Genomic DNA, 69,634 nt, shown 5'->3' with positions numbered 1-69,634 from the left:
GGGAGAGGCAGGGCGTAGGCAGGAGTGAGCGTGCGTGCGCGCGAGGAGCAGAGCTCCTGGTCATGGCGGCAGAATGCGGTGGGAAGCTATATGGCGACAGATCGAGGCTGGGAAATGGTGGATCCGGGAGAGGATCTCACTGTGAGCGTGATGGCGAGGTCGGGGACACCGGGGCGGTCACGTGGTGCGGATCGACGGTGAGGTAGCAGCAGCGTCCGACGAGGGGAATCGACGCGGGCGATGGCGAGGCAGCGTCTCGGTTCAAGCTAACAGGTGCAGGCGATGTGGACGACGATGGAGGTCCTCCTGGAGATGCCCGGGCGTCTCGAAGTGGATGATGGTCGGGGCAATGACGACGGCGCGGCGATGGCAGCATGCAGTTGAGCTCGAAAGAGAGAGTGTGGGGCGCACAGGGGAATGGAGTGGCCTTGGGTTTCCGGGGGTCGATGGGCACTTGTAGGTCGCCGGGGCGTCGCTGGGTGGTTGGTACGTGGCCATCCGTGGCTATGCACGCGTCGCAGTCGTCCACCTCGTCTCTGATGAACAGAGGTAGGGAATGACCCGGCTGGTGGGCTGGGCCTCACTGTGCACTTGAGGCCCAAGTGTACAGTGAGGGCTATTATTTTTCTTTTATCTTTTACACCTCTTTTCTCTCTGCAACATCGAATACGGTAGACCTCTCATGTATTCCAATGTGAAAAAATGGACAGCAACACACACACACACACACACAATTGAAAACTCGATTTTGTGTCCCCAATTAGTCAGCAAACGAAATGTGTGGGCTGAAATTCCTACAACGGGTCAGACCCGTGCTCTCTCGTGAGCAAAACCTACGAGCCTAGTTGCGAGTCGAGAGGTGGCTTGCTACTTGGACAAAAACAACTACCTGCCTAGTTTGCGAGTCGAGTGGGGAAATGCAACTGTGACAACAACAACATAAAAGGGCCTAGTTGTGAGTCGAGGATGGACATGCAACTGTGATAACAACAACAAAAAACAGGCCAGTTGCGAGTCGAGGGCATGCTTCCAACTGGGGCAAAAACAACTACGAAGCCCAGTTGCGATTCGACGATAATTTGGGTCGGTTAAGGGTGGGATTGATATTTTGAAGAAAACAACTATAGAGGCCAAGTTGAAATAGACTGTCATGGGCTTGCAACTCGCACAAAAAATTACAACAAATAACCAGGTGCCTAGTTGCCGGTTGATGGTGGACTTGCAACGAAAACAACTATGGGACAAATTACGATTCGAGGGTGAGCTTGCATCTAATGAAACACAACTACATGCCCAGTTGCGAGTCAAGGGTAGACTTGCAACTCAGGCAAAAACAGCTATGTGGCCCAGCTACAGGTCGGGGCTAGTCTTGCAACTATGACGAAAACAACTATGGGCCACTTGTGAGTCGAGGATGGGCTTACACATGGGACACAACACGTACATGGCCGATTGTGGAGTCTGGGGTGTGGACTTGCAACCGGGACAAAAAACACAACTACAGGAGCAATTATATGACTATGATGTGCTTGCAACTAGGACAAAAAACAACTAAACTGAGATGTTAGTGGAATGCAAGAAAACGAGACCGAAATTGAGAGAATGCGCGTGAGAAGGAAAACTTTAAGTTGCCAGCCCGGGGAGTCGAAATTTTCAAGCCAGCCCATTTAACTACGATTCCACACCAGCCTAACCCTAGTACCCTTCTCCCATCTCCTCCGGTGCCAACCATCAGCCGCCGCCACTCCACCTATCCATCTCCTGACGCTCCATGTCGGCGCACAGATTTAAACATCCTTTGAATTCGTATGTGCGCACAGATTTCAGCCGTTGATTTCATATTTCACCCGGTCTTTATGCATGTCTTCTGATTTAGATTTAACTTCATGATGATTTCCCTCCCATGGCATAAAACCAGGTTTCCTTGGCCTGGAGAAGTTTGTGATACCTAGGCGTTTCATCCATTTTGCCGAAAGAACTGCATCATTTTGGCTTTTTAGTGCCTTATAATAGTTGATACCCATCTTACTAGCCATAAACTAGTTCATTTGATGTTTGGGTGCTTAGTTATCTTCATCCTAATCCTTGCTGTGTTTTGTTTGAAACAGAAACGCCGTCTGAAGAACACCGTGAAGGATAGCAAGAGAAGCTTGGATGATGTCGACGTGAGTGACATGGACGCCGCGAAGGGAGACCAGTGAGCCGCATTTTCTTTCGCAGCTGATAGCCGAAACTTGTTTAGTCGGGAGTTCATGAGCAACATTTTCTTATTTGTTGAGTGGTAGTGATCCGAGGTCAGAGCAGGATGTGCTATGCGACTGGATTAGGATATGCTAATATACTATGTAAGTGGAGCAGAAGACTTGTTCGGTTTAGTTGCTTCTTCTTCTGTTAACAAGAAAGGTGACTGCATCGGGAGTAGGGACGTCGACCAACCTGCAAATTACGTCAGGAAAGTCCGAATCCGGCATGATCAAGAATTAGAAGATGATCACCATTTTCATTTATATTGTATCTCAACTCAACTGCTAAGTTCACACCTCTCTGGAACCCTGTTTGCCTTCAGACTTTTTTCAGGGAAGTGTTTACACCATTAAATGATACAAAAGGCAGGTATACTTCCAAGAGCAGTTAGATTTTCCGAGACTTGGTAGCCCTCTCAAAGACATCAAACATGACATCATCAGGACATGATCTTTTGAGGTGTGCGTACTCTCTGCTTGCCACCACAGCATTCAGTCTGTTTGAAGAGAGGATATATTCAACACAAGCATCTTTTAGCTTGCTGCAGTGATGCTGATCAGCTAGAGCCAACTTGGTTGCCACGGTCTCGACATCAAGGCTCTTGCATAGAATATCTTCACACATCATCTTCATCCTGTCCATGGCATACCTATCGGCAGCCACGAGCAAGTGCTTAACCATGTCTTCACTCTCACCATCATCAGCGTCATCCATAGCAGGCAGAGAATCCGTGTAGATGAAGTGAAGCAACGCCTTGAAAACAGGGGGCTCCATGTCTTTGACGATTATGTTCTTACAGTTTGAACATCAAGGCTCTTGCAGAGAATACCTTGGCATAACATCTTCATCCTGTCCATGGCATACCTATCGGCGGCCACCAGCAGGTGCTTAACCATCTCTTGGTTCTCACCATCATCAAGGTCATCCATAGCAGCAGGCAGCGAATCTGTGTAGATGAAGTGAAGAAACGCCTTGAAAACAGGAGGCTCCATGTCTTCGACGATTATGTTGTCACTCGCAGGATCGCTCAGGGGTCCATAGAGTTGAGCATCAAAGACCGGCGATCGTGTCGCAAGCATAATCTTGTGAGCAGGGAAAACCTCGCCTTTAACCTCAAAAGTCACATCTGCCCCTCTCCTCCCATCCAGCAATTTCTTGAGATGATTCGGCAGGTCCGACGGCGGCACCTCAATATGTGCGGCGACGGAGACGGTCTCCTCCTCCTTCACCTGCGGCTGCTTGATAACCTTGACTTCACACTCAATCACCAGGCGGTCGTCCCGCAGGTACGATGCTAGCTCACTCTGTTTCATGAACTTGTTAGCTCCATAGCCATCGGGATCTTCATCTGGGTCGACGGGGGTGTACTTGCTGGTAAACCTGCGGACCACCGACGGCAGAGCGCTGGTCGAGTCGATGAGCCTGAACACGTAGTCCGCCCTGACCTCGGCGTCCCTGGTGAGGAGCTCGAGGTAGACCGAGACATAGCCCCTGCAGTCCCGGGATATGTCCCCATCGGGGTAGTAGCGGACGCACCAGTCGTAGCCGCCGACGGCGAAGGTGGCGGACCGTATGGACTCGCCGGCGCCCATACCCTTGTGCAGATGGTAGCCGGCGATGTTGAACACGTGCTTGCCCCTCGCCGTCTCGGAGGTGCACGTAGACACGGTCGTTGGCAGCGGTGGTTCCATTGCTGCTAGCCAGTTTGTGCGGCGGCGGCGATGGCGGCGGCGCAGGTGGGGATATTTTCAGAGGGAATGGGGAATGCGAGGGCACAGAAGAGCTACAAGAAGCAAGCACAAGCGGAGGCCCATCAACCGGAGAGCTTGGCCCACTTGCTACAACATCTCCATCAGTGCACATAACCAGCAGTAATTTTTTTCTCAAAAAAACAAAACCAGCAGTACATTTTGCTAAAAGAACCACCTCTACATTTCCCTAAAGAAAACCAGCTTGTCAACGCCTGGAAATTATGGAGTATCTTTTTTTATTTACTATGTATATTAAAAGCTAAATCTTATAGGGGGGAGCCGATCAGTTTAATTCTTTGATCTAATTATATTTTCGGTTTTCACAAAATAAGGTCTTCTAAAATGTGGTCTTTGTGGATGAGAAGTCGGAAGAAGAGTGAGGGTATGTCACTGCGCTGGCGCTAGCGTCGGTACCAGCCACCAGGATCAAGAAGGGTCGTTGGAGCATCGAGTGGCTGGTTGGCATATGCTTGATCTCACGACGCCTCATGCAGGAGAGAAGGTGAGCCGTGAAGGGCTAAGAGCATCTACAACCGGGTGCTCTCCGTCTGTCTCAATTGGGGTAGTCCGCCCTGACCTTGGCGTCCCTGGTGAGGAGCTCGAGGTAGACCGAGACATAGCCGTTGCACTCCGGGAATATGGCTCCATTGGGGTAGTAGCGAACGCGCCAGTCGTAGCCGCCGATGGCGAAGGTGGCGGACTGTATGTACTCGCCGACGCCAGAAGCGTGGAACATCTTCAGGTTTCTCGATGGGGGCGACTACGGGGGCGACTAAGGGGCCGACGGCCGGAACACAGCCCTCCCGCTCCGGCCGAGTTGGGGGGCGGTTTTGGGCCCTCGCCGACGCCGATGAGGGAGATGCAGACGGAGATCCGGACTCGACTCCAGCATCCGCACCGTCGCCGACGGCTTCCGATTTCATTTGCGAACTATTTCAGTCTGGGTATGAAGAAGATGAGGTTGTCACATCCATTGACAAGATCTTGCCTATTGATGATCCAGCCACGGTAGGACTACACGAGGGAGAGAAGAAGGAGATGGTCCGGCGGGTTGTTCATCGGCGTACGGCGGCGACTGCGATCAGGCCATGGAAGGGCCCTCTTCCCAAGGTAAGTCTACCGAGCTTAACTGTCTTCGATTTGATACGGCCGGATTCATGGGAGGTAGTAACTAGGAGAAAGGGGACTCGCCGGATGGCACCTGCGCCGGCGCCGGCGCCGGCCGCGGCGCTTTCACCGGATATGCCGGCGATCGGGATCGCGGCCGATCGTCAGGCTCGTTTGAATTGCCTTCTCGAGCGGTATGGGCCGAGTCAGGCTGTGTCTGGGCCGCTATTGGATGGGCCGAGGTCATCTGGGTATGAGGCCCAGGTTGAACCGGTGCTATCACATATTGGTGCCGACGCTCGCACGATCGAGGTTGATCGATGCAATTCTCCTGAGCAGTCGCCGCGCGCTAGGTTTCGTCATCGCAGGGTAACGCCAGGGTTTCCCTCCTGTGGAACTGGTCGTGCTGCCCGGATCCTCCCGCTTCTCGCCATGGCCGGCCGAGCCGGTGCGCCTCCAGTGAAGAAGCCGGCTTTGGCTGCGGTTGGTCGCGGCACTGCAGCTCCACCGGCTGCTAGTGGTGGACGAGGGGTGGCCCCGATGGCTGCTACAGCCGGTCGCGGTGGCGCAGCGCTGCCAGACCCTGCCTCGCAGATGGTGGCCGCGGGTCGCGGAGGTGCCGTGGGCCGCGGCGGAGTTCAGCTGAGCCAGAAGACACCGGCGTTGGCCCCCGCTGCCATGGCTGCTGCGGGCCGGGGCGGGGCTGGTCCGACTAAGGCCGCGGGACGAGGTGGGGTTGCGCCTGGGTCACGGCCACCACAGCCCAGACCGTCCATCCAGGCTCAGATGCCCGTCCATCAGCCGCGGGCCGCGCCACCGCCTCACCATGTCACAAGGCCGACGCAGAAGCAATTTGGAACGGTGCAGGCGCAGTCACAGTCGCCACAGTCAGGTGCTGGAGGGACGGGTGTACCTCGTGGCCCGGTCAACAATGCTGCTAGCGAACCGCCCCGGGGTCATTGGGGTGATGATGGGTATGATGCTTATGGTGAAGGCCAGCACCGAGGGTCCTCGTCGACTGGTGGCGGTAGGGGTTACGCGTGGCAAAGCGATGGTACAGCCGACCGACCTTTCTACGGCCCTCTGGGTGGCTTTGTCGAGGGGGCTTCGGGTCCCGATCACAGGCAGTGAGGCGGGTACCGGAGTCACCGTGGCCGTGGGGGCCGAGGTGGCAGGTACCGGCAACGTCATCCTCCCACGCCTGTTGACACTGAGCAGATGGATTCAGCGGCGGCGGTAGATGCCGGTCACACTCCGGATCAGGCCGGTCAGACCATGGATGTGGTCACCACGCTCGATACCACTGGGACTTCTGCGACAGGTTCGGTCGAGGCAGAGATGGCAGACACAGATAGGGCGTCTAAGTGGGCCCGTAAGAAGGAGAAGATGCTGTGTTATCGCTGCGGAGAGAAGGGTCATTTCATTGCGGAATGCATCACTGAGCTCTGTGATACCTGCAGCAAGTCGGCGCATGATAAGAGGGAGTGCCCAATTTTGCTTGATCAGATGCCGACCATTACGATCTATGGTTTATATTGTGCGGAGATGATGTTCTTTGAGTCTCCTAGCGCGCGTGAGAGCCCAGAGGAGACCCAGAGCATGACAACGGGTATTGTCAAAGTTACCAAATGTGATGTCACTGAGATTCAGATAGTGCAGCGGCTTATGGAGTTGGTTCCAGGGGACTACCATTGGGAGCTTGTCAGTCTTCAGGGTAATAGGTATAAAGTGGATTTCCCTTCTGTTGAGGACTTGCAGAGACTTCTGAGTTTTGGGTTGTGCCGAGTGCCTGGCACAGAATGCATACTCGAGTTTCATGAGTGGAAGAGGGTCGAGCCAGAGGGCAAGCCTCTTACTAAGGTGTGGTTACGTTTCTCTGGGGCTCCCTCGAAGTCGATGCAGGATGCTCGTGTTGTTGCTAGCCTTGGTATTTTGGTTGGGAAAATAGAACGAGTGGACATGGCCTACACCCGAGCTCATGGGGTGGCTCGTTTGTTGGTGAGTGTTAGAGATATTGAGTTTGTGCCAGATGTGGTCTCGTGGACATATCGAGGTGCAATCTACGCACTCGATATTGAGTTTGAGGATACTGAGCTTTTTGCTGGGGCCGCCAATGGGTCAGATACAGATATGCACGAGGGAGATGATAGTTCGGCGGCCAAGGAGGCGCCGGGGGCTGCATCTGGACGTGAGATGGCCAACGGGTCGGGGCCCGTTGCTCATATATCCGAGGATGGGACAGTACCGTCCCCCTCAGTGCCGATGAATGCACTGAGATTTAGGTCGTTCGAGCCATCTTCTGCTCCTCCCAGGCTCTGGAGTGACCGGGTTGAGACCGATGATGTGCTGGAGCGGTCGCTCCCTCCGCTGGATTTCGATGTTGCTGAGGACCCAGTGCCAGAGGAACCGGAGGTGTCGGTTTCTCTGACAACCTCGGCTGTTGGAAGGGGGGAGGAGCCTCGGCAAGTGGCCCCTCGCTCTCCCCTTCTGACCGCGGTCTCTCCCGGGGCGTCCGAGCCCCAAGGTGGTGCGTTGACGGGACCTTTGAGTCCGTCTACGGCCGGGTGTGGGGGTGGCGGTCCGGGGTAGGCGGCCTCGGGCCCCTCATCTCCGGCGCCGGCAGGAGGAGCGCTCGGGCAGGCGGCCCTCGCGACCTCGGTGGCGCCGGTGACGCCGGCCCCGAGGGGGTCGGCCGGTGCTGGGAGCGGGAGCCCGAGGCAGGCGGTCTCGGCTCCTGCTACTCAGATGGTGGCGGTTACTACCGCGGCAGCAGCTGCGTTGGGGGGGAGGGGGCTGGGGCAGGAGGCCCTGGCTCCTCCTTCGCCCACGATGATCAGGAGGACCGTTTCTCCCTCGCCGATGGCTCATCCGACTGAGCCGGAGGCTGGGGTGGGAGGAGAGCGCGGGCAGGCGGCCCCCGTCACTTCCTCTTCGCTCCTACCCATGACCGGGGTCCCTAGTGTGGGACTCCCGTCTGAGGGGATCGGGAGCCCGCAGACGCCTTCTCTGGTAACCTCGGTAGACCCTTTGAGGGACTCTGAGCCAGGTTTTACTAGGGAGGAGGTTGTCGCGTTTGGCGGGATCCCGGACCCTATCGCAGAGGGGAGACGGATCAGTGCTCGCATCCTCGACATCCCAGAGGTGGATGATATGCAGCAGCGGTGCGCTATGAGGGCGGCCAAGCTTCAGGAGGCTGCTTTGTCTTCTGGTATGTCCGTCAACCTATCTAATTCCTTATTGCATTTTTCTAATGAGGAGATTATAAATAATGCAAACCAATTAGGAGTTTCACTAGGTGCTACAGATAGTGAGATTACCAATTCGGTGAATGATTTATTAGATTTGGAGGCGGAACGTGCCTTAGAGACTATTCGTAATCTTGCAACAGTTAAACCAATGAATGATGATGAGATTGATGCGTTAGGGGTTAGAGTGCTCGATAATCTGTGTGCGGATCTAGCGTCCCCCAATCATGACTCTGAGGAAGATGATATACCCCTAGAGAATGATGATAGTAATATATGTGAACCCGGTCATGAGGACCGGGCGACGGAGCTTAGTAAACCTAAGCGTAAGTGGAAACGGAAGATCTATCCCGATTCCGCAGTTCGTAGGAGTGCTAGGATTCGTACCACTAAAAAATTCCATGATGAATTATGAGAGGAATTTTTTGGAATAGCAGAGGTCTGAAGGACTTGGCTAAAAGAAGATTCCTTGCTGAGGCAGCTTTAGAGCAGAGGTTAGATTTTGTTGCTCTATCGGAGACGGGTAGAGATAACTTTGCGCCCCAGTTTCTCTCTTATCTGGTGGGTGGTATTGATTTTGATTGGCATTGCCTCCCTCCGCGAGGAAGATCGGGTGGTATCTTACTAGGTGTGAGATGCGATTCGCTTGAAGTCCGAAGTGTAGTGATGGGCGACTTCGCGGTGAAGTTTCGAGTCAGGTCTAGGATAGATGGTTTTAACTGGGCTTTGGTGGCGGTGTATGGTGCTGCACAGCCCAAGCTTAAAGCGGAGTTTCTGGCGGACCTTGTTCGTATCTGTGGGTCAGAACAGCTTCCAATTTTAGTTGGAGGTGATTTCAATATCATCAGGAGGAGAGAGGAGAAGAACAATGATAACTTTGACGGCAGATGGTCGTTTATGTTCAATACCATTATTGAAAACTTGGATCTGAGAGAGATAGAGATTTCTGGTAGAAAGTTCACATGGGCTAATGCTCTGCCACACCCAACCTATGAAAAACTTGATCGAGTTCTTGCGAGCGTGGAGTGGGAACAAAAGTTCCCTCTAGTGACGGTGCAAACTCTTTCAAGGGGAATATCTGATCATACCCCATTGTTCGTGGACTCAGGTGAGCCGAACCATGTGGGTAACAAGAACACCTTCTCCTTCGAGATGTCATGGTTTGAACGTGAGGGGTTTTTGGACTTGATTGCCAGGGAATGGGATAGAGGTGTTGGAGGCAAGACTGCGTTAGAGCGTTGGCAGAATAAGATTAGGCATTTGAGGAGTTTCTTACGGGGCTGGGCTAAGCACCTCAGTGGTGTGTATAAGATGGAAAAGGATAGACTCCTTGCTCTTATACAGGCCCTGGACATACAGGCCGAATCCACTATCTTAACGTCAACTGAGTTTCAGGCTAAAAATGAGGCGGAGAAGAGGTTGAAAGAACTGCTCCGCGAAGAAGAATTGAAGTGGGCTTTGCGTGCTAAAGTCCGCAAAGTGGTCCAAGGGGACGCGAATACTCAGTTCTTCCATTTGATAGCCAATGGCAAGCACAGAAAGAAGCGTATCTTTCGGCTTGAGCAAGAAGAGGGTACTATTTTAGGCCAGGATAACCTAAAAACATATATTACCGACTTCTATAAGCAGTTGTTTGGACCTCCGGAGGATAATCATGTGTCCCTCGATGAGTCCAGGACTGAGGATGTGCCTCAGCTATCGGCTGCCGATAATGATATTCTGGTTGCCCCGTTCTCGGAGAAGGAGGTGTTTGATGCTATTGCATAGATGAAAAACAATAAGGCTCCCGGACCGGATGGATTCCCGGCAGAGTTCTATAAAAAGTGCTGGCACATTATTAAGGGGGATTTACTACCTATGTTCCATGATCTGTTCTCTAGCCAGCTTCAATTATTTCACTTGAATTTTGGGACTATCACACTGCTTCCCAAGAAGACGGATGCGGTGAGAATTGAGCAATTCAGGCCGATCTGTCTCCTCAATGTTAGTTTCAAAATTTTCACCAAGCTCGGGACAAACAGACTCACACAGATTGCGCATTCTGTGGTGCAACAGTCTCAAACTTCTTTCATGCGGACAGAAATATCCTTGAAGGGATGGTCGTCCTGCATGAAACACTCCATGAAATCCATTCCAAAAAATTAGATGGAGTAATTTTTAAGGTGGATTTCGAGAAAGCGTACGATAAGGTCAAATGGCCATTCCTCCAACAGTCATTGCGTATGAAAGGTTTTGATGAAGCCTGGCGCCGACAGGTTGAATCATTTACGCAAAAAGGTAGTGTGGGAATTAAAATTAATGATGACATAGGTCATTACTTCCAAACACATAAAGGCCTAAGACAAGGAGATCCGATGTCCCCTATCTTGTTTAACATTGTGGTGGATATGTTAGCAATTTTGATAGGAAGGGCTAAGGAAAATGGTAAAGTAGGTGGATTGGTACCTCATCTAATTGATGGAGGTGTATCCATCCTTCAGTACGCTGATGATACAATCATCTTTATGGAGCATGACTTGGCCAAGGCGAGAAATATGAAGCTGGTGTTATGCCTATTTGAACAATTGACCGGGTTAAAGATTAACTTTCATAAGAGCGAGCTGTTCTGTTTTGGTAGGGCCAAAGATGAACAGGAGGCTTATAGGCAATTGTTTGGGTGTGAGTTGGGAGAGTTACCCTTCTCTTACCTGGGGATTCCAATCCACCATCGTAGGCTGACTAACAGAGAGTGGAAGTGCATTGAGGATCGGTTCGAGAAAAAAAATGAGTTGTTGGAAGGGTAAACTCATGTCATACGGAGGCCGATTAATCCTGATTAACTCGGTGCTCACGAGTATGCCAATGTTTCTCCTATCGTTCTTTGAGGTCCCAGTTGCTGTTAGGAAGAGACTGGACTTCTATCGATCGCGTTTCTTTTGGCAGGGTGATGAGCTTAAAAGAAAATATCGGCTTGCTAAATGGGACATCATCTGTAGACCGAAAGACCAAGGGGGTCTAGGTATTGAGAATCTAGAAGTTAAGAATAAATGCCTTCTTAGCAAGTGGCTGTGGAAGCTCTCATTGGAGAATGATGCTATGTGGGCTCAAATCCTACGCAGCAAGTACCTCCAGACAAAAACTTTGTCCCAGGTTACTGTCAGGCCGACCGATTCGCCTTTCTGGAAAGGCTTGATGAAAGTCAAACAGTCGTTGTTTAATAGGACGAAGTTTGTCATTGGAAACGGCACGAGTACACGTTTCTGGGAGGATACTTGGCTTGGCGAGACACCCTTGGCCATCCAATATCCGTCTTTATACCGTATTGCTCAACGACGTGAGGTGTTCGTTGCATTGGTCTTTCAATCTAGCCCCCTTAATATTCAGTTCCGACGAACGCTAGCGGGCAATCGTTGGGAAGAATGGCTCCATCTAGTTAGGAGACTGATGGAAGTCCGGCTTTCACAACAACCCGATGAATTACGCTGGAAACTGACTAAGTCTGGAGTATTTACGGTTAAATCAATGTATATTGATGTTATTAATTCAAACTCCATTCCTACGTCCAAGCATGTTTGGGATGTCAAAGTTCCTTTGAAAATAAAAGTGTTTATGTGGTTTGTCCATAAACAAGTTATTTTAACTAATGACAACCTCATAAAGCGTAACTGGACAGGACCTACTAGGTGTAGTTTCTGTCATCGGGATGAGACTATCAAACATCTCTTTTTTGATTGCCCGTTAGCCAAGGTACTTTGGCAGACGGTCCACATTACTTTTAGTATCAATCCACCGAATTCTGTTTATGCGTTATTTGGGACATGGCTTAATGGGATTGAACCTAACTTAGCGAGACATATTCGGGTTGGAGTTTGTGCTTTGCTGTGGACTATCTGGACTTGCAGAAATGATTTGGTTTTTAACAGAATATCATGTATACATTTTTTGCAGGTCATATTCCGTACTACGGCACTGATCCGTTCGTGGTCGCTACTCACCCAGATGGAGGCCAGGGAGCATTTGGTTACTGGGTCTTTCCGCTGGGAGATGGTAGCTCGGGATATATTCAACCGGTTTGGATGACGGTCATGTAATAGGATAGGCATTTAGATTTCCTATCTATTTTTTTAGCCAGCCGGTTGTGGCGTCTTTCCTCGGCTAATTGGTGTTTCTAGCCTCTATTAGCTCTGTGTGAGCTGTCTGTGCTTTTTTATTATTTGTGGAGACCTTTGGAACCATGTTGATACTAATTTATTTGGTTAATAAGATGGCCGTATGCATCTTTCTGATGCAGAAGCCGGGGAATCACCCCTTTTCTTAAAAAAAAATGTACTCGCCGACACCCAAACCCTTGCGTATATGGTAGTCGGCGATCCTGAACACGTGCTTGCCCGTCGCCGTCTCGGAGGTGCACGTCGACACGGCCATTGGCACCGATGATTCCATCGGTGCAGTCTGTGCGGTGGCGGCGGTGGAGAAAATCCAACTTATTCAAATTGTGTTTGGATCAGGAACAAGGTCTAGTGCTTTGCAGGCCAATACGTGAGCCTCTGCCCTAGTATTTAATTATCTGGTGGTTTCCTAGTTGAGAGTCCGATTAGGATTCAGTGTGATCAATGTTGTTGGGTCATTAGTCTAGGAAAGTATCGTGCGTGGCTTGTATGCCATAGTTGTGTACGACTGAGATAGTTAGGACATCTCCGGCGGATCCCCTAAATAACAGATGAGTAAATCTTAGTGGAGTATATGTATTAGCTGTATTAATTTATACTCTAAATAAAAATTGTTTCTAGCCAAACTTCCAAATTTACCGAAGTAAAACAAAATCGATGCAAACCCGGTGCATATTAAACCACATTCGTTGCAAATTCGGCAACATAGATTTAAATTCGGTGTAGATTTAATATATTGCATAGAACTAAAACTAGGTTCGACATATTTAGATAAAAATCTAACCTAATCCGATTCATCGGATTCTTCCTCAAGTTGCTTTCATTCCCTTCTAGACATGCCGCCGATCATCGGGTCCGGCCCGTCGCTGCCGCCATCATTGGAGCCGTTGTCGTGTCCGTCATCATGGTCTTTGTGTTAGAGTTGTGTCGAATATAGTGTACAAGGTAGGTTATATTGAACTTGTAGTTGTATTATGTTTAGATAGTATATGGAGTCGTGTCTTATTAGGACACTTGTATCCTAGGCCTCATATATAGCGAGGGTAGACACACGATGTAACTTATGCTAACATAATAGCACAGGAATGCAGGGGAAGCCGGCGGCTTGTGCCGGCGTTCAGGACGACCGGATACAGTATTGTAGCGGTATCATGAGAAGGAGCGCCCATAGTCAGGCCCCGAGGATGTAGCCATATCTGTGAACATCATTAACAAATCTCGGTATCATGCTCGTGTGATTGCTTGATACTCAGATGATCGACGGTGGCCTCGGATTTATTCTAATAAGTGGTATCATGAGCTAGGTTGTTTCAAAGGTCTTGAATTGTTGATCTAAAGGAAGCGGACTTGGTTCGCTTGTTTAGTTCGTCGCTAGAGACGATCGTGTCTCAACGGACGGAAGATGCAGTCGAAGCAACCGGGAGACATCAGCTCGCACTGCAACAGCGGAAGCAGATTTGTGGCAGGCCAGCAACAGTTTTCGGCGTGATAGGTCTTGGTGTGGAGGCTAGCGGGTACGCCAATGGCGGCGGCGTGTTCTGCGCGAGGTCTCGTCAGGAGACGTGATGATCGAGGGAATACAGGCAGCGTGCAGCAGTGGCGCCTCCCGACGGCCCAAGGCCCAGGAGTGCAGCGGATCAGCGGGAGGGCGTGCAAGGTGTGGCAGCCTGGTGCAGCCCAGGAACAGCTGGCTGGTGCAGCGCTGCTGGATGGAGCTGGAGGCAGGCGCAAAGTGGCTGCGACAGCTGGTTGTGGGCGTACATGCTTGAGATTTGTTTAGGAAAAAAAATTGGCACAAAGACTAGTCGAGACCGGGATGCTATCAAGAAGAAAAAAAGAAGATAAGTCCAGGAGCTATATACGTGTGCTCTTTACACGGGAAGGCTGTAAGGAATTTTACCTTGGTTTTCTTTGGTGGTACACTTTTGTGTATGGATGGCGTATCCATTGACGGCTTGAGGAGTCTGGAGCGTGCCAGGCAGCCAGATAAGTTTGGCTGGGTCGGACTAGATAGTCTGATGGATCGACACAAGTTGATTGGTGCAGAAGATGGTGATGGGACCGACGATGATGACATGGAAGCGTGATGCTGATGGTGACCGACTTCTAGGCGTGGTAACACACAGCACGTGCCCGAGGCTTGTGTGGCTTCGACAAGACTATGACGCAGGGTTGATTCAAGGTGATGTGCACACGGAGCTTGAAGTCGACAGGGTGCGAGGGATAGACTGATCATCTACCATGGAGTCATGTTGAAGGTGGAGCTAGATTGAGAGGCTAAGGTGTAAGGATCCAGGGAATCGAAGCCTATTCAGCAAGGGGGAAAAGAGAGTGACATGCAGTTCGGACTGGAGCTCAGTGGTCTCATGGAAGCGTGAAATTCGTCATCGGTCGGTGATGATCGTTGGTACTCTGTAGTGGGTGCTCAGTGGTGTGGGTTCGCGACCCTTGAGACTCGACCAGGACAGGGAGGCTCGACGCGGTAATAGCGACGAGGCATGCGGTATGCACGGGACATGGAGATGGTCCAGAGCTCTAGTCGTCATACATGTGGTGAGACAATTGCGAATTTGACTCGGGATGACTATAAGCAACGGTGAAATTTCTTTAAGTTTCAAACAGGTGGTCAAGGAAGAGCAGTGATGTTGAGTTCAGGTAACTCTTATGTGTGACTCCCAATATGTGAGTTGTTCACTTTCATGCAGATCAGTGATCAGTGTATGATAACGTTGGACTGGTACTCTGGAAGTTGGGAGTACAAACTAGAGTAACAAGGAATTTAATTTTGCTCGAGCATTGACTGTGGTCAAGAAAAGAAGAGACTACAAGTTGCAGGTGGAGTCATATGGAGTCTTTGGAGTAGCAACAATTCTCATGGGAAAAGGTCAAGTCTGTAGAGAGATATTTTGCAATACAATAATCATTGTATTGATGGGGTGCTGGTGCACGTATATATAAGTACAGGGTAGGCCTCAACCTCTACTATACACAACTAGGAGGTGGGCCACAACACGTAATACATCAGTACAAAATACAACTCAACACCCCCCCCCTCGCGCGGTCGAAGCGTCGCCAGAGACACAGAGACTGGACCGAAACTCCTTGAAGACGGAAGGAGGCAATCCCTTAGTCATCACATCAGCAAACTATTGCAACGTCGGCACGTGAAGAACCTGAACAAGGCCAATGGCAACCTGCTCGCGCACGAAGTGAATATCGATCTCAATATGCTTCGTACATTGATGGTGCACCGGGTTGGCGGGAAGGTAGATCGCGCTGACGTTATCACAGTAGACAAGAGTGGCCTTAGGAACATCACAAAGCAACTCCAGGAGCAGCTGACAGAGCCAAGAGCACATGGCCATGGCATTAGCCACGGCGCGATACTCTGCCTCGGCGCTGGAGCGGGAGACCGTGGGTTGCCGCTTCGATGACCAAAAGATCAACGAGGGCCCAAGGTAGACATAGTAGCCTGACATGGAGCGTCAAGTGTCGGGGCAGCCAGCCTAGTCGGCATCCGAGTAGGCCACGAGGTCGGTAGAGGCAGAGGCTTTCAAGGTGAGTCCCAAAGACATGGTGCCGCGTATATATCGGAGAATACGCTTCACCAAGGTCCACTAGAAGTCACGCAGCATGTTCATGTGGAGGCACACCTACTGAATAGCGTACTGCAGGTCAGGTCGAGTCAGCGTCAGGTGCTGTAAAGACCAACAATGGGGCGATAAAATGCTCCATCGGACGCGAGAGACCCCTCCAGAGCAGAGACCTTCGCCTTCGTGTCGACGGGGGTGGGTGCCGACTTGCAGTTAAGCATACCGACACGCTCCAGGAGCTCATGGGCGTACTTCTACTGATGCAGAAAGAAGCCGTCAGTCCGGCGGACCACCTCGATGCCGAGGAAGTAGTGCAGGGGCCCCAAGTCCTTGAGGGCGAACTCATCACGAAGACGAGCAGCAGCCGCTGAAGGAGATCGGGGGTGGACGCCGTGAGGATGATGTCGTCAACATAGAGCAGCAAATATGCAGTGTCAGCTCCCTGATGATACACGAAGAGTGAGGCATCAGAGCGAGTGGACCGAAATCCTAGAGACTGCAGAAAGGCTGCCATACGCTGGTACCAAGCCCGAGGCGCCTGCTTCAACCTGTAAAGAGAACGGGAGAGCAAGCACACAAAGTCTGGGTGCTCAGCGTCGACGAAGCCAGTGGGCTGCTCATAGTACATCTAGTCGGCAAGATGGTCGTGCAAGAAGGCGTTGGAGACATCCAACTGGTGCACAGGCTAGGCGCGCGAAACCGCCAACTGGAGCACGGCGCAGATTGTGTCTGGTTTAACAACCGGGGTGAAGGTGTCGGTAAAGACCATGCCCGCGCGCTGCCGAAATCCACGAACCACCCACCGAGCCTTGTAGCGCTCGAGAGAACCGTCCGGGCGGGTCTTGTGGCAAAACACCCACTTGCCAGTGATGATATTGGCACGAGGGGGTCGCGGAACAAGCTGCCACATGCGGTTGCACTGTAGGGCGTCGAACTCCTCCTGCATCGCAGCTAACCAATGGGGATCCCGAAGGGCATCACGAGCGGAGGTGGGAACGGGTGATGGTGTCAACGTTGAGGCGACGCACACATACTCGTCAGAGGAGTAGCCCGTCCTCTGCCGAAGCACTCCTGCTCGGGCCCGAGTAGTCATGCCTAGTGGCGGGGCAGCATGGCCGGCGATAGCGGCAGGGGCCGCGGCCACGACAGGGGCGTCAGCGGCTGCGGGGGCACCCGCGGCGGCGACAAGGGCCGCGGTGCCGGTGACGGGGGCCGCGGCGGCGGCAACGGTGCCAGCCAAGCCGGCGGCCGAGGGGGCGAGGGCGAGGAGGATGTCGAGCCCATCGCCGGGGTGGCGGCGCAAGCAGGGTTGGCGGGCGGAGTACCCACCGGCTCAACCTCGTAGGAGGGAGACGGGGATCCAGGCGCCTGGTCAGACTCGACCTCTGGGGAGGGAGTCGAAAAACAGGGTGGTGGCGACAGAAGGCGCCGTGCCGGAGGGGCCTCCGGGGGCCGCCCCCGCGCATCGCTCTAGGAAGGGCATGCGGGGGACGTCGCCAAAGGGGCTGAAGAAGGAGGAACCTGAAAAAAAGGAACATCGTCTCGACAAAATACACGTGCCTCGAGGTGTACACACGATGAGTGACAGGATCACAACACAAAATATATGCAACACAAAATACAACTCAACAGAGTCCAGTGTATATGACAGTTTGACGCATTGACGAATTTAAGGTGGTGGAGAATATTGCCAAGGTGGGGTTTGTTAGAGTTGTGTCGAATATGGTGTACAAGGTAGGTTACAGTTGAACTTGTAGTTGTATTGTGTTTAGATAGAATATGCAGTCATGTCCTAGTAGGACACTTGTATCCTATGTGTAACGCCCACGATGCGGCTATATCTCCCACGTGTCGAGGCACGACTTAGAGGCATAACCGCATGGTGGTTTAGTCGCAAGTGGGGTAATCTTCACATAATCTCATGTACTGAATTAAGAAAGGGATAAAGAGTTGGCTTACAATCGCCACTTCACACAAATAACAAGCTAAACATACATTATCCAGAGTACAATCAAGGTCCGACTCTGAAACCATTATAAAAGAAGACCCCAAATGCTAGATCCCCGATCGTCCCAACTGGGCACCACTACTGATCAACCGGAAAAGATGCATAACAACGATCAAGATCTTCATCAAGCTCCCACTTGAGCACGGTTGCGTCACCTGCTCTGGTATCATCGACACCTGCAACTGTTTGGAAGTATCCATGAGTCACGAGGACTCAGCAATCTCACACCCGCGAGATCAAGACTATTTAAGCTTATGGATAGGATAGGGTAATGAGGTGGAGCTGCAGCAAGAACTAAGAAAATATGGTGGCTAACATACGCAAATAAGAGCGAGAAGAGAAGCAACGCAATGGTCGTGAAACTAGAAGTGATCAAGAAGTGATCCTGAAACTACTTACGCACAACCATAACACAAGAACCGTGTTCACTTTCCTGACTCCGCCGGAAAGAGACCATCACGGCTACACACGCGGTTGATGCATTATAATTAAGTTAAGTGTCAAGTTCTCTACAACCGAACATTAACAAATTCTCATCTGCCACATAACCGTGGGCACGGCTTTCGAAAGTTTAAACCGTGCAGGGGTGTCCCAACTTAGCCCATCACAAGCTCTCACGGTCAACGAAGGATATTCCTTCTCCCGGGAAGACCCGTCCAGTCTCGGAATCCCGGTTACAAGACATTTCGTCAATGGTAAAACAAGACCAGCAAAGCCGCCCGAATGTGCCAACAAATCCCGATAGGAGCTGCACATATCTCATTCTCAGGGCACACCGGATGAGCAGTCCATACAACCAAAACCACCCCTCAAGTTTCCCAGAGGTGGCACTGCAAGGGGCTCTAGTTCGGACCAACACTTAGAGAAGCAAATGACCCTCGGGCTCCGAAAACCCAAGGGAAAAGGTTTAGGTTGTTAGGCAAATGTAAAACCAAGGTTGGGCCTTGCTGGAGGAGTTTTATTCAAAGCGAACTGTCAAGGGGTTCCCATAACACCCAACCGCGTAAGAAACACAAAATCAAGGAACATAACACCGGTATGACGGAAACTAGGGTGGCAAGAGTGGAACAAAACACCAGGCATAAGGCTGAGCCTTCCACCCTTTACCAAGTATATAGATGCATTAATTAAATAAGAGATATTGTGATATCCCAACATATCCATGTTCCAACATGGAACAATCTTCAACTTCACCTGCAACTAACAACGCTATAAGAGGGGCTGAGCAAAAGCGGTAATATAGCCAGACAACGGTTTGCTAGGATGGTTGAAAAAGGTTAGAGGTATCATGGCTTGGGAGGCTTGATAAAAAAGTGGTAGGTAGCGCGACATAGTGATAGAGCGAACAACTAGCAAGCAAAGATAGAAGTGATATCGAGGGTATGATCATCTTGCCTGAGATCCCGCAAGGAATAAGAACGAGTCCATGAAGAAGACAAACAGACGTAGTCGAACGAATCCTCACAACTCCAGAACGAAACCGAAACTAACGAGAGAAGCAACCCGGAAAGAAGCAAGCAACATGGTAAACAACCATCACATAAACATGGCATGATGCACAATCAAGTATGACGCATGTACGGTTTAAAGAGGCATGTCATGGCAAAGTGCAACAAACAATACTACGAATTAAGTGGAGCTCAATATGCAACGAGTTGCATATTGACGAAACACCACATGACTTAGTTAGTTCTCTCCCATTTATGCTACTCAACAAAATTAAATGTTATTGAACATTGCAAGGGGTGAGGCAAAAGTAAACTACACATTTTAGGCAATTTAAATGAGGTCAGAAACATAGAACAACAATTCCGGTAAATCCTTGTGTGCATTAGTAATTTAATGCAACAACAATTTTAAACATTTTAAATGTTGTTATCATGATGCGAATGACATGTGCAAGTTCTATGCAATTTTTGTTAGAAGTTGACACGAACATGATATGAAGCATTTGTTATCGTGGCGGAAACGAAAGGGGGTGCCACGGTAACGATAACGAGACGGTGCCACGGCAACGTTCCGGTTCCGAAAACTCATTGAGATGTCGGTGCAAAAGAAAGTGTGGCGGGAGTGTGTCAAGCACGGATGGTGGGGTGATCCTGGTTACCGGGTTCCCTCGAGACGACGGCATGGCTACAGGGAACATGCAAGAAACATGTCGGGCACGGTGCAAACGCGAGCATTTCATACAACATATGCATTCGTCCACGGGCGATCGTTCTCGGCGGTTATACCTTCGAAGCATGCGTTTTTAGGCGGACCAAGTTCAAAGCGGTGTAGGTGAAGTAGACGTTCTCGCGACAGTCGTGGAAGTAGTGGTACACATTCGTTTCGGATGGGAACTTGACGAATCCACGGTCGACGGTAGTTGTACACTTGGTCTTGTCGGATCCACAGTTCTTTGGGCAACGGTAGTCGTACACTTCCGTAGATGTTCGGGGCCGTCGGTAGGGGTACTCGTGGTATTGCGATGATAGTGGTACAAGGTCGTCGGGGTACTTGTCGGTCCGGTCTTGAAGGTCTTGTTTTTGCGACAGTAAACGTACTAGTCGGCGGTAGTGGAACTTGACGGATCTGAGCTCTTCAGGCGTCGTGGTACTTTGCGTCCAAGTGGGCTCAGGGAGACTTGTGTATTTGCGTAGTCGTACATGGGACATTTGACTGCGGTCTTGGCGGCTTGAGCAGGGGCCACCCGAACTCGGCAGGAGGCAGAAAACGAAGCAGAGTGCTCATGCTCGGGGACGTTGCAACAACAGCAGCAGCCGGAAGTGCACGCGGAAGGAAGGGTCGGTCCTAGGCCGGATGCAGGGAGCAGCAAGGGAGGTCACAGAGGCGAGCTCACGGCCAGCAGCATCAACAAGGCGCGGAACGGGACGGAGCCGGCGTGTTTGAGGCAGAGGTCGCCGGATCCAGCGAGGAACTCAATCAGCGGCGATGGCGGGTCTTGGCGCGATCGAAGGGCATGGGGGGTTGCGCTGGTCCTCTCCTCCAGCGAAGCAAGAACGACGGGTGAGCGGGCGACCTTCAGGCGACGCAGGGGAGTCCTGCTGGCTTGGTGGCGCGACGAACGGGCGAGGACGGTGGGAACGAGGTCGGGCTCGGGAGGAGGGAGGCCATGGCAGAGGAGGGCGGCGCGGAGCAAAGGCACGGTGTGGAAGGAGGAAAGGCCGGCGTGGTCCTGGTGGAGCTCGACGGCGGCGTCGCAGGCTTGCCGGCGCCGGGAACAAGGTGCAGGAGAGGAGAGGCCGGTGAGGAAGACCGGGAGCAGGGGGCGGGCGACGCGCGAGCTCCTCTCTGGTGCGTGATATGGGAGACAAGGGAGAAAACGAGCGGAGGGAGATGGGGCGCTGGGTCTGGCGGCGCGAGGGGAGAGGGTGAGGGAGAGATCGAGTGGAGGGGAGTCGTCCTAGGGTTGAGAAGGCAGGGGCCGACTGGGCCTAAAGGGGCAAATGGGCCGGCGCTGGTGGTTGGGAGGCCCAGGTGGCCAGAGGCCTGGCTGGGCTCTCTCTCCCTTATTTTTCATAGCAGAAAAATAAATGCAAAGAAAGAAAAAGAAGTGAAGAAAAGGTTAAAGAGTTTGGGCATGGGATTATTTTCCCGGACTCACAAGAATATGCTTGTTCCGAGAAAATAGAAAAGGTCATGATTGAAAGATGTAAATTCAAACTCATTTGAATTTAATTCAAATGGGTTTCAACTAGGACTTGGTAGAAGGAAGGTCCAAAAATGTTCGGATTTTTGGTGAAGCTCCGGAATATGATGAAAGAATATGTGACAAGGTTGGAGACCAAGAATTAAGATAACAAAGGCATTGGGATATTTTGCAAGTGTGTTATGGTGAATTCCAAATTAATGAAATATTTAATATAGCTCCTTAATATTGGGAGGATATGTTATAAAGAGCAATCACCATGTGAGTCCCCTCGGTTTAAATGGACCGAAGATCCATGCAATTTATTTAGTTGAGTTGCAGAGATTAAAGACATGATGGCATGATGACATGATGCAATGCAAAATATGCAATAATGAATGCAACAAGCAAAACAAAACACACGACAAAACTCGAAAAACATGGAAGGCATCTAGAGCGCTGGTCTTGCGGCGTCACACTATGCCTCTCATATATAGCGAGAGTAGACACATGGTGTAACATATGCCAACATAATAGCACAGGAATGCAGGGGAAGCCGGCAGCTTGTGCTGGCGTCCAAGGCGACCGGGTGTGGTGTTGTAGCGGTATCATGGGGAGGAGCACTCATAGTCAGGCCCCGAGAATGTAGTCATATCGATGAACCTCGTTAACAAATCTCGGTGTCATACTCGTGTGATTGTTTGGTTCTCGGATGATCGATGTTGGCCTCGGATTTATTCTAACATGTTGCATTCTTTATCTTTGCATAGGTCCATCACATTGGTCCTTCCCATCGCGTACTGCGCGTACAATCATCGTTCGGCCTAGCTCCAAGAAACGGCGGCGGAGCTCGGCCATGTATGACTTGCTGCCGGCCTCCACTATGAGCACTCGCGGGCCACCTGGTCCTCCCGCCTCTCCCTTGCGCTGGCCACCCAGTTGTCCACCGTCGGCTCCGTAGGCGGCAAATATCCATCGGGGAAATTACGTCGGCCGAGGCACCGACTTAATGTGGTATGGTCGGGCCGCTCCCTGCGCTGAGTAGAAGGAGCCTAACTAGTGGGTCTTCCCAGTGTCGCGGTTGTATATTTCTGCGACCCAAGTGCCCCACTGGAGTTGCCGCACGCTGTGGTATCTCGGCACCTACGGCAGGGGCGGTGCGATCTCAGGGGATGCCGCTGGAGGAGGAGCTGCCACTGATGCAAGAGGAGGAGGCGGAGCTGCAGCGTTGATTTGCCGGCAACGCGTTGTGGACCGTAGGTGGGGACCGGCGGCGGCCTCCGGATCCACCCATGTCGCCCGCGGGGTGAGTGGATGGGCGGCGGGTTGCGGCCGAGGCGTGGATTCGGTGGCGGCGGCGGAGAATTGAGTGGCGCCTAGAAGGGAGAGAGAAGGGAAAAGTTTTATTCCTCGGCCGAGCGAGCGAGTATATTTACTCCTCGTTTGTCGCTCGGAGTAGAATTTATAGTCCTCTATGGGTTTTAGGAGATCGGCTAAGTCCGGTTTAAAAGAGTAAACTAGATTTTTTATTTCTCTAATCGGATCTAGGTGATCGGCTAGAGATGCCCTTAGCTTACGGAGGGGTTTGTCAGGAGCAAAGTTTCCACTTTCGAAACCAAGAAAAAAATTGAGCAAATTAATGATTTTTTTAGTTTGGATAAGTCCGATTTTGAAGAATCGAATAAGCTAGTATATTTGCTGGCCACACACCAACCACGGAAGCCCATAGACTATGACCGAGATCCATACAGCGAGAGTAGCCATCCATGAGACCATGACCGAGATCCAGCCATAATGGTAACAAACTCTAACCTCTATCCTTGCGTCTCGGCTGAAATCCCAACTGCCTACCTTCCTTCTAAACTCATCAATGGAGGCCAGGCACGCATGATCTTGTGCACTCAACAAAATCGTTAGCCGCCATGGGTTGTGTCATGTCCAGCTCCTCCACCCCAACTCCCTCCGCCACCGCCGCTGCCGCCGTCAAGCCTCAGACCGTCTCACCCAGGTCAGGCTCGCATGTTCTACTTCTATACATCAACGTGTACCCGACATACCAAGGGCTCGGCAACGGCAAGTGCGTCAAATCGGAGACCTTCCTCGCCGGAGGCCGCCGCTGGTACGTCGAGTTCTACCCCGACGGCCAGGGCCCGCAGGACGCCGGCTGGATATCCGTCTTCCTCTTCCTCGTCCCGGCCGGCGCCTTCGAGGTCGTCACGACGCAGGTCAAGATCAGCCTACTCGACGCGCACGGGAAGCCGGTGCCGTCCTACGGCTGCAGAGGTGGGTGGAGGTGCTGCACCTTCTCCAGCAATGAAGGGCCGTGGGGTTACTCTCGGTTCATCACCAGGGCTGATCTGGAGAGATTAGGTCACGTGTCACGGGAGAACGGTGGTTTCAGTGTCCAATTCGACATCATTGTGTCCAAGGAGATTTCCACCGAGTACGTTCCTGGACGGAACCATGATCGCATGCTAGTGCCGCCGTCGGATATCCTCCATGATCTCGGTCAGCTCCTCTCCTCCGGTGAAGGGGCGGATGTCATGTTCGAGGTCGGCGGTGAGATGTTCGCCGCACACAGGTGTGTCCTTGGTGCTCGTTCCTCTGTCTTCAGGGCGCAGCTTCTGGGTCCAATGAAGGAGAGCACATCAATGTGCGTGCAGATAGAGGACATGGAGCCAAAAGTATTCCAGGCATTGCTTTATTTTATCTACACCGATTCGGCGCCTGAGATTGACGATGCTGATGCACTAGGGATGATCCAGCATTTGCTTGTTGCCGCGGACAGGTACGGCCTCAAGAGACTGAAGTTGACCTGCGAAGAGAAACTATGCGGTTACATCAACACTAGCACAGTGGCCACTACAGTGGCACTCGCCGAGCAACATGCTTGTCCTGCACTCAAGGAGGAATGCTTCAGATTCCTTGAGTCCTGTAACAATAGCATGCTGGATCTGATCACACGGAGTTCTGACTTTGAGCATCTAGCAAGAAGTTGCCCGTCTATTATGAAGGAGCTTATTCCCAAACTTGCTCGCAAACCCCCTTGTGTAATAAAATATAGCAACATGTAACTAGCTATATATTGAGGAAGTTTCCAAAGTCCACATTTAGTGATCAACTGCTGTCGACGAGGATGGGCGCATGATGGCCAAAGAATGTACTGGACTGGTAGTACTGCTATCTTTTTGCTTGGTCACGGTGCACAGCACACCTTTTTATTTAACGTTTGAGTATTACTATGGAGTCATTGATTATTTGAATTATTGAATTTTACGGTGTGCTGCCAATGAACTAGGTATCATCGAGTTTGCAGCTCATACATTATTATTGAATTAGATGACTCAATTGGATCCCAAGGTGGTTAGCTACTTCTGTTGCTTAAGGGTGTGTTTGGTTGGAGAACGAAGTGGAATGGAATGTCATGGTTCCGTGACATTCCATTCCACTAGAATGGGTTGGTTCCGTTCCTACGTTTGGTTGGGCAAGTAGGTGTAATGGAACGGTTCCATTTCAGTGTTTGGTTGGAAATAACGTAATGGAAGGCATTTGATGTCACATATATGCATAACTGTCACTAGTCTTTGTATTTTTAACACATAATAAGAAAATGCCAGAAGCATACTAGTTATTCACTCATATACATGTCAACAATCTGTCAAAACGCTAGCCTAAAAACTGTCAAAATACAAGTCATGCATTCATATTCATGCCAAAATACGAGGCATCCATCCATATAGATGTTAAAATACTAGCCATTTACGCAAAATCATGCTGCTGTGATTAGGAAAATCTACCAAGTTTCAGAACACAATAGTACGTATTCCTGAATCGATTCAGCAGCTGATTGTCGCTGCTTGCCCAGGTGTGGCACATAGATAAGGGATTAGCACTGTAGCCGGAGCTGGCAGTCAATGGCCGGCACCACAAAGTCGCCACTGAGGAACGGCAACGAGTTCACCAGCACATAGCTTGCTTGCGAGATGTAGCCGCCTCATCGCGATCCAGTTTAAGCTCACGGAGATCCGCAGCAACCCGACATGGAGCATCACCGAAGATCCGCAGCAGCCCGACACGGAGATCCGCAGCGACCAGACGCGGAGCTGATAGGTGATGGAGATGCATCGCCGGAGAGGGAGATACCTCGCTCGAGAGGGATGGAGGAGGAGAGGCGGCGCACTAGTGGGAGAGATAGAAGAGGGAGCGGTGGCGGCGCGGCGATGGGACAGAGTTCATGGTTGCGGGAGTCGCGGGCAGAGGTGAGAGACGCGAGGCCGAGCCGTTCCTTGTGATTCCTCCAAATCGGAGGTACGAGTGTATTCCGGATCTTAGGGGAATATTCCGCCCGGGCGAATGGGTTGGTTCTGCGCGCTTCGCTACTACCGAACATAGGAACGTGGGGCAGGCACGGGATGGACCCGTTACATTCCATGCGGTGACCAGAACCAAACACACCCTAAAGCTTTGTGTCTATCTCTATCATTCTTCTATGTGTCATCCTTTCAGCTAGCATACATTGCTCTTCTGTAATGAATTCTACACAAGAAGAAGATGGCATACATTGTTTGTCTGTAATGAATTCGACAAAAGAAGAAGAAAATTACATTTATTCGATTATCTTTGTTGTACTAATTGCTCTTCCAAAAAGATGTAGTCTTGAAATCTATCACCGATATGAAGCAGGCACTATGGTGTTATGCATTTGTATGGAGCTTCTGGCTGAAAGTCTTTGCTAGTACCGAAGACTCAACGTGATCCTCCACACATCAGACATATTAAAGTATAAGTCATGAATTTGTATTAATTACTGGATGGAAAATGAGAAGATAGATAAATAGCATAGTTAAGGATTCAATCTACTTGAACCTTCATCTCCCTAATCCAAAACCCATTTTGCGCTGTCAACTCTGAAAATTGGCGCACAACATGTGGTTTAGGTCAGATTCTCAGCATCCAACGTTAGCATCGATGATGTGTTGTATGTGTAGGTAAACATATACTACTATATTTTTTCGTTTGTATGTATACTGTGGTAAGCTTGTTTAGTACAGGTGCATCTGCTATAGTCAAGGGCTCAAGGCTTGCCTATGTATCCTAAAGATGTATCTGGCATCATCACATATAGAGATGCACTTGGTACCTTTGTAGGAAGGTACATTTTTTTGCGAATAGTAGGAAGGTACATTTTTTTGCGAATAGTAGGAAGGTACATTTAACTAATGATAACTGAGCTTAACACAACTCACATGAGAGTAAAAATATGGTTTTTGTGACGAAGGTGAAAAAATTTAAAGTTTCCGTGCCCATTTGCCAAATTGGGATATCTGAAATTGTCGTAATGATTTCGGTTTTAACAAGGTTGGAGTTTCAAACTTCTTACATGTCATGTTCCACTTGGGTGCACTCACTTGGAGATTATATTAATATAGTTTTTGCGACGAAGGTGGAACAATTTGAAGTTTTTGTGCCCATTTGCCAAATTGAGATATTTGAAATTGACGTGATGATTTCGGTTTATACAAGGTAGGAGTTTCAAACTTCTTACAGGTCATGTGGCACTTTGGTGCAATAACTTTGGATGATGGTCTAGCAATAGAATTTGTGACGTATAAGTGTGCCATGTGAACATTTTTTTTCCTGATCGACATGGCTTATGGCGTACTTACTTTGCATCTGCTAAGGATTAGAGGATGTTTAAAACTTCATAGCAAAGATGATTGAGAATTTATAGAAAGTGGTTGCACACGAGCTGCTATATTTTATTCACAAGGTAGTGAAATATAATAATCGATCCAAATTAGAAACTAATAATTATTAAGGTAGTGAAATAAAATAATCAATCCAAATGATCAGATCTATAAATAAAAAGTACCAGAAGCACAAAGCACCTCAAACATAAAATAAATGCATTAAGGTCCATGACCACCAAACGACCACAGTCGCCACAAGAATGAGCCACCGACAGTTGCTTTCGCTGCTCCTATGTCAGAGCTGGCTTAACCTTGTCGATAATAGCCGAAAAGCCTTCATGCAAGAATTAGCGCCCCAGAGCAGCAGCCATCGCCGTTGAATCCGTGAATCGATCTGAAAAATTTGACACCAAATCTTGCCATTGTGTATGCACAACGAGAAACCCTAACCTCTCCGACCCGGGGAGCTAGAAGGAATCAACACCAAAGCTCCATTTAATCCCAATAGATGAACTTGAGGACGATTGGAGCTCGAAAAACTAACTGGAGAAAGAAGCACCGCCATTCGTCCGAACGTCGCCCCTACAAGGAATAAAACGTACCTACCTACTAGCCGGACCTAAGAACCAGGATTTTCCTCCCCGTTACCGGCTGTCGGAACAACGGACAGAGAGGAGACGGATCATCGGCAGAGATGTGCCGAGATGGGATGGGGGGGGGGGGGGGGGGGAGGAAGGCTTTCCTCTAGTCGCCTTGCAAGAGGTGAAAGAAAAAACATAAATATATCACTGTCCAGAAAAAAATCAACAAATCATGAGAAAACTAGAGAGAAAACATTCACGAGCCTCGGATGTGTTACTATGAGCTGGCCACATGGATATGAAGTTCGTGCTGTTCATCCAATTCGGATTGCAATCTAGCAATAGAATTTTGTGACGTATAAGTGTGTCATGTGAAATTTTCTGAAACCACCACGGCCTTCTGTACACTTACCTTGTACTATCTGCTACTCTCTCCGTTCCAAAATACTAGGTGTCATGAATAGCAGGTGTTTTCTTAAACACAGTACAAACGCAAGTGCTCATATTCACACAAGTCGGCATATCATCTTAAAATTTACGAAGTAACTGTAGGCACCTCGTCGTCGACGGGAACGTCTTCTTCAACTGAATACGCATCGCCGGAAATTCTGAAATAAATTCAAAAATAAATGCGAGCACCAGGATTTAAACCCTGGTGGGCCTAAGATAGCACAGCCCTCTAACCGTCCAACCACAAATTGATTCGCAAATTAATAAATGTATAAAATGATGTAGAAGGCAGAAAATAATTGCCTCGTCAAATCAAAATTTATAGAGAGGCTGCATTGGATGAGCTACTAGTTTCCATATGGTAAATGATATAATAATGACTACAAATTACAATCTAAAAAGGTCAATATATGTCTAGAAAAAATCTGCAAAACATGAGAAGACAGAAGAGAAAACAGCGGCGGCCATCGGATGCATCATCATCTTGGGTTGCCTTGGTCCCGAGCGGTGCAGCTTCGCCAACCCGATATCGGAAGGGTCTTCCGTATCCGTTGCGTGGCCGCCAACGACGTTGTCCTCGTGCTTGCACATGTCCTCCTGAACCATGCTGCTGCAGGGGAGCTCCGCCTCCTCGAGATCATCACAAGCATCCGTGGCCGTGCTGCCAAACACTCTAGCCGCCGACGTGACGACGACATCGATGTCGCACCTGACGATGAAGCAGTCGTCCACGACGTAACCCGACTTCTCTAGCTGGTCTCTTCCCATGAACCTAGACCGTTCGCCGATGACATGGCCGTTGAACTTGAAGACGCCCCCGAAACTGGAACGGTAGTGCTTGAGCTTGGCCGGCGCCGGCTTCTTGCCGTCGTGAGGGACGAGAGAGAACCGGACGTTTGCGTTGACATGGCTGAGGACGTACTCGTCGGCGATGCTGAGGGCGAGAGAGATGCCGTCGGCGTTGTTCCACGATCCTCCGTTGGGGTAGTAGTGGATCCGCCAGCGGTGGCCGGCTGCCTCGAACTCGCCGGACGGGGCCGCCACGCCGTTGCCGAGGAGCTTTGTCTCCGTATAGCCGTTAATTCTGAGGACATGGCTGCCGGTGGTCACCGTGGTGGTTAGGGTCGAGGTGGAGGCGTCGTCGATCATCATAGTCGATCGCAGGTAATAGGTTGTAGCGATGTATACCGGCGGGAGCTACATATATTCACACGATCACATCAACCCTGTCCGTGTAGGCGTGGGTATATATTTCGATCCGGATAGGGCTATATATCCTCTCCGACTCCGACTGTCACCGTGTTGTTGTCCCATCGTTGATGTATTTTGTTGTGTAAATCCTTTGATAGCTACTACTCTCTTTGTTCCTAAATATAAGTCTTTTAGGCATTTCAATATGGGCGACGCTAGGCGCTGGCGCACCGACCCAACAGTTGGGCAGGTCCAGCCCTAGCCGCCCAATGCAGCGATTAATGACCGTCAGATCTGTCCCTCGCTTCGTCCTCCTCATGAGTCATTTTTCCAAAAAAAATTGCAACGACCCGAGCGCCGTCGACACCACGTCATATCCCCGCAAGAAAACAACCGAGCTTGAAGCACCACCGCGGCGTTCCTCATCGTCGGTGGGCGCCCTCGCCGGCCGTCCGCGCTTGCCTGAGATCCGCGCTCGCCATGGATGCAGCTTCGCCGCCCGCACTCGTCAGAGATCTGCGCTCACCATGGATGCAGCTCCGTCGCCTGTGCTTGCCATGGATGCAGCTTCACCGCCCACGCTCGCCAAGGATGGATCCCGCCCTCGCCGTCACGCACGCCATGGATGCAGCTCCGCCTCGCTGGTGATTGACTGGTTCCAGCAAATAGAATTGCCCGTTGTAGCATTTTTCATTGTTTGTCGTAGCAAAATGAAGACACGGTTGCAGCAAAAAAGAAACGTCGCCGTTTTCACTGGTTGTAGCTCGCCGTTGCAGGTAGCAACATTTGCATAATGAACGGATGTAACAAAACCCGTTGCTAGACGTAGCAAATACCTACGACGGTTGCAACAAAAAGTCATCGTCGCTGCCGCGGGTCACAGCTCGGCCGTGCTGGATGTAGCAATACATTATGCCAGTTGTAGCAAAAAGTGATGCTAGTTGTAGCAAAACCACAACGCCGGCTGTGTGTTGTAGCAAAACGTGACCCTAGTTGTAGCAAAATCTATGTCGGTTGTAGCAAAATCTATGCCGGTTGAAGCATGTAGCAAAACTGCAGCGTTTTGTCATCTTCTTCCAGCTCCAGCCGTCGCTGGTTGAAACTTTTTCAAACTACAGTTGAAGCTTTCATATGGACGAGTGTAGCTTTTTTCTGTGCGCGGTATCCGGTTGAAGCTTAATATACCGCGGGTTGAAGCTTTTGAATCAAACGGTTGTCGCTTTTTTGCATCATCGATTGCAGCATTGGGTGGAGGAGCAAAAAATGCTTTCAAGTTCGTTTCGGGAGACGGTGGTTGCAGCGGTGGGGGAGGAGGTCGCTCCGCCGTGGCTGTAGCATCTCCGGCGGACGGTTCCAGCACAAGGAACTATGAGCAGCAGTTCGCGGACGGTGTATCCATGGCGAGTTTCAACTCTGTCTCGCCGGGGCGGAAGGAACAACCTGCAGCCAGGGGCAGCGGAGGGAGTTGGAATGAGCTGAGGTTGGAGGTAGGGATCTGCGCGGGATAGGAGCTAGCCGCCAGCGGGATCTGAAGGAGAAAGACGAGGGGCTGGCCGCCAGCATGCGTGGGTGCGGTTGAGAGAGAGAGAGAGAGAGAGAGAGAGAGAGAGAAGGGGATCTGGAGGAGGAAGAAAATAAGGTGGGGCAGGAGGTGAGCAGAGACGTACGATGGGCCTGGATCGCTTGGCTTGCGCGTGACCGGCTCGTGCGTTCCGACAGCGCTCCGGCTCTAAACGTTTACCTTTCAATATGGACCACATATGGAGCAAAATAAGTGAACTACATTCTAAAATATGTCTATATACAACCATGTGTATAGTTCATATCAAAACCTCTAAAAAGACTTATATTTAGGAATAGATAGAGTACGAACTAGTAAAGACTTGTACTCATGCTATCTTTGCTGATACTACGTGCTTGTATGTAAGAGCATCTTCAATAGAAAATTGTAGATGCAAAAATAATTAATTTTTACACCCGTGAGGCCCTAAAACGCACCTTTAACAGATGTAAAAAAATTACATAACCTGCTCCAAATGATGTAAAATGCAACACAAGTACTAGAACCACATACATTTACAGACTTTTTTGTGGTAAAACTTTCAATCTATTCATCGTCGATTATGATAGTACAACGAATACCAGAAATAATAAAAAATATATCCAAATCCGTTTTTGTTTTTGAGAAAATTATGTTTTTTGTCCCTCAAGTCCCAAAAAGTATAGACTTGGTCCTCCAAATTTTTTTGATAGACATTTGGTCCTTCAGACCTCAAAACCGGATAAGTTTCATTCAAAACCAGATTTTGACCACGTTGACCAGGTTTGACAGGATTTGACCATGTTGACTAGATTGACTGATGAACAGTAAATTCAAAAAAAAAAATAGCAAATAAATTCCAAAAAAATATGGAATTATATGAGAACCAAAGTTCTTGGGTGCGCGAGGTGCATGTAAATTTTTGTGGTCAAATAACTTCCAAGGATCTCTAACAAAAAAGTAAATTTTGGTTTTTTTAGCCAAAAATTGTTTTTTTGCCACGAGCTTCACGAATGTCGAAACACCACACAAAATTTCCCTTTCACACCCAATCATCTTGGTTGACACAAAATTATAGTTTTTTTAAATTTTTTTGCTGTTTTTTTAATTTACATTTCATCTGTCAAAGCCGGTCAACGTGGTCAAAATCTGGTTTTAGACGAAACTTATCCGATTTTGAGACTTTAAGGACCAAATGTCTACCAATTTTTTTAAGGGACCAAGTCTGTAATTTTGAGGAACTTGAGAGACAAAAATCATACTTTTCTTGAACATGAATATATACATATTGGTACAACGCACAGGACTGTTGACCTCCACGATTGCTGTTGTTTGCCCCAGCTACTGTCGAATGACAGAAAAAGCAAAGTCTGAACCGTTTTTTCACTTGGGCCATTGCGAGGCGTTGGATCTTGTTTGGATTGTAGATGTACAACCGCATGTTACAGCCTGACTGCCTGAAGGCATGTCACCTGATCTCAATCCTGCTTATAAGCCTCATAGCTCGTCAATCCATCAAAGGGATACTACCCCGTCCGTACTTATTAGCCCCTTTTGTATTTTAAGTCAAATTTTGACCACCTGTATAGCTAACAAAATATGATTTATACGGCATAAAAACAATATCATTGGATTTATATTTGAAAGAGGGTTTGTACCATATATATTTTTATGACATATAATTTATATCCTATTAATTAAATTTACGATTAAAGTTTGACCCTAAATACGAGCGGTCCTGGACCCGGATGGAGGGACTAAAAGCGAGACGATTCGAATCATTCAGAAACAAAAGAGGAAAAAAGGGACAGAGACAAAGTTAGAACAGACACCGAGGCAAGGGGCATTTCAGACATTTTGTTGAAGGGAAGTCGGCAACCTCCTTTTACTTTTCTTGAAGCAGGGTGGTCGGCAACCTCCACAGCGCATGAGTCATGAACTCCCCAGTCCCCACCACGCGTCCACGCCAGGGCACACCAAAGCATCCAATGCTCACCCCTTTCCACCCATTACTACCCTCCACCACTAACCCCCTCACAATCCTCCCGGAGGAGCGGCGGCGGCGGCGAGATGGACATCCCGTCGTTCGTGACGTCGATTCTGACGTCCTTGGCCGTCTTCGTGGTGCTGGTCCTGGTGTTCACGTGGCTGTCGCGGCGGCCGGGGAACGCGACGGTGTACTACCCGAGCTTGCTGCTGCGGGGCCTCGACCCGTGGGATGGGCGCGGGCGGGGCACGCGCAGCCCGGTGGGCTGGATCCGCCAGGCGTTCACGGCGTCCGAGCCCGACGTCGTCGCCGCCGGCGGAGTCGACGCCGCCGTCTACCTCGTCTTCCTCTCGTCCAGTACGGCCAAGCAAACCACGCTCTTCACTTCATTTGTTTAACCATGCTTTTGTTGAGTTGCTTGTTTGGTTTCTAGTTCCTACTAGGTTGATTTGTTTACTACTTACAAAATCTGTTTTGCGTTTCCATGTTTTCTTTTTGTGCTTCGCCAATTAGGAGTTCATGCACAAAATATAAAATTTAGTCCTGCTGTTGTCGACTGCGATTTTTATGATGAATCTGCTGTCGTAAACTGGTTTCAAGCATGCTGTATTCTGCTCTAAACAAATATGTACTCACTCTGTTCACAAATATAAGATGTTCTCGATGAAATATTTTTTTCGAAACGGAGGCAAAAGATTTGTCTCATCTCATTAATTAAGAATAGTTTTGAATTACATGACCGACAGCCATAGACGCCCCGAAACAGATAAGCCTACTCTCGCGGCATAAAAGAACTCAGACGTTTGGCCCCTGCCAACCCCCAAAGTCTGACCTCCGCCTTGATTCTAGACGTGATTACATTTGGCATGGAGGACACCATCCTAAATACTCTGACATTCCGCTCGTTCCAAATCTCCCAAGAAACCAACATGACGAGAGACGCGAGGCCCTTTCTCGATGAAATATGGAGTATATACTGACTGAAATGATTGAACAAACACACTAAAATACGCCTACACATCCAAATCAAGAAAGAGTTGAAACATCTTATACTTGTGAACATGAACGGAGGGAATATACAGTAATTTCTAAAAAAATGATGTGGTTTTGTACTAGAAAGGAAGTTTCATGTTTGATTGTTTTATTTTCATGTACTCCCTCCGTTCTTAAATATAAGTCTTTGTAGAGATTTCATTATAAACTACATACGGATGTATATAGATGCATTTGAGAGTGTAGATTTATTCATTTTGCTTCTTATGTAGTCCGTAATGAAATCTCTACACAGACTTATATTTATATTTAGGAACGGAGGGAGTACCGACATAAAGACTGGGCAGCTTGTTTTACCTTTATGTACCAATTTAAGGAGTAGTATCAGTTTACTTTTAAGGAAACGATTAAAATCGGCCACCCGCTCGCGCGCGTGCTGCATGGAACTTGGGGGCCCACGTCCAACTGCCTTATCCCTTCTTCCCAATCACCTTTTCTCTTCCGGACGAAACCTTGTGTCCTTTTCTCGTTTCTTCCGGTCCATTCGTTTCTTTCTCTATTCTTTTCGGCCAGAGAGCACCACCGTGCGGCCTCCGGCCCGTACTCCACGTCTGCTGCCGGCGTTGCCACAAGTACGGCCGCCGACGGGTGCAAGTATCTGCGCCCGAGGAGCCAGCACCAGCTTCTCTCCGTTCTCTCGCTCGTCAAGCTTTCCTTCCCTATCCACAACCAGCACCTCAAACCAGCCATGCGAGCACGCACCTCGAACCAGCCAAAAACGAGTATCATGCATGGAGGATTGCTGGAAATATGAAATTTAACCTATTAAATTGCTTAGTCTGTAGTGCAAAAAGGCCGTTGAAAAGGCTAGGATGCATGCGTTTTCGGTCAAATATAGGTAGGTAGATATAACTAGTATATCATGCAGAGTAGTTGCTCGAATTAAAGATATATAGCATGCACATTTTTCACCAATTATCAGATCTTTTATTCTCTTGTGTTCCAGTGTTTGCAATCCTTGCTTTTGCCGGGATTGTGTTGCTTCCAGTTCTGTTGCCAATTGCTGGAACTGATAATGCCCTGGAGGATTCTACTGGCAGAATGCCGTCCAACGTCACACATTTCGAAATATTGTCATTGGCCAATATTGAAGTAAGTAATCCTCTTATTTGAGCCTAATGACCTGTCCTTGATACGTCACAACCAAACTCAGCAGTGTACTTCTTGATATTTTCTCCAGGACCGAAGTATGAGGCTGTGGGCATTCATATCAGCAGTCTATTGGGTCTCCTTTGTCACCTATTTCATACTATGGAGATCCTACAAGCATGTTTCGAATCTGAGAGCAGCTGCAAGATCAACATCAGAGGTTAAACCACAGGAGTTTGCCATGTTGGTGAGAGATGTTCCCATTCCACCTCCTAATCAAACTATAAAGGACTCGGTGGACTCGTATTTCCGAGCACTTCATCCTGACACATTCTACAAAGCAATGGTTGTGACAGACATCACCAAGGTACTGTAACTCACAAGTTTTCTTTTCTTTAGGGGAGTTGTTTATTATTCGTGACATGTGTCTTATTTCCTGCCAATACAAGATAATAATAATAATAATAATAATTACCGTATATATGCAGGTTGATAAAATTTTCCAAGAGATTGAAGGTCACAAACACAAAATTGCTCATGCTGAAGCTGTCTATGCAGAATCAAAAACAGCAAACAGACCTGAGGGCACGAGGCCTACTCATAAGACGGGATTCCGTGGCCTTATCGGTAAAAAGGTCGACACGATTGAGTATTGTAATGAACAGATAAAGGAATTGCTGCCCAAACTAGAGGATGAACGGAAGAGCGCCCTCAGTGAGAAACAGCAACGGGCTGCCTTCGTCTTCTTCAATAGTAGAGCTGCTGCGGCCTCAGCATCTCAGACTCTCCATGCCCAGATGTTTGATGAATGGACTGTTACAGAAGCTCCTGAACCACGTGAGGTAATATGGGCCAATCTTCCAAGGAAAATATATGACAGGCACACCAGACAGACGGTGGTCTATCTCATTGTCTTCGTTACCGTTGCCTTCTACATGATTCCCATCACTGCCATCTCTGCCGTTACAACGCTTGAAAAACTGAGGGAGAAGCTGCCCTTTCTGAAGGTGGTTGTGGACCAGCCGTTTGTTAAGACGGTCTTACAGGCTTACCTGCCGCAGATCGCGCTTATTGTTTTCCTCGCCGTGCTGCCAACTCTTCTTGTGTTCCTGTCAAAGTCCGAAGGGATTCCTTCACAGAGCCATGTGGTGAGGGCGGCATCGGGAAAATATTTCTACTTCATCGTCTTCAATGTCTTCATTGGCTACGCAATTGGTTCCTCATTGTTCAGCGCTTTGGAAAAAGTTATCAAGAACCCTACTGGGATTTTTATGACGCTTGCCACCAGGCTTCCCGGAACTGCAACTTTCTTCTTCACGTTCGTTGCACTCAGGTAATTGATGACTGTGTCTCGCTCATTTATGCACTTTAAGTTGCTGTCCTGAGCTTCTTCCAGTCCCAGTCCAGTATACGTACACATTTCTGAATTTCACCCAGCCGTAGAATATACCGATTGATTGTTGTTTTCGACAGATGCTTTGTTGGTTATGGGCTTGAGCTCTCTCGTTTGGTCCCTCTCATCATTTTCCACCTGAAAAGGAAGTACATATGCAAGACAGAGGACGAGGTGAGAGCGGCATGGGTTCCAGGAAACCTGAGGTATAACACCAGGGTTCCCAACGACATGCTCATCGTGACAATTGTGCTGTGCTACTCCGTCATCACGCCTTTGATTTTGCCATTCGGTGTTGCTTACTTTGCTCTGGGTTGGCTTATAGCAAAAAACCAGGTGAGCGAGATTTTATAATTACTTCAATGTATGCATGCATGTCGAACAGCTGGACTGACCAACCTGGGCATGTTTTTTTTTTTTTTTTTTTTTTTTTTTTTTTTTTTTGCAAATAGGCATGCATGGCTTCTTGAAGAGAACAGATTTCAGAAGTGACTTAATTACCTTACGTTCCTCCTTGTTGCTAAATGCAGGTTTTGAGAGTTTATGTTCCGAGTTATGAGAGCAACGGGCGAATGTGGCCACACATGCACACAAGGATCATTGCAGCTCTCATGATCTATCAGGCTACCATGATTGGTATCATCAGCCTGAAAAAATTCTACTATTCTACAATCCTCACACCACTCCTGGTGATAAGCTTAATCTTCGCCCGCACATGCCATGCACGCTTCTATCCTGCATTCGCCAAAACCCCTCTCGAGGTGGCAAGTCAGCAGCTGAAAGAGACGCCCAACATGAGCGCCATTTACACTGCGTACATCCCTCCTTGCCTCAAGCCCGAGAAGCTCGAAGATGTGCAAGTCTTTGAAGACACTCAGTCACGCACCACCTCCAGAGCTCCGTCCTTTTAATGTAACTAGCAAAGGTGCAAGCGCTACGCACGTTAATATTTAGTCAATATATTAATTGCACGCGGATATTAGGTATGATATTATTTGTGTGTTAATCCTGTGATTAGTGCAATATTTGATATGATATTAATTACACGTTCATCATTGGAGCAGTCTAAGTCGTTGGATTGACTTAGTTCGATGGCCGAGATCAGTTGAATCTGCCCCTCTGGGTCTTTTTATATTGGTATAGATATAGATGTAACTAGTTGCGTCAATCAAAATTGGATGCGTAACCATTCGAAACATAGGGATGACCTGAGCACCCTGTGAAGCTTCTGTTTCCAGGACATATAGGAAACTGATATCATGTGCCATGTACATCCATGCGCTGTTGCATGTTGGAAGACGTCTTTTTATATCGAGTTAACTCCACTGTTTAGCCCCCCAAGTTTCACGTTTGTGACAGATATTATCCTATTTAGCGAAATTTCTCAATTTATAACCCATTTAAGCAAACATGTGCCACATTTTATCCCATTTAGTGTTTTCCTCCCATTTGGATGCTGATTGGATGATGTAGACCAAACCTCGATCCTGAGATCCAATCTGTTGTTGCGGCCGATCTTTCACGACACTCCACCACCAATAGCAGCAGTAAACTCTCGCCCGCGCACGGATGTACACGAAATAGAGGGATCCAACCTTACGGTCCAGCATGAGAAAACCAATCTCGACGACGGTACTAACGTGCAAAACAATTTCCTCGCAGGAATCGCAACAAAAAGGTTTTCTAAAGCTTCCTCCAAAATTTGCTAAAACTTAAGTATTATTTTCCTTCGTTTCCTCTTGATGCATGACAGTCTAACACCGAAGCAATTATCATCTTAACCTGAGCAGGCTTCTCTTCTCTCCTGATGCACATCGCTTGAAACCCTTCAGCATGCATGCATCTATCTACTAGTGGTTGCTCATATTCGAACTTAACTGTGGGTATTTTGATATACATCGCTCCATATCAGCTCCAGTCGAAACCACGACCATCTCTGAATTTAAATTACGCGTGGTTGTATCACTGGAGGTGCCATGCTGGCGGTTTAGCAATCTCTGTGTTTTTTCAGGCGGACTCGGCTGGTTTATTTGCAAAAGAGCAGGACCTGGTCGAACCGCACCCGACTCGCCGTGCCATGCCCATGGTCGCGCCGCGCCGCACCAACCACCGCGCCATGTTTCTATGGCCGTCCGATGCTTCTCTTTGTCGTGGCAGACTTGGCACTAATGTAATGCCAAAAAATGTCTTACATTATATGAGACAGATGGTGTATTTTCTAGCTAGCTCTCTTGTAGAAAGACTAACCAAACTCCAGCCACACACACACTTGAAACGGAGTAGTGGTACTAATTTGCTTTTGAAACTGATCGCTTGAATAGCTTGTGTTACAAGGAGTGCAAACCAGCCTATTTGAGATGCTCACCTAAGCGCTTAGATCATGTCCTAGGTGCTACATCATTGTTGACCTCGTGTGCCTATGATCACCTCATGGCAGACCTCACTACTTTTGACAAGGTTTAATCCCTAACCCAAACGCTTAGATCATGTCATAGGTGCTACATCACTGCAATCAGTCTATGAGCGCCACGTGAGCGATTGGTGGTTGCTCCTCTCGGGGCGGCTCGAGCAGTTCTCGATCTCGCCACCACAGCGGCTAAGCTCTTGCACGCCTGCCCTCACCGCTGCCAGCGGGTCTCGTGCCGGGGCGTTCGGTGATGGCTGGCCCATCTGACAGGGGTGGTTCCTTTCGTCCTACTGGCGACTGCTACCGTGGCTGGAACCGGTGGCCATGTATGCAGGCCTCTTGCCCACATCTGGCCGAAATAGCAACCAGGGGTGGAGGTCTCCCCTTGTCATCTTCCCCATGACAAACAGATATGGCTTTTGAGATCCAAATCCGGCCATGTCGGCCCTTCGGCCGACGGTACTGGGCATGGCTCTCTTTGGCGAGGTGGCAGTCGGCGGTGGTGTCCTGTGATGGCAGCCCCACTGCAGATTGTGATAGCCATTGGAAGGTCTTCGTGACGATTTCTTTCTTTAGATCTGGTGCTTGGCTTTGACGGTGAGATGCAATCTATGAACGATGGCTTGACGCAAAGGTTATAGTTGTGAAGCGGTGGCATTGCATATAGCTGCTCGGATGGAGGAAAAGTGGTGGCAACAACACATGAGTGACTTCGATGGTGTTGCTAGCACCTGATTTGAAGCTCCGGGGTGAAAACCTAGGTCTGGCCCAAGTTGGTTATACCTGGCAATGACGATGCTTTTTGTGTCGTCACCTTGTTGAAGGCATTGCTTGAATATGCTCAGATTGGGTTTTCAGGGTGAAAACCTAGCTAGAGTCTAATCTTTGGTAGTTGGATTCGGTGACGTTGGTGCTTAAGCGTTGCTCCCTTTCAGAAGATGTTGCTGTTGAAGAACCTCGTCGTCCTTATGGGGTCTTGAGATAGCTTGTGTGGATAAGTGATGGAAATATGCCCTAGAGGCAATAATAAAATGGTTATTATTATATTTCCTTAATCATGACAAAAGGTTTATTATTCATGCTAGAATTATATTGACCAGAAACTTAAATACATGTGTGGATAAATAAACAAATACAGTATCCCTAGTGAGCCTCTACTAGACTAGCTCGTTGATCAAAGATGGTTAAGGTTTCCTAACCATAGACATGAGTTGTCATTTGATAACGGGATCACATCATTAGAAGAATGATGTGATGGACAAGACCCATTCATTAGCTTAGCATATGATTGTTTAGTTTATTGCTATTGCTTTCTTAACATCAAATACATATTCCTTCGACTATGAGATCACGCAACTCCCGGATACCGGAGGAATACCTTGCGTGCCATCAAATGTCACAACGTAACTGGGTGATTATAAAGATGCTCTACAGGTATCTTCGAAGGTATTTGTTGGGTTGGCACGGATCGAGATTGGGATCTGTCACTCTGAGTATCGGAGAGGTATCTCTGGGCCCTCTCAGTAATACAGCATCAGAAGAAGCTTGCAAGCAGAGTGACTAAGAAGTTAGTTATGAGATGATGTATTACGGAACAAGTAAAGAGACTTGCCGGTAACGAGATGGAACTAGGTATGAAGATACCGACGTTCGAATATCGGGCAAGTAACATACCAATAGACAAAGAGAATTACGTATGTTGTCATAATAGTTTGACCGATAAAGATCTTCGTAGAATATGTAGGAACCAACATGGACATCCAGGTTCCGCTATTGGTTATTGACCGGAGAGGTGTCTCGGTCATGTCTATATAGTTCTTGAACCTGTAGGGTCCGCATGCTTAAACGTTCGTTGATGATATAGTGTTATATGAATTATATGATTTGGTGACCGAATGTTGTTTGGAGTCCCGGGTGAGATCACGGACATGAAGAGGAGCTCCGGAATGGTCCGGAGGTAAAGATCGATATATAGGACGATAATATTTGGACACCGGAAGAGTTTCGGGGGTTACCGAATAATCATCGGATCACCGGAAGGGGTTCCGGGAAGCCCCGGGAGGTTATATGGGCTTAATAGACCAAAGAGGGAAAACACCAGCCCACAAGGGGCTGGTGCGCCTCTCTCCCTGGCCGCTAGCCCTAGGGGAAAAAAAGGGAGAGGGGCGGCCCCTCCTGCCTTTCCCTCCTCATGATAGAAAGGAAAGGGGGAGCGCCACCTCCCCCTGCCTTCCTCCCGTGTGCATAGGATGAGGGGGGGGTGGGGGGGGGGGGGCAGCAGGACAGGGGCCAACGCTGGCCGCCGGCCCCCTTGGGGGTGCCCTAGGCTGCCTCCCTCCTCCCTCCCACCTATATATACATGAGGGAGGGGGCGCCACACACCCACGACATTATTCTAGCCGTGTGCGGCGCCCCTCTCCACCCTCAGTCATATTTTCGTAGTACTTAGGCGAAGCCCTGCGGAGATAGCATCACTATCATCGTCACCACGTCGTCGTGCTGCCGTAACTCATCTACTACTTCGCCCATCTTGCTGGACCAAGAAGGTGAGGATGTCACCGAGCTGAACGTGTGCTGGACGCGGAGTTGTTGTATGTTCGGTACTTGATCGATCGGATCGTGAAGAAGTTTGACTACATCAACCACGTTAATAAACGTTTCCGCTTACGGTCTACGAGGGTACATAGACACACTCTCCCCTCTCCTTGCTATGCATCTTCATGGACAGATCTTGCTTGTGCGTAATTTTTTTTGTTTTCCATGCAACGTTCCCCAACAATAAGGTCATTGTTGTAGGTTGTCGTCGCTGTCTTGATCATTTTGGGTTTTCTTTTCTTTTTCGCACTTAGGCATAGTAGCTTTGGTCTTATATGACTTTGCTATTTTTGCCGACGTGTTTTTGTATGTGTTAGTGTTGCCGACCTGCTAGAGTCCTTGTGTCTAAAAAAAAAACAGACCCTATGCCACATCAAATCCGAGCATTTCCTAGGGTACCCCGAGCGCCGAACAAGTTGGTCCTCCCACGCAGAGTGCTCCACTCGCCTCCAAGCTCGCAGACCACCGGACTCACCACCGGACCGCCAGCAGGGCTATCCATAGCCACCACCGCCACCACCACCACTAAGCAGGACCTTCCAGAAATCGATTGGAAAATCGCATCTCCTTACTGAAGCAAGCGGGGGAAGAGGCGATCCGATCCGATCCGGTCTCTTGCTGGCTCGGGGAGGATTTGGGATTGGAACCAAGTGTGGAGCGAAACGTAGACTTCTTGGACTTGCTACAACTCTCCTCTGTTGTTCTTTCCAATCCCAAACTCTCATATCTAAATCTTCTCCTCTCGTATCCCAAATCTTTCCCAGCCTCGTGACCGATCCTTGGCCCTTTCTGCCTCTCGCTATATATACGTATAATATAATCCAAAGGCAACGGAGCCTTGATCGCCGCCTAATTAGCCTGGAGAGACCCCGGCGACTAGCTAGCATGGAGAATTATCAAGACACGTAAGTGTGTGCATGCCCCTAATGTTCTCTAATCAATCTTCTTACGTTACTCCCTTCAGTCCTTTTTAGTTCGCATATAAGATTTGTCTGAAGTCAAACCTCGTAAACTTTGATCAAATTTATAAAAATATATAAACATTCAGAATGTGAAATCAACAACGTTAGATGCGTCCTGACTTTACTTTTCATATTGTATAAATTTAACATTGTAGATGTTAATATTTTTCATATAAATATGGTCAAACTTTATGAAGTTTAACTTCAGACAATCCTTATATGCAGACTAAAAAGAACCGGAGGGAGTACTTCTGTACGTAGTCAAGTCGACCCGTGAACGCGTTGTGTGAGGTTAAGGTTAGCTAGGGTTCAGCGCGTTTCCTTCAAAGTATAACTCAGGGCATCTCCTAAAAAAGTTGTATCCCTTTCACCCGTATGTGCATACATTCATCGCTATGAAGTATGAACACACCCATGGACACCTTATCCCTATGGGCACCTCTCAATGATTGAGCCGGCAAATCTTGAAATAGAGGATATCATCATAGACGTCTCGCTATCGTCGGGACATCATCTATCACTCTTTACAATGTAATGATAAAAGAACTGTAGAATGCACAAAGGTATATATATGTGTGTGAGTTGAATTTCCACCGAACAAAATATTATTTTGTTATCACTGAAAGTTTGAACTTTAAGCACAAAGGCGTTCTGCACGAGAGAGGATCAACAACCATATGTCGTTGATTTTTTTTCTATCTGAAGTGGTTGTTTGGGTATCGAGAATTAGACACAAGTTTTTGGAGGATCTTCAAGTTTTTTTTCCCTTTGTTTGGTTAAAGTATAAATATATACAATTTTTTGTTTGGATGTGCCGCTATCCGTTGCAATCTAGTACATAGAAAAAAATTACAAGACGTATGTTTTTTTTCGAAAAGGACAGGACGTATGTTTTGTTAGATAATTCAAATAAGGTTTGACTTTGTTACACAAGAAATACCGCATAAAATAAGAACTACCCATTCCCACTTTGTCGTTCATTTAATTTTTAATTTTTGGCAAGTCCAAAGTTGAGGATGAAGGTCTGTATTTCACTTTAGATTCCTATAATCCATTATCATTTTTCTTCTTTTTTGAAGGGAATTAGCATTTTTCTTCTAGCAAGACTAATAAATCAACTTGGCTATTTATTGCACAGTGGACCATTGGACTCCTCCAGATTAGAGCAGCAGGAGTCCGATATGGCTGGCGCATCTGAGCAAACGCTTGAAGAATCGAGTGTCTCGTCCCAGGAGGAGTTGCTCCAAACTACTACATTGGAAAGGGAGCTCATGAGTCATGACACCACTGATGCCCCACCGCCATCAGTGTGTCGCCCTGAAACCATTTGGGTTGTGCGACCCTGTGACTGGGGCATCGCGTTTTACATCAGGATGGATCTTTCCATACAAATCCTCATGTGGGTGGGCTGTTTCAGAGCCTCCAAGAAACTCACAATGCTATTGATCGCTATCTTCATGACCGCCAGCACCCAAAAATGTAAGGCTCTCAACTTAAGCTCTAGATTGCCCACCAGTCCGTTTCTGAGAAATTAAATGTCTACTAATCATATAAAATGCTCTGTTCTAAACTAGGTTTAAGCCTGGGCCTTCTCTTGTGGAGATGGGTGTACAACGTCTTCTTTACTGGCCTGACGGCAGTAGGAAGGTGGCTTCTAAATCCCATCCAATGGATATATTCCGTGATTGGACACACCAGTTGGCTCAAGCTCTGGTAGACAAGTATAATGATGATCACAATCTTGTGGGGGTTACCCCTCTATATATCCCTCCCTTCTAACACTGTCTTATCTAATCATTACTTCTGACCGGGTTTATGCTTCTCACTTTAGGATTTTGCATATCAACTCAAAGAAGTCATGCGCTGCCAAGCAATTTGCGAGGGTGACGTCCTTAGTTTGTACTATCACATCAATTTCACTGCAATGGCACATGGAGTTGACCATGGCGTGGCCAAGCTCTTTTTTGCTGAACTCACATCTATTAAGGGAGAGCATGAGCAGTTGGTGCCCAACTGTTTACTCATGCTTCAACCTACTGACAGTGGTAAATAAAATATACTCTTACCTTGAATGAAGTTCTTAATATCTCAAACTCAAACTAGTTCATGTACACACGGTGTTTTTACCTATTAAATGTCTTTTCGTTTTTCATTGCAAGGTACCTGCCATGGTTGTCAAAATAATGGAAGCGGCGAGCATATGAAGCACCCGAACCAGGTTTTTCTATTTGCTTATGGCCACGTGAAGGATGCATTTTTGCCATATGGGGCACCTAAATCGCCTCGTGGAACACGATTTGGGGTACAGAGCTTGCCTCCGATGGCATACCCTGGAGGCGATGACGATGACGTATGATTGATTAACTTATTATTCCATGGTATACTAGCGTTTTAATGTTTCTTCTGTCCCTCGTTGTTCCATTGCTAACTGTGTGTTGTGTATAGTTGGATGCAGCTGCAGCTGAGGAGGTTAGGATAAGACTCATGTTGAGGGTAAGGGAATATATATACCTGTGTTGTATGGTATTTGTAATCCCCAGATGTCTATTGATTAATAGATTCGACTTCCTTGCTTGATGTCTAGGGCCTTGATGAAGAAGGCGCATTTGACAAGTACAAGATCCCCCCAGTGGGCACAATACATGCTGCCGAAGAAATGCGGCGGGCGTGGGTGGCGATGGGAGATCCCTGAAGCCAAGAATGACACACTGCACTTATAATATTACGGGATATATAATTCGCCATCAGCAGAAGTGTAGACTTTATTAATCTTTTGGTTGTGCATAGCTTTGTTGCAACATAAATTTAGTTGTGCATGAAGTGATGGTCGCTGGTTCTCTTATGCCATGGTACAAAGATTGCTGAAGTATAATCTAAACCCAGGTCGCGCGTCGGTCTGAATTTTGGATTGGTCAAATGATGGTTTCATTGAGCTCTGGTATTGTGATTTCCCGCTTTTTGGTCTTGGACTGATATCGTGAAGTGTTTGATGATAGATTAATTCTTCGGAGTTCGCACTTCCAAAAGTGCCTATCGACAGCTCTGCAACAAGGAGCTGCTTATAATCTAGCGCTCGCTTAGTCGATGTGCAAATTTTCTGCCACCAGTGAGGATGTAACCTCCTTCACAGCCGGCGATAGATATCTGCGATCTAGCTGAGTGTAGTGAACAAGAAAACTTAATCTTCGGATAACCAACCAAACTGAATGTACTCCCTCCGTCCCTAAATATATCTTTTTAGAGATTGCACTATACACTCTAAAATATATCAATATACATCCGTATGTAGTTTGTAGTGAAATCTTTAAAAAGACTTAGAACGGAGGGAGTAGTGAACATGGCCCACTTCATGCAATGTGCAAACCTTTCGGTTAGTGTGATTTGCATGGCACCCTCTGCATCGTTCTTGTGAATCAAACTTCCTACCCTTGCCCACGTAACATTGCAATGTGCTGGATCAAGGACTAGACATCAATCCACGTATCTGCGTCTCTCGTTCTCTCTATATTTTTAGTTAGTCCATCCAATGGCTAGGAAAGCATCAGAAGCATCTTTTATGGAGAACTGGATGGTAGTCTCAAACCAGGATCATCGTGGTATTCTTCCTCATCAAATCAAAGCAGTCAATAGCTTCTCAAATCTCAATCCTGTGCGCCATGGCGTCGCCGCCGCCGTCGCCGGCGAAGAAACCCTCGCAGCTCCACCCAACCACGATAACCACCCTCGACGACGACACCCTGCGCGAGATCTTCCTCCGCCTCCCCTCCCTCCCGAGCCTCGTCCGCGCCGCCCTCAGCTGCCGCGCCTTCCTCGACGCCGTCAGTTCGTCCCACGCTTTCCGCCGCCAGTTCCGCGCGCTCCACCCACCCCCGCTCCTGGGCCTCTTTCTCGGCATCCAAGACACCGTAAGTCCTACCTTCGTGCCTCTCCTCCGCCGCTCCGATCCGGACACCGCGGCCGCCGTCCGCGGCGCCGATTTCTTCCTCACCCACCTCCCCGTCTCCGAGGACGACGACAAAGAGGATGCCGGCCCCGGCCCCGTCCCCGAAGACGACAAGAAGGATGCCGTCTCCGTCCCCGTCCCCAACCCCGAAGACGATGGCGTCTCTGTTCCCGTCCCTGTCCCCGAAGACGAGGAAGCCGACTCCATCCCTGTCCCCGTCTCTGAAGACGACGACGAGGATGTTGTCTCCGTCTCTGAAGATGAAGACGACGAGGATGCCGTCTTTGAGTGGTCAATCGGCGCCTGCCGCGACGGGTTCGTTGTTCTCGACAACTGGAGCACCCGGCAGGTGGCCGTCTACAACCCGCTCAGGCGGACCATGGACCTCTTTCCCCTGCCGCCCCACGGGGACGACTGCGAGGGCTTGCATTTTGATTACCACATCCTTGCCGCAGAAGAAGACTACCGGTCACCGTACCGTGTCGTCTGCGTATGGCATGGCGAATGCGGGGCGCGTGCTGACGTCTTATCATCGGACACCAAGAAGTGGCAGGTCTTCCCATGGACAGACATCGACGGGCTCTGGCCTCAGCGTGTTAAGCTGGTGAATGGTCGCATCTATTGGACCATTGGAATGCCAACAGATGCCCGTGTGCTTAACACAGCTACGATGCAATTCTCTCGGATGGATATGCCGCCGAGCAGCAGAGTTAATGAAATGTTGACGGCCGGCGAGACCAAGGATGGAAGGCTTTGTGTGGTCTTCGCACCTAATGTAGAACTGAATTCCAAATCCGCGCTCGTTGTTTGGACATGGAGAGCCGATGATGACAATGGTGTCGAGAGATGGATGCAGGACAAGTCGCTTCCGTTGCAGGAGATACTTGGGATTGTTCGGCGTGATTTCAGAGATGATGTTAAAAGAATTGAAGTGAGTGTCAAGGCGATCATCGGTGGCTTTGTGTACTTGTCTGCTTATTGTGGGAGGTGGCAGCATCATCATTCAACTCGCTGGCTACTATCCTTCTGCATGGAAACAGCGGTGCTGAACAACCTTGGTCGTATCATTCATGGGGCTTCCTATCCCTACATCATGCCATGGCCTCGTTCTTTGGTTGGTACACAGCACAGTAAGGTGAGCACTCAAGGTTGCTTGACTAGGAGGATTTAACTACTAAGTTATGATCTGTTTTTTCTTGCTATGGAAATTCCGTTTACTCATCCAAATAATAAGTCAACATGGTGTGATACTAAGAACCATACTATGCCACTCATACCAAGCTTGAAAGATTAACTGAGTTCAGTGTTCAAGGTATGATTTAGCAGCCAGGGTTGACGTATTATTTAGATGATTACTGTTACTCCCAGTAATCGTATATGTTAGCCTGGCAGATCCAGATTTAGCAGCCAGGGTGAGAAACTGGGAACTAATTCTCTGATATGCATGCCAGAACAAAGTAAAAGTCCATGTTTTTCTGGTTTTACAAAACCACCTTATCCAGCGTGGGCTGACTGTGTTGATATCTGTTTTGTAGCCAACCTACTTATCCAGTTAAAGGCTATGTGAGCTACGTCCAAAAACCATTGAAGTGATATATGCTCGTTAAGCTGCATCACTGGATTCCTTGAGGCAAGAGTGCAGAGAAGAAACATTTGTGCCCTTTGTACTGGCAACACAGTGGGTCCAGAATAAACTACATATCTTGGCTGTGGAATACCAAAGGAGCAGGGCGGCAAGCTTGCAAGCCAGGCTTCATCGATGTGCTAGACTTCGGTTCACACGATTGGATCTAAACTATCTTCAGTTAGAAGTTGCAATACTGTGTTACAACTTCCGTGCAGCACTAAAGTTGCAGCTGTTATGATCTATTCAGGAAACGAAATACTAAACGATCACGCTGTTTAAGTGTTGATTGTTGCAGAACAGAGATGCCACGCGGCAGTGCATCATGCTTGCAAAAGATTTTTCTTTTCTGGAAACATCAAAGCAGGGCACTCCTACCCTTTCTAAAATATCGCACGAACCATTTGCGTTTTATGCAGGGATTAGTTGGAAGTACTGTTGTCCGAATCCTTTTGCATTTGAGTGTTGTGCTTTGAAATTCTGCTTCCATGCGGTGTGGCCTTAGAGCATATCCTGCAGATCCCGTTTTCTTTCTTCGCTGATCCCGTTTTCTTTCTTCGCTGATGGTTTTGGCTGGGCTTTCCATCAGGGCGAAATTCATACCAGTAATTCAAACACTTCAGAGTTACAAAGTTTTTGGCTAGTAGTTTGGGATGCTTACATCAGGACACCATTCATTACCAATTTTATTGTAATAGTTTTGACTATACTTCCACACATGTATGTTATGTTGTCTATTGTAACTTATTTGGTACTGCTGATTGTTACTAGTGTAGTAGCCAATTCAATAACAAAATAAGGGTAATTGTATTATCACTCTTGCAATTTGTATCAAGGATATATATGTTGTTCATCATCAGTGACTGTGATTTGCTAGATACTCAAAATTATTTTCAAAATCTTTGCAAATAGTAGCACTCTGATAATTTACGGCAAGGCTACAACAAAAAGATTTAAGCCTGCAAGATTACAGAATTGTATAGTAAAAATATGAAATGGGGCTTTCCATGACCCAATAGATCACATGATGATAAAGAGAAACCTTCCTTCCCCGTGAGAATCATTTGAGTAGGACAATCATTTAGAATTACAAAGTTCCACGGCTACAAGGAAGGGTCGTTAGCACATTTCCTTGTTTCGTGCCTACAAGTAGTGAGCTAGCATGATGCTTACATGTGGACACCATCCAGATATCATTTCATCAGGGCGAAAAAGGAAAAGAAATGAAAAGTAGCTAAACACATGCACTCGATCAGTGATGTGGATGGTCAAAAAGCAACGACAACAAGGAAATGTCCTCAACATGGTTCATGCGTCCTAAACATATGTTTCCTGGTGCCATCCATTCATAATCTACCATCTTCTACTCCGATCAGCATCAAAGCTAAATCCCCATCTTTCTTCACTATAGATATGCAAGAGAGTCCAGTGCTATGCAATATGGTGTGAGCAATGACCTGGACGAAGTACATGGAGTAGTAACCTGTGGGCACTCTACTTTGCTCACTAGTATATGTAGCACTAGTAACCTTAGTGTTGAGTAGTACACATTATGTAGCTCCAATTACACATTGATGAGAGTAGTAGGTGTCGTATTGATTTCATTCAAGTTAGTGTACTATTAAATAGTAGTAATATATACTCCCTTAGGCCGGGTTCTTTTTTCTGTCAAAGTGTCATGGTTCAAACGGGGAGGTTTTACTGACATGGTGGCTTAAGAATGGTGTAAGAAGATCAGAGGAGACACTAATGTTGGGAGGTGGCATTTTAAAATCAGTCACCTCATAAAATTGCTATGAGGCAGGGCTAAGAGTTCTGAGTGGTGTGTAAAAGAGGAAACGGTTGCTTGCCATCGTTGATGATTTAGATGCTAAAGCGGAAATGCTCCCTTTTTCTGCCGCAAAACATGCTGGCACGAAGTAATGGCCAAACTAATGTGTGAGGAAGAGATCAAATGGGCCCAACGTGCTGAGATTAGACATGTTTTGAAGGTGAAAACAATACGAATTCTTTTCATTTGATCGCAATGGCAAGGACTATAAAAGGAAAAAAATTCCAACTTGAGGATATTGGAACACCGAGGAAATTTTTATTTCCATGTAGCTAGTTTTGTGATAATAGGTGCTACCAGGCTGATGAACATACAATTCAATGCAAAATGCAAGAATTCAGTTATTGAGAAAGATAAGATGAAATTGGCTTCCAACAAGTTGATGTTGAAACAACATTCACCCTGCTTTATTATATTAATATAAAGCCACACAACCAAATGATACAAGTTATTAAGGAAATCCTCAAGAGCTGACAAAGGAAAAATAAAATACAAAGCAAGCCGAGAATGGTAAAAATGCACAAACGTGAAACGCCTGTAGTGCGCTACCGAGGATAAGCACACAAGACATGCCGTCACACCTGAGGGATCACCACACTCATCCCCATCCCCCAGGAGGGACACAACGTGAAGCGTGCCAACCAAAGTGGACAAAGGTTCTCACCCCGAGTGTCAGAGGGTAAGGAGAGCGTCAAGGTGGTGCCCCGAAGGAACAACGACCCAACAGGCATCATCGCCACCGACACCGAGGTGCAGAGCTTTCGCTTGACCTCCCCTACTAGCCATGTTGAAGGGACATATCGCACAACATATCCGACGGGGCAAACTAGGGACTCAAGATCCGAATCTAGGCTTGGTTGATGCCGCCGTCGACAGCCTCTCTAGGATAACCCGCTATAGCACGCCTTGCCACCCACATGGCCGAAGCAAACCACCAACACCCAATGCCTTGTCGCTCACAGGGGTGCTAACTCGAACTCTTGTTGTCGTTCCGCTGAGCACCACGCGAGCTCAATGCCTCTGCCTAGCCAGGCTTCCCCCTGTCAGCCACTCACGAACAAGTGTCATGGTTCAAACGGGGAGGTTTTACTGACATGGTGGCTTAAGAATGGTGTAATAAGATCAGAGGAGATACTAATGTTTGGAGGTGGCATTTTAAAATCAGTCACCTCAAAAAATTGCTATGAGGCCGGGCTAAGAGTTCCAAGTGGTGTGTAAAAGAGGAAATAGTTGCTTGCCATTGTTGATGATTTAGATGCTAAAGCGGAAATGCTCCCTTTTTCTGCCGCAAAACATGCCGGCACGAAGTCATGGCCAAACTAATGTGTGAGGAAGAGATCAAATGGGCCCAATGTGCTGAGATTAGACATGTTTTGAAGGTGAAAACAATACGAATTCTTTTCATTTGATCGCAATGGCAAGGACTATAAAAGAGAGAAAAAAATCCAACTTGAGGATATTGGAACACCGAGGAAATTTTTATTTCCATGTAGCTAGTTTGTGATAATAGGTGCTACCGGGCTGATGAACATACAATTCAATGTAAAATGCTAGAATTCAGTTATAGAGAAAGATAAGATGAAATTGGCTTCCAACAAGTTGATGTTGAAACAACATTCACCCTGCTTTATTATATTAATAAAGCCACACGACCAAATGATACAAGTTATTGAGGAAATCCTCAAGAGCTGACAAAGGAAAAAATAAAATACAAAACAAGCTGAGAACGGTAAAAATGCACAAACGTGAAACGCCTGTAGCGTGCTACCGAGGATGAGCACACAAGACATGTCGTCACGCCTGAGGGATCACCGCACTCATCCTCATCTCCCAGGAGGGACATAACGTGAAGCGTGCCAGCCAAAGTGGACAAAGGTTCTCACCCCGAGTGTCAGAGGGTAAGGAGAGGGTCAAGGCGGTGCCCCGAGAGAACAATGACCCAACAGGCATCATCGCCACCGACACCGAGGTGCAGAGCTTTCGCTCGACCTCCCCTACTAGCCACGTTGAAGGGACATGTCGCACAACCTATCCGACGAGGCACACTAGGGACTCAAGATCCGAATCTAGGCTTGGTTGTTGCCGCCGCCGACAGCCTCTCCAGGATAACCTAGCATGCCTTGCCACCCAGATGGCCGAAGCAAACCACCAACACCCGACGCCTTGTCGCTTGCCGGGGTGGTAACCCGAACTCTTGTTGCTGTTCCGCTGAGAACCACGCGAACTCAATGCCTATGCCTAGCCAGGCTGCCCCCTGTCAGCCACCCACGAACAAGAGGGAATAGGGCCCCGCCGCCCACCATGAGGGTATTTGCACAGGTGGCTCAAGCCGGCGGCTGTGGCGAAGAGAGGGAGCAGAGGTGAGGGAGGAAGGAGTCGGCATCGCCGCCCGAGAGTCACCCGCGGGGACGACGCACGGGCTAGGGTTGGTTTTTTTTACAGCAGGCTTTGCTTTTGTTCCCGAGAGTTGATCCAGCAGTGAAGAGTTAATTGCATAAAACCACCACATTTCGGGCTTCTTCTGCAGGAAACCACCTGGTCCCTAATCATTTGCAAAAATCATCGCGCATTCAGTAAATTTTTTGCAAAAAGCATGATTTAGCCCGTTTAATCACTTTCTTACAAGTGGGGCCGGAATGTAAGGAGCTGATTTGGCAACAAACTGACATATACCTCCTTGGATCTTAAAAAAAGCAACAACAAAAACTTTACACACACACCCCTGGATCTCAAATAGAAAAGCAATCAACCCCTCCTCCGCGCACGCAGACCCCACCACCTGGAGTTCGTCCCGACCTCGACCAGGACAGGAGCTCTGTCCCTCGTCATCGACGGCGGGGTGAGCGCGCGGCCGGCGACCAGGAGCTCGGCGGCAAGGTGCGTGCCGCGGGACTGGCCAGCCAAGGCCGACCGCTACACCACCTGGGTCGGAGTCGCCTGGGCGTGTGCACGTGTGACTAGCAGGCTGCGGCCCCCTTTGCTCGCCGTCCAAGTCACGTGGCCGGCGCCGGCATGGGGAGACGACCATGGTGTCCCAGGTGACCATGAGCGGGCGACCTCGACCATGAGCGGGCGATGTCGATGTCGACCATGGTGTTCCTTCTATCGATGTCGATGTCGATGAGCGGGCGATGTCGATGTGTGGTGATTTTTGCAAATGATTAGGGAGCAGGTGGATTTCTGCAGAAGAAACCCGAAATGTGGTGGTTTTATGCAATTAACTCAGTAGTGAAGGAATGAAAAAAGGGCAGTTAATAATCATGAAAGTGTTCAGAGGAACCTCATGATGGCCAATGGTTTTATTGGTTTATCTAGCTTATGCAGGCTCGTTGTAAGATGTAGAAGGTAAGCATATTAAGCTGGCGTGGAATTTCAACACGGGATAGTTGATTTTCTTAATTATGCACTGATGTGAAGTGTGCTAATGTGAAGCAACTTGACAGAAGTACATGCTTCCAATGCAATTTTTTTTTGCAAATCCAATTAGCTAGATAACCAGTCTGTTATCTGTTCTAGTATTCTTGCTTCCACACATTCCAAATCCATTAAGTAAATTTCCTGCATCCAAATGGATGAATTTTATACATGTTGGTCACTCTGATGTCGGAAGGATATAGAGGATACTATTCCAAAGTCATACATCCAGATTGGCCTTCTCTCCGTGCAAATGTCGCCAACTGCACCAGATCATTGAGTTGAAGATTTGCTTCCCGTCGCCCTTTGACAACAGAGTTACCACTGTTGTGCTGTTCAAGGTAGAATAGCAGCAAGAACAAGTATATTTCCATGATGTGTTTCACATGTTCTAAACATATGTTTTCCGATGCCATCCATTCATACTCTACCATAGTTTACTCTGATCTACATTAAGGCTAAATCCACATCTTTCTTCGCTATGGATTTGCAAGAGAGGCCGGTGCTAAGCAATATGGTATGAGCAATGGGATGGGAAAATTATATGGAGTAAGTAACCTGTGGCGCTCTACTTTGCTCACTAGTATTTGTAGGACTAGTAACCTTCGCGCGGGGGTAGTACTCACTGCACAGCTCCCACTACACATTGATGAGAGTCATGCATGTCGTATTGATTTCATTCAAGTCGAGTTGGTGTATTACTGAATAGTAATATATACTCCTTGATGACAGTAGTAGGTGTGGTATCATGAGAGTAAGTATGCAATGCAACGAAAAAACAGAATGATGCATGTATCTAAGGATTGATCGATTCATAAAAAGACCCGACCCTATTGTGGTTCATGCGGGCACATCGATTTCCATCATTCACTATAGATAGATCGAAAAATACATTTCTTGATGCATCATGTGCAGAGTGCGACCCAATTACTTGTAGAAGGATTAGGAGGAAAAAATGCTAGTGTTCTTAGAGTGTGGTTCTTTGTTTTTTTAACAACATATGTTGCACGGTGCTAGGCAAGTGCAAGATTATCGGATTGCATGTTTTTATTTTCAGATGGGCCACATGTAAATTTACTAAACCAAAGATGCCTAATAAGATTTGTTCGGATTTTGATCGATACCATGTTTCCTTCTCCAGCTCAACGAAGTCACTAATTGCCCCTGCCCCGCGCATGCTCGCATACTTTTGTAGGTGTGTGTATATTTACTGGTGCTTGAGTGGAGTAAACATATTTTCCTTGCCACTCGTTAGAGCCTCTTGGGATTGGCAGAGATTGAGAAATATGATAGGAGTTGACCTATATTCCATTATTGCAAACATTTCTTCATTCTCCACTTCTAAAAAGTTCCCTTCGTCTCCCCGCAAAAAAAAGTTCCCTTCGTCATCTTAAAACCGTTTTTAGCCATGTTTGATTTCTTCTTCTTGCAAATTACATAGATTTGTGGTTTCTTTACAGAGACAAAATTGAGTGGAGTTAATTATACTCCCTCCTTTCTGGTTTATAGGGCTTATCTTAAAATTTTAGATTTCCCATTTTATAAGTCTCAATTTGGTTGCTTTCCATCACATGTTCAGATTTTAAGGTGTATTAAATTATTGCATGCGAGGATTAAGAGAAAGTTGACCAATGCATGTACTTTATTCATACATGCATTGCAATTAATGCATTGGAAACACAAATTTGTGAAGAAAATGGGCATACTAATTGAGTGCTTTTGCAAACTACAAAATTATTCCACCACTCATAATCTACCTTGGTTGATGAGATTTTTGAATTGAGCCCTATAAACCGGAAAGAAGGTAGTACTTTGGATTTACTTAATTAAATGCCATGCATGGTTGACTATTTATGATGGTCATTAAGTTTGTTGTATTAGACATATGTCACTAAAACTTCAACTTGCACACTAATCACTAACTATTGTAAGATGTGGAAAGATCATTGTTTCATTGTTGTGATGTAGATATTGACATACTTTGATGACAATGGGGACATAATAAAGTTATACACTACGAGAGAATAATCTTCATTTCATATAAAGTTGGTCACCAGCAACCACTCTAGAAGCTATTACAGTCCAACCACCAATCATCACCACGCCTCACTCCTCCACACCTTATTTCTTTTCTTTCTTGAGATATCATTAGTTTTTACACATGGGATTGCTCCCGCATGGGTCAATCACAATAGGTGTTTTGTAAAAAAATGCATCTTGATGTTCTGTGCAATGCATGAGCATCTTGCTAGTATTGTAACTACATACTAGAACTAGAACTAGATTATAAACAGGAGAAGGCGAGATTCACTACTTCCTCGCCGGCCCTTTGCCCTTCCGGTCGCCGGCGCGGCTATAGGAGTCCATGGCAAGAGGTGGGTCCACATTGGAGCCGTCGGACCCGTCATCGGAGGAGGAATCAGAGATGATGATGTAGCCTTGCAAGCGCCGGACGGTGTGGTCTAGCTTGCACTTCAGCTTGGCCACCCTCGCCATCTCTGCCGCTGCCTCCGTCACCTCCCGCTTTGATTGCTCAATGCTGAGCCGGAGCTGCTTGGCGTTGATCCTCCGGAGCCGTTGGGCCTTCATCTCCGCCTCGGAAAGTGACCGACGGCACACCCACTCGAAGAGACGGTCCTCATCGTCAGGCACCAGCATCACGGGGCGGCAGCAGGCGCACTGCGTAGCCGCGTCGGACCCCCCCCCCCCATCTCCCTTGCCCTCTGCCCCTCGCCGTGGGCGGCACGTGCCTCCGACTCCGGAGTCCGCATCCGCAGTGTCAGCGGAGTGGGCACTAGACCCATCGCTGCCCCCGCGTTGGGCAGCGGCCGGAGGTGGATGAGGCTGTCGGGCGGGAGTAGCAAATCGGGCAGGCCTGGAGTGGGAAGGGCCGGTGTTGCGGCGACGGGCGACAGGTGGCGTTGCACCGGGCCTGGAGCTGCTGCCCGTATCGCCCCATGAGCGCTCGAGCGAGATACGGAGCGCTAGCTCCTCCTCGTCTCCGGAGCTACCGTTGGAGTGGCCGCCGGTGTTGGACATGCTCGACGGCGCTAAGGATTGGACGGATTGGGAAATGGGAGCGTTGGGGAGCGGAGCGGAGCAGAGTGAGCTAGGGTTTCTTCCGGACGGGAGATTTTGTGGGGTCAGGGTGGGCTGACGTGAGGGGCACACCGCCTCATATCCGTCCAACATTTGGGACGAATATAAGGGGTACCGATCAATTCGGGCGTTTGAGAGCTCTGATTGGGTCAGTTTTTGGTGACCGGTCAGTGACCGAACGGCCTACCCGGACGTTTGAGACAGACATATAGAGCACCCGGCTGTAGATGCTCTTAGCCCTTCACGGCTCACCTTCTCTCCTGCATGAGGCATCGTGAGATCAAGCATATGCTAACCAGCCACTGGATGCTCGACGCTAGCGCCAGCGCAGTGACATACCCTCACTCTTCTTCCGACTTCTCATCCACAAAGACCAAATTTTAGAAGACCTTATTTTGTGAAAACCGAAAATATAATTAGATCAAAGAATTAAACTGATCGGCTCCCCCCTATAAGATTTAGCTTTTTTTGAAATGAAAGGGGTTTTCTCCCGCCCCAACTTTTTATTAAAGCCAAGGCAAACCAACACACACAGACTGTTAAGCAGCGCTCGGCAACGGCCAAAGAGTAGCTGTCACAGACTGAAACATGAGCAGGGTTCAAACAACTAACCCTATTACAGTTGGTGCTTTACCAACACACAAGTCTCATGAATGGACGCAAAGCCAGTAAAAACATATACACTAGTCGTAGACAACTAGCCATACATGCCCTAGCTAAGGGTCCAGGGTGCTCTTTTTATTTTCAATCAGCGCCAGGCGATCCTAAGCAGTTCCCCTCTTCGGTAGTCGAGCAGCTTTAAACAGCGGAGGAGAAGCACACCCTGATTTTCTGAGCACAAGATCTTCCACTGCCTGATCGTTGCCCCCAACAGATTCAAAACACAGCGTATATTTCGCCATCTTCGCCCCTGAAAAACAAAGTCATTTCGCAAACGCCATAAGCTCCACAAGGTAGCAGTAGTGGATATATTCAGAGCTTCACATTGTTTTCTTTTCCTCCAGAAGGAGGATAACACAGTAAAAGAATCAGGTACATTAATCTTAAAGCAATCAGCTAACAGTTCCCAAACCTGTCTGGCAACAATGCATTCAAAAAACAGATGTTGGGTAGTTTCTAATTCCTCACAAAAGACACAAGTCTTATCCTCTACATGTCTACGTTTGGCTAAGTTGTCTCTGGTCAGGCTCTTATTGTAATAAATCAACCAAAGGAAGACATGAAGATTAGGGGGGACTTTAATTTTCCATATATCGTCTCTGATCTCAGAAGTGATCCCTCCAAAGTTAATTAGTTTGTAAAAAGACTTGACCGAATAACTACCAGATGGTTCCAGCCGTCACACAGGCTGATCTGGTGAATCAGATAGAACAACTTGTTTCATTAGATTAATGAGATCACTCCATCTGGATAGATTTTTTTCATTCACACATCTCCTAAAGGTTAGTTGGAGTTCACCCCCAACCCATACTTGAGCCAGAGTAGCTTCTTGTTGTTGACAGATTTCAAACAAGTCCCAAAAGGCAGTTTTCAGGGAACAATCCCCGAGCCATGTATCATGCCAAAAGGCAATAGTTTTACCATCTCCAGGGATCCACCTATAAAAGTTCTTAGCTGCAGCCAAAGCCCAGGCTAGGCTTTTCATGAATGGGGATCCCATGGTAGTTCTAGTACTAAAAAGGTTTGGGTTATCAATATTGTATTTGTAAGCCAAAATCTTTTTCCAGTCACTAGCTCTATTATCAAAAAATCTTTTTCCCCAGGAAGCCAAGAGGGCCATACCCCCAAACCACCATACTCCTTCCTCCTGGAAATCAGTCCCCAGCTAGCAAGATGATATTTATGAGTATCTCCCACATTCCCCCAGAAAAAATGGGACATCTGAGAAGTAATCATGTCAATGGCCCATTTAGGGAATTTAACAATAGACATCAGATAGGTAGGGATACTAGCAATGCAAGTAGTAAGCAGAATCAATTTGCCTCTATAGGAGAGAAATCTCCCCAGCCACCCAGCTATGTTCTTGATAATCCTGTCTATAATGGGTTGTAAGTCTTCTTTTCTAAGTTTTTTAAAGTGCAGAGGCACACCTAAGTACTTAAAGGGAAAAAACCCCCAATTGACAACAAAACACCTGAGCAAATTCCTTAGCCATTTGATCAGTTATATTGATAGTATGCAGGTCACTCTTGTGAAAGTTAATTCTCAAACCAGAAAGTTTCTCAAAGCAAGTTAATATCCACTTCAGGTTCTTGGCACATTCAATAGAATTATCAAGAAACAGGATAGTATCGTCAGCATATTGCAGGCTGACCACTCCCCCAGGAATTGCATTAGGCAGAAGCCCACATATCAAGTTATTATTAACAGCTTTCTGCAGCATCTTAGAAAAGAAATCAGCCACTAAATTAAACAACCGGGGTGAATGGGGGTCACCTTGTTTTAAACCTTTACCACCAGCAAATTGGGGACCATTGGTGTCATTGATTCTGACCTGGAATGTCCCCTGGTGAATAGTAGACATCACCCACCCCACCCATTTACTGCCAAAACCTCTAGAAAGAAGCATTTCCTTCAGAAAATCCCAACTCACTCTATCATATGCTTTCTCATAGTCTAGCTTAAGGATCAAACCACTGGAACCAGACCTATGAATCTCATGAATGACCTCGTGGGCCATAACCACGCTTTCCAAAATGAACCTACCTTTAATAAAGGTAGTTTGGTTAGATGAAATAAGTTTGTCACATAAAGGGGGGACCCTAGTGGTCATGGCCTTGGAGAAAATTTTAACACCACAATTGCTTAAACTAATAGGTCTAAAGTTTTTCATATCTCTAGCCATAGGAACTTTAGGAATGAGGGTAATGATGGCATGGTTCAATTTATACATATCTAGAACACCATTTTCAAAGTCTCTAACCATCCACATAAAATCATCTTTAATTAAATCCCAGAACGTTTGGTAGAATAAAAAAGAAAGGCCATCAGGGCCAGGAGCACCACTGGCAAAAGAACTCATAATAGCTTGTTTGATTTCATCTTCAGAAAAAGATCTCTCTAGGGCTTCTCTTTCCTCATTACAAACCATTTCATCCACCCCCCAGAAATCAGCATCTAAATGAATGTCAGGTCTGGGTTCAAAAGCAAACAATTCCTTATAAAAGTAAGTAGCCACATCAAGCATATCTCTGGTGGAGGTAACCACTCCCCTTGGGCTGTTCAGCTCAGCAATATGGTTTTTCCTGTGTCTATGGTTAGCAAGAGCCTGAAAATAGGCATTGTTCCTATCCCCCTCTAAGATTTTCCTATCCCTTGATCTCTGCCATAAGCCAGTCTCTTCTTTTTTCCAAATATCATCCAGCTCTTGTTTGACATTTTTCATCCTCTCGAAATCATCAGCAGAAAGCTGTTGAGATTCAGAGAGAACATCAAGAGCATCAAACTCCATAAGGAGTGCCTTTTTCTTTCTTTTTTCAAAGTAGCTTCCCTGTTAATGTGCCAACCTTTGATTTTTTTTCCTAAGCACTCTAGCTTTAATCATCCAATTGTCAGCAGAGGACTTAGTGGAGGTCACAGAATTCCAAGCCTCTGCGACCACCTGATGGAACCCAGGTTGGGCTAACCACCATTTCTCAAACCTAAATGGTTTGGGATTAGTTGGAGCCCTAGCACCAGTATCAAGGACTAAAGGTGTGTGATCACTCCCAACCCTGGGAAGAGCAATCAACATAGAAAAGGGAAAATGAGCATCCCAGTCCACAGAAGTGAACACTCTGTCAGGGACGGCAAAAACAGGAGCACTCTGATTATTAGACCAGGTAAAGACTCTATTAGAAATAGAAATTTCCAACAGGGCCCATCTATTAACCCAGTCATTAAAGAGGAAAGTAGTTTGTTGGTTAATATGCCCACTGCTTTTCTCAGATTCATTTCTAACTAAATTGAAATCCCCACACACCATAATAGGATAAGAAGCAACATTCAAGGTATCATGCAACTCAGCTACAAAATCCATCTTGAATTCTAAATAAGCAGAACCATAAACCAACACCAATTGCCAAATAAAACCATCAGACTTATTTTTAATAGTGGCCACAATAGAGAATCTTTGGTTAATGAAACCAATAATCTCAAAAACATTTTCTTTAAAACCCAAAAGGATCCCACCAGCAGTATTATCAGCAGGTAAGAAGTGCCAAGCATATTCACTGAACCTGTCAATAGTTTTGAGGAAACCCTCAACAATAACTTCTCTTTTAGTTTCTTGGAACCCAATAAAATCAGGGTTAGATTTGGCAATAGTATCACACAGGCACTGAGTTTTTCCAGGTTGTCCAAGGCCCCTAATATTCCAAATTAGACCTATCATAACTAAGCAATTTTTAAAGGGTGAGATAAGCCACAAGGCTTGGCCTTAGTCAGGACAATGGGTGTTCTTCTGCAAGCATCAGCAGTGCCCACTGGCTTACAAGAAGAATCACTCACAGGTGTGCTAACTAAATCATTAACCTCAAGATCCAGATTCTCAGGGAGAACTATATCAGGGTTATTACTGGCAAAAACCAGGCATCTCTCTCTTTCCCCAACTACCATATCATCAATGACATCATATTTGTAAGATTCATCACCCCCAATAACCAAATTCATTTGTTCCAATTGATCAGCAAGAATAGATTTATCATTAGTAGAGAAGGATTTATCTTTAAAGGTTTTAGGAATCTCCAGATTTTTCTTCCTCTTGTATGCAGCAGCTTTCTCCATAATGTTAATGTTCCCACGCCCCCTAGTGTTAGGTTTTTGAGCAAGAACAGGTCCCCACTTAGATCCCTTCCCTGGGACAACTCCCTTCACCTGAGCATGGTTGAGTGAATCAAGCAAAGATCTCTTTAATGTATCACTTTGTAGGATATGAACGGCCTCAGGGGGGAGAACCCCCAACTTTTCCTCCACATTTCCCTCATTCTCAGAATCTGACATGTCTACCGCCTTGAGTAGCTCCTCACAGTAATCCATACTGCCAGACCTCTCCACATCTGTTGGTACCTCCTTTCTTTTCCAAATAGAGACAGGAGTTTTCTGGGTCAGGCTCTCTCCCACAACTGCATCATCCTCACCTTTACCCACATCATCGCAGTTTTTCTCCATCTGCAGTTGCTTGTTCTGGTTGCTCTGTTTTCCATCACCATCAGAAGATGTAGTAGTTTTGCCAGCTTTAGATAAAGCACATGCCAGGACAAAGTTTTCCTGGTCATAATCAATGAAAGGTTCCATTGGTGAGAACACCAGCTTCTGTGTCACATGTTTGTTGGCAGAACCATGTTTGGATGAGAAGTTGGCTTTGTCTAGCTCATCAATGGCCAAACCCCCATCCTCTGATCCATCAGAGTTATGTTCATCCTGAGTCCCCCTGCCATTTCCTGTTTGATCCTCTTCAGCTTTCTCTGCTTCCTCATCACCATCCTCATCCTCCTCAATATCAATGACATAATCTACTCCACCCACTTGTTCAAATCCCTCAACAGTAAAGCCTAGCAGGAAGAGTTTCTTCTTCATCTCAATCTGTCTCTCAAATGGTATCTTAGTTGGGTCTCTGCAAGCAATCTTAATCCTGACATTTTCAAAGAAAGTCCTGAACATACCATTCCAATCAACATCAGTCAACACCCCAAAAGGGAAGCAATTTGAGCAAATACTTTCCATGTGCACCATTTGGGAGGAATGCCCTCAATTTGCACCCAAGCTTCAATTAATTTCCCAAAAGGATCACATCCACCCTTCCATTCAGTCAAGGTGACATTTACATCTTGAGGTAGAGAGAACCCTGCAACTCAATGAGATCTTCCACTTTCTTCCAAGGGGGAAATCTAACCAAAAAGGTTTTGCTGGATAACCCTCTGATTTGCCATGGCCATTGCCTAGTTTTGCAGAAAGTTGCAGTCAGGAGTTCCATCAACTTGGGACAATCCACATCACCTTTCAGAATGTTCACCACAGCACAGTTTTGAAAATTTAACCACTTCGATTCATTGGCTATAGGTACATCCACATGGTAGAAACCAAGCCCTCGAGCCCCACTGCCAAAGAAAGCAGCAGTGGGCTGAACTTTCGACCAAGCAGCACAGTTGTTGACGTTGTGATTTTGTTGGCAGATAAAACATGCCTTTGGTTTCACACAATCCCCCACATAGTGACCCGGCCCCCCACAGTTGAAACAAATCATATCTTTGTACCTCGGGTCCAAGGCCTGCTCTAGTTCTACTTCACCAGATTGAGATGACTGTACCTGGGCGGAACCCGCAGTCGACGTTGTAGATCTGGCAGGTTTTGGCGCAGGGGCTTGCTCTTTTGCAGGCGGAGCAGATGGCTGCTTGCGCCCCGCAAACGAGGTAGCCTTCTGCACAGGCGCCTTAGATTGACCAACGCCATGGTTACCACTACTCCCAGCTCGGTGATCAGCCATTCTAGCACCACGCTTCACTACCTCCGCAAACGACAGAGATCCAGGCCCAATCCCCTCTCTCGTAACCTTGTTGTTCTTTGGCGGTGGATCAAAAGGTCGAATCGAAGCAGGGAAGCAATCAGCGGCTATGAACGAGTTACTATCAACTAGATCTTTCCGGATCCAGCAGACGAACCCGGATTTGGTTTTGACACGAGGCTGGGGGGGAGTGGGATTTATGGTTGCAGCGGCGCGGAGGGGAAGGTATGAGCCATAGCTGGCCAAAGTACTCCTCCACACTTTCTAGGTTTTCCACTTTACGTAATCTACCTTCACTTCCCGCTTTCTCACCGCGAAGGCACACTCTGAAGGCGGGCCCTGACACTGCTGGATTTGAACAGGGGGACCGGCAGAGAGCTGCCCCCCCCCCCCGGAATAGGAACCATGTTGTCTCCATGGTTAAGCACCTCGCCGGAACCCAACTCCGGCGAGGCCTCGCCAGCTGCACAAACAGCGACTCGCTCATTGAAATTCACCGACCGGCGAGGGAGAACCCCCGATTCCACTACCAATTCCCTACCCAGTGACCTATCCATAGAACCACATGGGACTGTAATCCTCTGACGCAAACGAAACTCCCTCAAACGTGATTTCAGCGATAAATCAACACGAATGAGATTCATACCTATCTCTCCAGGCCAAGGTGGGGGTTTGATGGGACGTCGCAGAGTTTTGAATCGGTCGGGGCAGACGATCTACTGGCGGCGCTGCGGCCAAACGATGCCCGGTGGGAGGAATTCCGGCGGGATGTTGGCGATGCCCTCCCACGATGGCGGCCTGATGTTGAGCCTAGATGGGTTCGCCGTCCTGAAGTTCTCCCACCGTGCAGCCTGACGTGGATCCGCCGACTCCGCCTCCTGGATCGCCCAGAAGAGGAGCTCCAGATCCTCGCAGCCGTCGTCTCCGATGAAGCGCGCGCGCTCGACGAAGCTCACATGGCGGAGGATGTGGAGGTGGATCTCCCCCCACTCGTCCCGGTCGGGGAAGCGCTCCATCACCACCCGACGCATCTCGCGGCGAGCCTCCGGCGAGTGCGGGTCGATCTCGGGCAGCGGCACCGCCGCAGGTGGCGGAAGCGCCCGCGGTTCCGCTACCCTCGCCACCGGCGCTAGCCGGCGAACCCGCACACCGCGGCGACGCGCCCCAGCCATGGTTGCTCTGGGATGGGGATTGGCGGCGGGGAGAGCTCGGTGAGATGTGAGGGTGGGTGGGAAGCTGGGGGTTGGGGCGCCTTAATGGCGTCAAGGTTGCTTCGCCCGAGGGGGAGGGGGCGAGGAGAAGGAGAGCGAGCCATTCTCACTTCCGATATTGGATGATTACTTCCGCAAATGAAGATGTGTCAGGAGGAAGGGATTTAGCTTTTAATATACATAGTAAATAAAAAAAGATACTCCATAATTTCCAGGCGTTGACAAGCTGGTTTTCTTTAGGGAAATGTAGAGGTGGTTCTTTTAGCAAAATGTACTGCTGGTTTTGTTTTTTTGAGAAAAAAATTACTGCTGGTTATGTGCACTGATGGAGATGTTGTAGCAAGTGGGCCAAGCTCTCCGGTTGATGGGCCTCCGCTTGTGCTTGCTTCTTGTAGCTCTTCTGTGCCCTCGCATTCCCCATTCCCTCTGAAAATATCCCCACCTGCGCCGCCGCCATCGCCGCCGCCGCACAAACTGGCTAGCAGCAATGGAACCACCGCTGCCAACGACCGTGTCTACGTGCACCTCCGAGACGGCGAGGGGCAAGCACGTGTTCAACATCGCCGGCTACCATCTGCACAAGGGTATGGGCGCCGGCGAGTCCATACGGTCCGCCACCTTCGCCGTCGGCGGCTACGACTGGTGCGTCCGCTACTACCCCGATGGGGACATATCCCGGGACTGCAGGGGCTATGTCTCGGTCTACCTCGAGCTCCTCACCAGGGACGCCGAGGTCAGGGCGGACTACGTGTTCAGGCTCATCGACTCGACCAGCGCTCTGCCGTCGGTGGTCCGCAGGTTTACCAGCAAGTACACCCCCGTCGACCCAGATGAAGATCCCGATGGCTATGGAGCTAACAAGTTCATGAAACAGAGTGAGCTAGCATCGTACCTGCGGGACGACCGCCTGGTGATTGAGTGTGAAGTCAAGGTTATCAAGCAGCCGCAGGTGAAGGAGGAGGAGACCGTCTCCGTCGCCGCACATATTGAGGTGCCGCCGTCGGACCTGCCGAATCATCTCAAGAAATTGCTGGATGGGAGGAGAGGGGCAGATGTGACTTTTGAGGTTAAAGGCGAGGTTTTCCCTGCTCACAAGATTATGCTTGCGACACGATCGCCGGTCTTTGATGCTCAACTCTATGGACCCCTGAGCGATCCTGCGAGTGACAACATAATCGTCGAAGACATGGAGCCTCCTGTTTTCAAGGCGTTTCTTCACTTCATCTACACAGATTCGCTGCCTGCTGCTATGGATGACCTTGATGATGGTGAGAACCAAGAGATGGTTAAGCACCTGCTGGTGGCCGCCGATAGGTATGCCATGGACAGGATGAAGATGTTATGCCAAGGTATTCTCTGCAAGAGCCTTGATGTTCAAACTGTGGCGACAACATTGGCGCTAGCTGATCAGCATCACTGCAGCAAGCTGAAAGATGCCTGTGTTGAATTCATCCTCTCTTCAAACAGAATGGATGATGTGGTGGCAAGCCAAGGGTATGCGCACCTCAAAAGATCTTGTCCTGCTCTCATGTTTGATGTCTTTGAGAGGGCTACCAAGTCTCGCAAAATTTAATGTGCTAATCTTGAGTTAGTTCAGTTGACATGTGGCCACCTGAAATGAACTAGTTTCTTATCCTTTAATTTTTAGAGATCTCTGGGTGGAACTGTCTTAAAAGGTATGTTTGACAAAGCTTGCAAATATTTTGTGTGCTCTTCTGGATGACTGGCCACCTGTCATGAATGAGTTCTTTTGGAGGAGATGAGTTGGTCTTGCAAGATGTACTGAAGTACTGGTTGCCTCTTCATATGTATGAACCTACACTTGCTTATCTAGTTCTCTAAATTATTTGCTTTTCTGAGCTTTCAGTACCTTTACTGTTTATCTCTTATTGTTTTGTCCGTGTGTATCCATTTTCAGAGTAAACATTACCTGAACGTTCAGCATCATATTTTAACCAGATAGCCCTTTGATTTCATTTTTGTTTGAACACCAAGGAAAATTTTATTTTCAGGTGATTACTTTTGTGGTAATAGGTAATACTAGGTTGATGAACATACAACTGGATGCTTAGTGCTAGAATTCAGTTGGAGAGAAAGCTAAGATGAAACTGACTTCCAGACTGTTGGTCCGGTAATGACGAATTAACAAGGCCTGTTAATAATCATGAACTTGTGCCATCAGAGGAACTCATGATGGCCAGCGGTTTTGTTAGTTTTTCCAGCTTTTGCAGTCATTCTGTTGGATGCAGAAGGAAGCTGGTGGTGAATTTCGTCATTCTTGCTCCTTTTTCACTCAATGCTTCCTTCGAATTTCCCATTCGAGAGGACATAATTTATTTTTATCAAGGGAAAGAATCTAGAATTTTAGTTCTCTTCATTACCTGGTGTACTCTCATTACCAGGCTTACCAGGGCATGCCAAGCTGATCTTCCTTACTCTCCTCCAAAATGTGCTAATATTGTGTACCCTTTCCACCATGAAGTGTGCTAATGTGAAGCAACTTGACCGAAATGCAGGTTTCCAATGCAAAATTGTAGTGAATCCAATTAGCTAGGTAACTGATCATCAGTTTTGGGATTCTTGCTTTTCCTGTTCCAAATCCGGTAGTTGTAACTTGTAAGAAGAAAAATTCCATGTTTTTCCTTTAGTGTGTTCTTATCATATATATGCATCTGTTACTATGTTCCATACAATATCTGCCAGCACTATCTCTTGGATTTTGCTGGCCCGTTTCATTTAGTATGGCTTGCTGCAGCCCAGAGCGGTGGAGCCGATCGGCCCAGTTCCAGATTCCACCGGAAATCCCGTTGCTCCAGCCGATGCAGTGACGATGGCTAAAGAAGTAAAGAGTGAGCGAGCGACTCGGTATGTTGGTTGCAATTCTATCTACTATCTGCATCATCGTACTGAAAGACCATGGAGTTAAACATTGGCGCATGCAAAGAACTGCTAATGTCGACTTGATATTTCTTGGAACAACCTTCGCATATATATGGTATGCGCACTTGCAGACTTGCAATTTCTTTCTGGGAGATGAATTTTAGCATATATACAATTCGACATGTTCTTCATTCTGATGTGGGAAGGTTTAGCTTAACTATGCCCAACTCCTGTATCCGGACTGGGGCTTCTGTGGGTGCAACCGTCGCCATCCCCATGATGGATTGTCATTCGTCATATCCCGCGAACGGCAGCAAATCAAGTGGAAGATCCGCAGTCCCTTCATTTTTTTTCTGTTAGTCTATCGGTACAGCACAGAAGAAGCGGCCAGTCTGAAATTTTCATGTACCATCTATATGTTTGATTTAAATTTTCGGCTGTCCAATTACTTCACGAATGAAGTCAAATTACTTCACAAATGAATCATTTTTTATTGCATGCGCAGCTATGGAATGTGTACATGGCAGCCATGTCAGTTCATTTCATATGTTTGAAAGAACGGACTAAACATTTTGACAGGAGGTCCAATTTCCATACAATGTCTGGCATTTCAAATATTTTTCTAACCAAAGTTTTGGTCAAGATTTTATTTGCACATGCGTTAGCCAATGTTGATTGATTAGAAACAGTAAAGTGGGTAAAAAAACACTGTCAATGCCAAAATATTGACATCCATTCAAACAAAGGCTGATATTTTTTGTAATGGCCAACAAATCGTTATGGTACATTTTGGCTTCACCCAAGCATCCAGGCAGCATAGCTGATCATCACTAGTTGCTTCGGTTCCCTCGATACAGCATAACTTGCCTTCGGTGATCATGATGCCAATCGAGATTAGAGCATCAACAGGCGGGGGTTGCATCAATATTTTGCTTCCATACCACTATTTTGACCAGGTCCATCTAACTTGACACGAATTTCATTAGGTGCCTTTGTAGCACTCCAACATTTAAAATGTGCCATAACTTCTCAGGAAGGAAATTCTATTGAACCGAGGTAATGCAATTCATGCTGCTTAAAAATGTTAAGCAAAATTGACAACGGGCATAACAGTAGGAAAAATTTGTAGCATAGATACTCCACTCTTCATATTATCAACATGAGGTTCAGGACAGCATAACAAGCATGAACTGATGTATGCAGTACTAAAAGTAGTAAGAACAAAGAACAGATGACATGTTTCTCAGAAAAGAAAAAAATGAACGGACAACATGACTGATTTGGGTAAAACTGACAAAGAACAACCTAACAGCGGAGCTGAGCGCCAGCAGTAAACGAAAACTAGCTAACAGAATTGTAAACAGACTATCACCAGCCTTTCATCGGGCGAATCAACCTGTGGTTGGGTTGGTTAAGTGGACAGTGGTATCCCCAACCCATCAGGGTTCAAATCCTGGTGCTCGCATTATTCCTGGATTTATTTCAGGATTTCCGGCGATGCGCTTTCAGTGAGAGGAGATGTTCCCGTCGACGACGAGTGAGTGTATGCGCGTACATATGAGCGCTTGTGTCTGTACTGATGCTAAAAAAAAAACAGCCTTCCATCAGACCAACACATGATGATTAAGATTGCACATCTTGTAACCTATTCCTACCCCCAAAAAAAGGCTCGAATCCTGGACACAAAACCTTCAGCCACGCTCTGTTGGCCAACATGGTGAAAGCCAATGGAACAAGAAGTACTGCTTGCCAGTTTTTGATAGAAAGAAGTTTACATTTCAGCAATAGGAACAAGGTGTGTACTGAACATGAAACATCAAAATATTGCGCTACACTACACAAGAGAATATCAGAACCAACCATTTCAACAACCAAAACACCATAACTTGTCATGGATAAATTAGCATTTTAGACTGCAACCGCCTTTCATGCTTTTCAACATTACAAACTGAAAGTTAACATGGAAGAACAATAGAACTGAAAGTAAACTGCAACAGTTCAGTAGCACGGATATTCTATTGTTCAGAACATTAACATGGTGTTCAAGATAGCATAACGAGCACCGAATGATGATAATATGATCGCTACTTCCTCTATCCAAAATCCTAATACCTCAGTTCTACTACGAAATAGTGAGAACAGCAAGCAAGGAGTCCAAAGTATCACAGATGGAGCTAGCGCGGCATCTTACAGAACTATGTCGAACGGAGGCTCCTTGTCCACGGCATCTTCTTGTTGCATCTCAAACAACGAAAGTGAAATCATGCTCTCCTGGAGGTGATGCCGAGTAAGTGTCAAACTGCTTGCAAATGGACTCGAAACGCTTCCATGCTCTCCGATTTCCACATCACCTAAAAACACACCGTCAATGTCACAATGCAACAGACGGTCAGGGCAATGCTGAATCAACAGCTCGGCCTCGTTGATCACAGCCATGTCAGGGACGAGATAAGTGACCATCAGATTAAGCGGCGGGGATGCCTCCA

The 69,634-nt window shown here is 47.7% G+C and overlaps 6 protein-coding genes and 2 pseudogenes across 12 annotated transcripts; 5 read left to right on the top strand and 3 right to left on the bottom strand.

The window, feature by feature from the left end:
• Positions 1-2,631: 2,631 nt before the first annotated feature.
• On the bottom strand, positions 2,632-12,751 carry LOC125547563 (BTB/POZ and MATH domain-containing protein 1-like). Of its 7 annotated transcripts, XM_087545921.1 has the most exons (4): positions 12,653-12,751; positions 4,664-4,701; positions 3,216-3,699; positions 2,632-2,997 (listed from the first exon to the last, which is right to left on the bottom strand). In XM_087545921.1, exons 1-4 carry the CDS (start codon positions 12,749-12,751, stop codon positions 2,632-2,634), a joined length of 987 nt encoding a protein of 328 aa, XP_087402047.1. The 7 variants fall into 7 exon arrangements, with proteins under 7 accessions (XP_087402047.1, XP_087402045.1, XP_087402046.1 ...); XM_087545919.1 differs by lacking the exon at positions 4,664-4,701 and having other exon boundaries at positions 3,216-3,819; positions 12,654-12,751; XM_087545920.1 differs by lacking the exons at positions 4,664-4,701; positions 12,653-12,751 and having other exon boundaries at positions 2,632-2,893; positions 3,109-3,431; positions 3,474-3,985.
• Positions 12,752-23,649: 10,898 nt separating this feature from the next.
• LOC125549620 (BTB/POZ and MATH domain-containing protein 2-like) lies at positions 23,650-24,801 on the top strand. Its single transcript, XM_087545914.1, has one exon. It carries the CDS (start codon positions 23,650-23,652, stop codon positions 24,799-24,801), a length of 1,152 nt encoding a protein of 383 aa, XP_087402040.1.
• An 8,308-nt stretch (positions 24,802-33,109) lies between these two features.
• On the top strand, positions 33,110-37,756 carry LOC125542328 (CSC1-like protein ERD4). Its single transcript, XM_048705314.2, has 6 exons — positions 33,110-33,523; positions 35,166-35,311; positions 35,400-35,675; positions 35,797-36,641; positions 36,782-37,037; positions 37,232-37,756. Exons 1-6 carry the CDS (start codon positions 33,250-33,252, stop codon positions 37,610-37,612), a joined length of 2,178 nt encoding a protein of 725 aa, XP_048561271.2. The 5' UTR covers positions 33,110-33,249; the 3' UTR covers positions 37,613-37,756.
• A 6,090-nt stretch (positions 37,757-43,846) lies between these two features.
• LOC147977725 (uncharacterized) lies at positions 43,847-45,357 on the top strand. Its single transcript, XM_087514516.1, has 7 exons — positions 43,847-43,972; positions 44,038-44,144; positions 44,240-44,414; positions 44,497-44,710; positions 44,825-44,967; positions 45,111-45,158; positions 45,250-45,357. The coding sequence occupies exons 1-7, from the start codon at positions 43,847-43,849 to the stop codon at positions 45,355-45,357; spliced, it is 921 nt and encodes a 306-aa protein (XP_087370642.1).
• A 701-nt stretch (positions 45,358-46,058) lies between these two features.
• LOC147977724 (uncharacterized) lies at positions 46,059-48,985 on the top strand. Its single transcript, XM_087516426.1, has 2 exons — positions 46,059-47,743; positions 48,144-48,985. Exons 1-2 carry the CDS (start codon positions 46,322-46,324, stop codon positions 48,162-48,164), a joined length of 1,443 nt encoding a protein of 480 aa, XP_087372552.1. The 5' UTR covers positions 46,059-46,321; the 3' UTR covers positions 48,165-48,985.
• An 8,060-nt stretch (positions 48,986-57,045) lies between these two features.
• Positions 57,046-62,856, bottom strand: LOC147977723 (uncharacterized). Its single transcript, XM_087545913.1, has 2 exons — positions 61,282-62,856; positions 57,046-57,488 (listed from the first exon to the last, which is right to left on the bottom strand). The coding sequence occupies exons 1-2, from the start codon at positions 62,286-62,288 to the stop codon at positions 57,341-57,343; spliced, it is 1,155 nt and encodes a 384-aa protein (XP_087402039.1). The 5' UTR covers positions 62,289-62,856; the 3' UTR covers positions 57,046-57,340.
• A 1,849-nt stretch (positions 62,857-64,705) lies between these two features.
• LOC125547562 (BTB/POZ and MATH domain-containing protein 1 pseudogene) lies at positions 64,706-66,122 on the top strand (annotated as a pseudogene).
• Positions 66,123-69,335: 3,213 nt separating this feature from the next.
• Positions 69,336-69,634, bottom strand: part of LOC125546453 (F-box protein At5g49610-like) — a 1,189-nt pseudogene continuing 890 nt past the window's right edge.

This window comes from Triticum urartu, chromosome 3A (assembly GCF_056163025.1).
Source record: "Triticum urartu cultivar PI428250 chromosome 3A, HENAU_Tu73, whole genome shotgun sequence".
Classification (NCBI taxonomy): Eukaryota; Viridiplantae; Streptophyta; class Magnoliopsida; order Poales; family Poaceae; genus Triticum; species Triticum urartu.
The sequence above is the reverse complement of the archived record's forward strand: the minus strand, read 5'-3'. Positions and strand labels throughout refer to the sequence as shown.

What these genes read in the sequence shown, in the direction of transcription:
- LOC125549620 (XM_087545914.1), top strand. Translation starts at nt 23,650, where the DNA reads ATGGGTTGTGTCATGTCCAGCTCCTCCACCCCAACTCCCTCCGCCACC.
- LOC147977725 (XM_087514516.1), top strand. Translation starts at nt 43,847, where the DNA reads ATGGCTGGCGCATCTGAGCAAACGCTTGAAGAATCGAGTGTCTCGTCC. An exon ending in GACCGCCAGCACCCAAAAAT is followed by an intron (nt 44,145 to 44,239) that starts GTAAGGCTCTCA and finishes GTTCTAAACTAG; the next exon opens with GTTTAAGCCTGGGCCTTCTC. An exon ending in GGATAAGACTCATGTTGAGG is followed by an intron (nt 45,159 to 45,249) that starts GTAAGGGAATAT and finishes CTTGATGTCTAG; the next exon opens with GGCCTTGATGAAGAAGGCGC.
- LOC125542328 (XM_048705314.2), top strand. Translation starts at nt 33,250, where the DNA reads ATGGACATCCCGTCGTTCGTGACGTCGATTCTGACGTCCTTGGCCGTC. An exon ending in TGTCATTGGCCAATATTGAA is followed by an intron (nt 35,312 to 35,399) that starts GTAAGTAATCCT and finishes TATTTTCTCCAG; the next exon opens with GACCGAAGTATGAGGCTGTG. An exon ending in TTGTGACAGACATCACCAAG is followed by an intron (nt 35,676 to 35,796) that starts GTACTGTAACTC and finishes GTATATATGCAG; the next exon opens with GTTGATAAAATTTTCCAAGA.
- LOC125547563 (XM_087545915.1), bottom strand. Translation starts at nt 3,935, where the DNA reads ATGGAACCACCGCTGCCAACGACCGTGTCTACGTGCACCTCCGAGACG. An exon ending in TGGACCCCTGAGCGATCCTG is followed by an intron (nt 3,051 to 3,262) that starts CGAGTGACAACA and finishes AAGAGCCTTGAT; the next exon opens with GTTCAAACTGTAAGAACATA.
- LOC147977723 (XM_087545913.1), bottom strand. Translation starts at nt 62,288, where the DNA reads ATGGTGCACATGGAAAGTATTTGCTCAAATTGCTTCCCTTTTGGGGTG. An exon ending in GAGATTCCTAAAACCTTTAA is followed by an intron (nt 57,489 to 61,281) that starts AGATAAATCCTT and finishes ACTTTGTTTTTC; the next exon opens with AGGGGCGAAGATGGCGAAAT.
- LOC147977724 (XM_087516426.1), top strand. Translation starts at nt 46,322, where the DNA reads ATGGCGTCGCCGCCGCCGTCGCCGGCGAAGAAACCCTCGCAGCTCCAC. An exon ending in TTGGTACACAGCACAGTAAG is followed by an intron (nt 47,744 to 48,143) that starts GTGAGCACTCAA and finishes TCTGTTTTGTAG; the next exon opens with CCAACCTACTTATCCAGTTA.